General features: G+C 35.3%; 2 protein-coding genes across 2 annotated transcripts; one reads left to right on the top strand and one right to left on the bottom strand.

The window, feature by feature from the left end:
- Positions 1–28,116: 28,116 nt before the first annotated feature.
- On the bottom strand, positions 28,117–31,916 carry LOC148953843 (blastula protease 10-like). Its single transcript, XM_089085928.1, has 2 exons — positions 31,824–31,916; positions 28,117–29,916 (listed from the first exon to the last, which is right to left on the bottom strand). Exons 1-2 carry the CDS (start codon positions 31,914–31,916, stop codon positions 28,117–28,119), a joined length of 1,893 nt encoding a protein of 630 aa, XP_088942054.1.
- A 6,219-nt stretch (positions 31,917–38,135) lies between these two features.
- LOC148953844 (blastula protease 10-like) lies at positions 38,136–45,088 on the top strand. The gene is made up of 2 exons (XM_089086840.1): positions 38,136–38,222; positions 43,282–45,088. The coding sequence occupies exons 1-2, from the start codon at positions 38,193–38,195 to the stop codon at positions 45,076–45,078; spliced, it is 1,827 nt and encodes a 608-aa protein (XP_088942966.1). The 5' UTR covers positions 38,136–38,192; the 3' UTR covers positions 45,079–45,088.
- Positions 45,089–72,089: the final 27,001 nt, after the last annotated feature.

Consider the following 72,089-nt stretch of genomic DNA (forward strand, 5'->3'; position numbering starts at 1 on the left):
TAACTGTAAAAAAACTAAGACTATTACGTCATTGGCGCTTCACTGAAAACGAATTATATTCCAAATATTTTCTTTTCTAGTTCTTACAGCATTGAAAATGAAAATAAAATTACGTGAAATAAAATCTTGAACTGATGGATCTTTAAACAATTCATATCATTATATATCAAATATTCGAATTCATTTTGTTTATACTTTCCAACACTGTTAAAGACACATGTAGTTTTCAGTAAAGCGCCATGACGCAGTAGGTTTTAGACTTTCACAGTGAGAGAAGAGGGATGTTTATTTAATTTTTGTTCGTTTTGGGTTTCATTTATTCTTTAATAGTAATTTATTGTAATTTTGAGTTTCAACTTTAAAAGGTATTTGTAACTGCTGATCTCAAGTTTAAAATGTCTTTTACTGCTCTTTAAAAAACTTCTTTTTCGGAAATTTTTTCTTTATTATTTTTTGTTCGTTTTTGACTGCGAAAAGTTTCAAGTTTTTAAAAACACCTTATTTTAAAATCAAACTTTTTTTTTCAAAATCAACTGTTCATTAAAGTATCACAATTAGTATCAAAGTAACAATATAAAAGCAATAAAATCGGTTTGTGTCCACCTTGGAGTTATTATTACCTGATGTTTCAACTATTTTTAACAAAATGTCTATCTCAAAATTTTTATCGGATGTGTCAGGGGAGAAAAGGGCGTGGGGGTTGGGTAATTGCCCTTTGATCTCTTTTGACTCTTTAATTGTGAACTACAACTTTCTATTTTCAATCAAATGGGCCCTCGCTGAAGTCAATACGAGTATTAGTTCTATCAGCACCATATATGTACCCAGGGCATAACTTATAACGCCTTTCCCCGGGCTCTGGGGGTTGATTCGACCCCGGAGTTTTAATATCTGATGTTTGAAACTATTTTTAACAAAATGGAGTCCTCAAAATTTTTATCGGATGGGATTGGAGAAGAAAAAGGCGTGGAGAGGGAAGAGGCTAGTTGCCGTCCGATCTCTTTTGACTCTGAGAAAGTGAATTAGTGCTTTTGATTTATAATCGACTGAACCCTCTATGAGGTTTCTATAAGCTTCCCTTTCATAAGAACCATATACGGCCCCAGGACATAACTTACAACATCTGTCCCCGAGCCCTGGGGGGTTGTGTCAACACCAGAGTTTTTGTAATGTAATCATTGAACTATTTGTAACAAAGTGGCCATCTCAAAAATTTTATCAGATGCTTTTCGGGAAAAAGAGCGTTGGGGGGGACTGGTTACTCTCTGATAATTTTTGATGCTTAAAAAGTGAACTAAAACTTTCAATTTTCAATCAAATGAGCCCTCTCTAAAGTTTATACGAGCATTCCTTCCATAAGAACCATATATGCTCCAAGGGCATAGCTTGTAACCCTTGCCCTGAAGATTGTGGGGGGAGTGTCCTGCTCAAAGATATAGTTTCCAGAACTTTCAACCCCAGAACTTTCAAACCCCTATGCCTTCCCAAGGCCAGAACATAACTTGCACTTTTCTGAAAAAATATAGATGTTCTTACTATTATAACTTTAATAAATAAAATAGTATCAACATTTTGATTACTAAATATCAGCATATGTATATTAAACTGACAGAAATTTTTTTCTGGCCTTGGGAAGGCAAAGGGGTTTTGAGCCCAACTTATGTTATTTTCCCTTCGTTTTCAGTTTGACTCGGTTATTTATTGTAATTTATGTTCGTTTTGGGTTTCATTTATTTATCATTGCTGATTTGCGGTAGTTTCACACTTCGTAGATTATTTGATCTTATTTTTGCTAATTTTTTGTTTAATGGAGTTCTTTACTTTTCTTTGAAAAATTTATTTTGTGGAAAAAGTTTTTTTTAATTAATTTCTGTTCGTTTTATATTGACATAGTCTTTTCAGGGAAAGAGAAAATAATACTTTAAATCTTTTTGTTTTTTTAAGACTTTATAGTTTGGGCTAATATTTGTATGCTGGAGAAAAATTTTCAGCAATTTTTAACAACATGCTACCTTTTAAAAATATGGACACAAATAGTAGTTTTTAATTTCCTTTTATACCTCCTCTAGTTGACCTGAAATGGAAAACTTGATACCATTCGCAAAAAAAACTGCTTACTTTCTTTGATAGGTTGAATCGCTATTTTGACTTGGTTAAATTTTAAGAGCAGAATTAGCCCGAGAGTTTGAACATAATACCCTCAGTCGTTCTTGGGATACTGCTGAGATGCCTTATTGGGAATTAGCATTAACACAGTGCATTTTGATTTAATCTCAAGGCAATATTTAGTTTTTAAACATAAAGGCAAATGAAAGGGTGGGCGTGGGAGGGGATTAGTTGCCCTCCAGTCACTTTTGACTATTAAAAAGGCCATCAGCCCTTTCTATTTTCAATCAAATGAGCCCTTTTCGAATTTCCTACGACAGCTCCTTCGATACTAAGTGCCCTGGTCTAAACAACAACAACAACAAAAAATCATGCATTATACCCACATCGATCTTTACTATAAAAAATTCCAGCCTTCCAATCACTTTCGACTATTAAAAAGGGCAATAGGCCTTTCGATTTCCAATCAAATGAGCCCTTTTTAAGTTTCTACGACAACGCTTTCTATAAACACCTCATATACCCCAAGGGCATAAGTTACAACCCTTAACCTACGGGCTGTAAGGGTGGTTGTCATCCTCTAAGAAATAATTTCCAGAACTTTCAACTACGTTAACCAAAATCCCTATCTCAAAATTTTTATTGAATGTGTTTGGGAAAATGGTTAGTGGCTCTCCCATCACTTTCAACTACTAAAAAAGGCACAAGCCCTTTCAATTTCCAATCAAATGAGCCCTTTTGAAGTTTCTACGACAACGCTTTCAATAAAAACCTTATATAGCCCCAGGGCATAACTTAAAACCCTTGCCCTGAGGGCTGGGAGGAGGGGTGTCACCCTCAAAGACCTAATTTCCAATGAAAATTTTCATTGGATGTGTTTTGGGGAATGCTGCACGTGAGAGGGTGGTTAGTTGCCTTCCAATCACTTTCAACTATTAAAAAGAGCACTAGTGCTCTGAATTCCCAATTGAATTAGCCCTTTTTGAAGTTTTTATGACAACTCTAACTGTAAAAACCTCATATGCCCCCAGAGCATAACTTACAACCTTTGCCCTGGGGGCTCTGGGGGGTTTGTCATCCTTAAATACATAATTTCCAGAACTTTCAGGTACGTAGAACAAAATGGCTGTCTCTAAACCTTGATTGAATGTTTGTCGGAAAATCGCGGACGTTGGAGGGGGGTCAACTACTCTCCACTCACTTTTGACTATTAAAAAAAGCAATATTGATTTTCAACCAACTGCGCCCTTTTTGAAATTTCTGCAAAAGATTCTTTTGTAAACCTCGTATACCCCCAAACCATAACTTACAACCCTCGGGGGGTTAGTTGCTCTTCAGTCACTTTCGACTATTAAAAGGGCACTAGCCCTTTCAATTTCCAATTGAATGAGCCCTTTTTGAAGTTTTTACAAAATCGCTTTCTATAAAAACTTTACATGCCCCAGGGCATAACTTACAACCCTTGCCCTGAGGGTTTTGGGGGGAGGGGTTATCATCCTTAAAGACCTAATTTCCAAAACTTTCAACTACGTTGAATAAAATGGCTATCTAAAAATTTTGATTGGATGTGTTTGGGGAAAAGGTGGGCGTGAGAGGAGGGCTAGTTGCCCTTAAATCACTTTCAACAATTAAAAAGGGCACTAGTCCTTTGGGTTTCCAATCGAAAGATCTCTTTTTCAAGTATCTTCGACAAATATTTCAATAAAAACTTATATGCTCCAAGGGCATAACTTATAACCCTTGCCCTGAAGACTGTGGGGGAGTGTCCTGCTCAAAGGTATACTTTCCTGAACTTTAAACTGCGTGAAATAAAATTGCTATCTAAAAATTTTGATTGGATGTGTTTGGGGAAAAGGTGGGCATGAGAGGGTGGCTAGTTGCCTTCCAATCCCTTTCGACTATTAAAAAGGGCTCTGGCCATTTCAATTTCCAATCGAATGAGCCCTTTTTGAAGTTTCTACGACAACGCGTTCTATAAAACCTTATATGGCCCCAGGGAATAACTTACAACCCTTGCCCTGAGGGCTGTGGGGGAGTATCCTCCTCAAAATTATAATTTCTATGTGGAAATCAACTGCGCTGTAGAAAATGGCTGTCTAAAAATTTTGATTGGATGTGTTTGGGGTAAAGGTGGGCGTGAGAGGGGGGTTAGTTGCCCTCAAATCCTTTTCGACTATTAAAAAGGGCACTGGACCTTTGAATTTCCAATTGAATGAGCCCTTTTTGAAGTTTCTGCCACAATGATTTCAATAAAAACTTATATGCCCCCAGGGCATAACTTATGACCCTCGCCCTGAAGACTGTGGGGGGAGTGTCCTGCTCAAATGTATAATTTCCTGAACTTTAAACTACGTGGAACAAAATGGCTCTCTCAAAATTTTGATTGTATGTGTTTGGGGAAATGACTGGCGTCAAAGGGGTGTTAGTTGCCTTCCAATTACTTTCGACTGTTAAAAAGGGCACTATCCATTTCAATTTCCAATCGAATGAGCACCTTTTGAAGTTTCTACGACAACACATTCTATAAAAACCTTATATGCCCCAAGGGCATAACTTACAACCCTTGTCCTGAGGGCTTTGGGGGGGTTGTCATCCTCAAAGACCTAATTTTCAGAACTTAAAACTACGTTGAATAAAATGCCTACATCAATATTTTTATTGTATGTGCTTGGGGAAAAGGTGGGCGTGAGAGGGGAGTTAGTTGCCCTCCACTCACTTTTGACTATTTAAAAGGGTACTAGCCTTTTGAATTTCCAATTGATTGAGCCTTTTTTGAAGTTTCTACGGCAACGCCTTCTATAAAAACCTTATAAGCCCCCAGGGAATAACTTACAACCCTTGCCCTGAAGGCTGTGGGGGAGTATCCTCCTCAAAAACATAATTTCTATCTGGAAATCAACTACGCTGAACAAAATGGCTATGTAAAATTTTAATTGGATGTTGTTGGGGGAATGATGGGCGTAGGGATGGGGAGTAGTTGCCCTCCAATCACTTTCAACTATTAAAAAGGGCACTAGCCACTGCAGTTTCCAATCGAATGAGCCGTTTTCGAAGTTTCTGCGACAACTCCTTCAATGCGAAGTGCCCGGGTAAGGAAACAAAAAAAAATACATTGTGCCAAAATCATTCTTTACTTAGGCAGCGCTATTGCGCTGCCTATGATAATCCAAAATTCATAGAGTTTCTGAGAAATTATAGTTATTATTATGAATCAACAATAGCTAAAGATACAACGAATCTTAACTCATCCTGTTCGACATCTTATTCTTATAATGCCCTTTTCAGTTGAAAGCTAAAAACAAAATAGTATAAAATCGACAGATCCTGATAATGAGAAACTTTTAAATGACTGCACTTGGCCTTAAAAATACATTCTACTCTAAAAATAAAACAGAAAAAACATCAAATTTCTTGTATAATACTCGAGTAAGGAGCTTCTAGTTCTGTATACTTTTTTTCATATGTGGTATTAAGTCAAATTACTGCTGAAAATGCTTTTTTTCCAAATTAATGCTAACTTGTTCGTAACATATTTATGTTTCATTACAAGCCTAGAACAAAATTTTTCATATGAGACAGAAATTTCACCATTTAGGCAACTACAGAAAACTTCAGAGAAGTTTCAAATAAACCTCATGTAATCATGGATGTATTGATATCTGCAACTTAGTAAATACTAAACCACAACCTATAGCAACCGAAAACTGTCTAATGACAAAAAACTGAATTTGTAGTTGATTCAGGGATTGTAATTATTATCTTGAGTAGTGTTAATAGTAAAGTTTTATCTTTAAGTTGAGTCTATATATATATATATATATATATATATATATATATATATATATATATATATATATATATATATATATATATATATATATATATATATATATATATATATATATATATATATATATATATATATATATGTAAGTGGCAGTTTGCTACTAAAAAAGGCAATTATACGCACTTGAACGCTTAATTCCTATACACCAAAGTAAAAAAGAAACGTTCGGCCAACATTTTTTTAGGGACTTGCTTGCCAGCCAATAAGGCCTCAAAAGACAATAGTTTTTTTTTTCTCCATTTTGTTGGTTTTTAACGGCTCTTAACTTATAGCGTTAAGTAAATTTACATCCATAATTAAAATATTATGGCTTAAAACTACAATAGATCGAATATCATCACTGAACGCTAAAATTTGGCTTAAAATCCAAATTGCATCCCATCAATTTAGTTGTCAGACGTATTGCTCTAGCATTGCATATAAGGCTTCAATATTTAATTTATTTATTATAATTTCTCCCTCAGAGGCACTTCATATGGCAGGGATAGTTGTATAAACCATGGAGAGTGCTCACTCGATTGGAAGTAGACAGTTCTAGTGTTCCTATTAAGGGCTAAAAGTTACCAGGGGACATCCAACCATCCTCCTTCACCCTTTACACTGCCTTCTCCCAAACATATCCGTTAAAAATTTTTGAGATGACCACTTTTATCAAATTAGTACGAAGGTAAAGAAAAACTATACCTCCGCGTATGACATAGTCTCCCAGATCCCCTGAGGCAAGAGCTATAAACTGTGCAAGTTTCTGTTGTTTACATACAGGATTCATCATTGGAAAGGGGGGGGCTGTTTGATCTCGGAATTCTAAAGACTTGGGATATTAAGGTGAAACTTCCAGGAAAAGTTGAGTGGGATGTTAAACAAATTCAAAGCAGACTCTGTACATGGTGATTGTCAACAGAGCTCTTCAGCAATGTCTCATGAATGACAGAGGGTATTAAATTGAAACTTTCAATGCATGTTGAAGGGAATATTAAAAAAGTGTTTAGAAAGTAGCAACTCCTCTAACACTATTTTTAGCTGCCATCCACTAAATACATCCGATCAAGATTTTGAAACAGCTTTTGTTCAAATAGTCTAAAGGCCAAATAGCTATGCCTCCTGGGACGACATGACCCCCTCCCTCAGAACTTTTAGAGAAAGAGCTGTAAGTTATGCAAGTTGCCAATTGTTTGCATGTGGGATTTGGTATTAGGAAAGGAGGGTATTTTTTTTCGTGGGTCTCCAAAATGGCTTAGGGTGCTAAGGTAAAAACTTTCGGGAATTCTTGAGAGGAATGTTGAACAAGCTCAAAACACACTATGCGCACACTTGTGTTCAAAAGGATTTATTTAGAATACTTCAGTAGTGGCTGAGGGTACTAAGTTGAAACTTTTAGTGCATATTGAGGAGAATGTAAAAAAGTGATAGGAAGGCAACCAGCCCCCACCCTGCTCTTTTCAGATCTCCATCCCCTGAAAACTGATCAAAATTTTGGATTAGCAACATAACCCTCAGGCTATGTCTAAAATGGCTCAGGTATAAAGGAGAAAAGAGCAGGGCATGTTGAGGAGGATTTTGCAAATGTAGCGATGAAAGTTTTATGTGACTATAAAAATGTGGCTATAAAAGAAAAGGACTGGGCTTAATTGGTAATAAATATTGACCGCGTCGAAGGTAATATTATGCTCAAAGGCGCCGCTTATAGCGCTAAGGATTGTGCCGACAGGCCTCGCGCCACAGCAATGGGGAGTGAAGTAACTTTATGACCGCGCCGCCCTCAATTATTGAGAGAAAATAAAATATGTAGAAGTATAAATGTGACCTCTTCTCCTTGAGCTATCTGGAGATCAGATTCACTGGGAACGCCCTAGGAGATTTTGCGAACTAATTACCTGTTATTAGGCTGGATAAAGAAATATAAAATGAATTAAACACAGGTAAAAAAGCAATAGATTTATTGAAACTTACATATTTGGGTGAACAGCAATGGGTCACTTCAACTGACAATAACGGTGACTGAGATACAACAATGAAAGAATTGCCAAGCTTGAATGGCGAAATAATTCTATCTGAATGGTCCTGATTCTGATTTACGAATACTTTCAAAAAGCACTTTTACCCCCCTACCAAACGTAGTTTTTTTGTCCTGCGCTGTAAGAACTGGCTCACACTTGGCTCAAGTGGCCCAAGGATGCGAACCCTTCGTCCAATAAATTGTTTTAAATATTTTTGATGATTCAAACGTTCACACGGTTCTTATCATTTAAACTTCCTTAGAAATATTGTGCGTAGCATCTTTTCTATTGCCCACTCTCTTAGCGAAATCCAAAGCTTGGATAGCGCCGTTCTTTGTCTGAGGCTAACTACAGTTTTTTTTTCTTTGGTGATTAAGGAATTTTCATTTTTGAAAATAGATTTAGCTTAATTATAGGAAGTCGGAATTATCTTTAGAAAGAATGAACTTTATTTTGGTATTTTAAATACATCGCATTTTACTCACGGTACACAAAGTGATTGCGTGCCAACTGCCCTCCCTCCTCCTCTTCGACCATAAAAGCCGGAAATAGCAAACTACCCACCCCAAATTGTAGGTTTCAGACAACACACACCTATGACAGACTAAGAAAAATAGCTCTTAAAAGCCAAACGAACATCCCAAACCTTACGTTTCAACAACCGCACAACTACAAAAATTTATAACGCCTAGCTCATAAAATCTGGAAATTGCTAACAGTCCACCCCACAGTGTAGTTTTAATCAAAAACACACCAATGATAGACAAATAATCCTAGATCTGAAAATAAAAAATAGCATCCCAAACAATAGGTTTCAGAAAACACACACCTACAAAAGGCTATGAAACATAGCTCATAAAAGCTAGAAATTGCAAACTACCCACCCCAAATTGTAGGTTTCAGGCAACACACACATATAAAAGGCTATGAAACCTAGCGCATAAAAGCCTGAAATAGCAAACTACCCACCCCAAATTGTAGCTTTTATACAACACACACCTATAAGAGACTAAGAAACCTAGCTCTGAAAAGCCAGAAATAGCAAACCACCCACCCCAAATTGTAGGTTTCAGACAACACACACCTATGAGAGACTAAGAATCCTAGCTCTGAAAAGTCCAAATAGCATCTCAAACTATAGGTTTCAGACAACACACACCTACAAAAGGCTATGAAACCTAGCTCATAAAAGCCGGAAATAGCAAACTACCCACCCAAAAGTATAGGTTTCAGACAACACACACCTATGAGAGACTAAGAAACCTAGCTCTGAAAAGCCCAAAAAGCATCCCAAACTAAAGGTTTCAGACAACACACACCTACAAAATGCTATGAAACCTAGCTCATAAAAGCGTGAAATAGCAAACTACCCACCCCAAATTGTAGGTTTCAGACAACAAACACCTATGAGAGACTAAAAAACCTAGCTCTTAAAAGCCCAAATAGCATCCCTAACTATAGGTTTTAGACAAAACGCACTTACAAAAGGATATGAGGCCTAGCTCATAAAAGCAAGAAATAGCAAACTACCCACCCCAAATTGTAGGTTTCAGACAACACACACCTATGAGAGACTATAAACCCTAGCTCTGAAAAGCCCAAATAGAATCCCAAACTATAGGTTTCAGACAACACACACCTACAATAGGCTATGAAACCTAGCTCATAAAAGCTAGAAATAGAAAACTACCCACCCCAAATTGTAGGTTTCAGAAAACACACACCTATGAGAGACTAAAAAACCTAGCTCTGATAATCCCAAATAGCATCCCAAACTATAGGTTTCAGACAACACACACCTACAATAGGCTATGAAACCTAGCTCATAAAAGCTAGAAATAGCAAACTACCCACCCCAAATTGTAGGTTTCAGACAACACACACCTATGAGAGACTAAGAATCCTAGCTCTGAAACGTCTAAATAGCATTCCAAATCATATGTTTCAGATAACAAACACCTACACGATCGCAATGAATGGTACTTGTTATCAGAAAAAACGTCAATTGCCAAAAAAAAATAATAATAACACACGCCATGCTGAATGTGCTTTCAAAAACCCATCTGGTTGAAAACATGTTTGTTATCGTTAACCATTTCCAAAGATTGATATTGTTCCAATTTATAATAAATATCTCGTTTTTTTTTTTGCAATGTTAACGTGTAAATAAACTGTCTCAGGCATGGGTTTTTCTTGCGCAATTCATGTGTAATTGCATGTAAGTTTCGTGGTGCCTATTGCCTCAGATGTAAGTTTCCATGTAAGTTCAGTAGTGCCTATTGCCTCAGATGTAAGTTTCCATGTAGGTTCAGTGGTAATTATTAGCACACTACTAATAATTTTGAGACAAGTAGCTATGATTAACCATGTGAATTATTTTCTTCCCCCTGAAAGCCTAGTTACCCTCTAATATTCCTTTATTTTTCCTTACTTTTCTTATTGCGGATCAGTTTGGGAAAATACAAACCGGTCCTTCACTAAAAAACTCAAATTTGCCTAACACCGTGCCATTAAAGCAGTTTTTCGGCTTCCCCGTCTATATCCAATCCGTGATTTGTATTCAGATTTTGGCATAGCTCCACTTGATCAAATCATACAAAAACTAAACTTATCGCTTGCTTACTCTTCTTTCCACAGTATTCTACCTCCTCAACTACTAACATGTTGTAATTTAATAAGTCAGAAGCCCACCTTCACCGTTTATTCAATAGAGCCTTTATATCCCCTAAATATGTTTCTAATGCTGCCCAGCAATCTCACACTTACAAATCTATTATCCAATGGAACAAAATACCCTCCAGTGTTGAACTAGCCACAAGTTTCTACAAGCTGTACAAAAATGTAACATAACTTGATAATATAATTTAATCTTTCAATTTTTAACCAATTTGCTTTAATTGTGCATGTTTTATTCTTCTATCTTTTTTTTCAGTGTTACTTGAATTTTTTCTTTTTTTGGTCCTTGATAAGTTCTCTTCTAGGATCTTAATTGTTATTGATGTTTGTGTTATGTTTTTATTCGAATAAATTGAATTTAATTGAATTGATCGATCATATAAAAACAAAATGAATGTAAAAAAAAATGCAGAAATCATCAAAACATGAACTAAAGAGGTGCAAAGTGGAGGCCATGTATAAAATCGCCGAGGATCTGGAAGATGCAGCTAGACAGCATAATAGTAAAATATTGTACTGTCATGTTAATAAATTGAGAGGGAGTAGTCAATCCGAACTTGTCCCAGTTAAAGATAGGAACGGGTCATAATTGGTGATTAGGAAAGAGTTAAATCGAGATGGGCAGTACATTTTGAGAATTTGCTAAACCGAGATAGAGTTGCAGGAAAAGATATAGAGGAAAATGAAAAATTTCGTGATACCTGCGATGTGAAGGAAGATTTGTTTTGTGAGGAAGAATTAGCGACAGTACTAAAAGGACTAAAAAATAAAAAGGCTCCAGGTGCCGATAGTGTGGTAAATGAATTTCTTAAATATGGTGGATCTGAGGTTAAAAAAGTTACTGAAGATTATGAGTATGATTTTTGAAAAGGGGAAGTACCTAACAATTTTAGGAAAACCATGATTAAGCCACTTTATAAGAAAGGTGATAAGAGTGATTGTTTTCATGTAAAAATATCCTTCCCCTCTTCCATGGAAAATTCCCCCCTCAAGACAATCCCATTCCTGTCGACTTTTGGAGGGTGTTTCTCCATTTTTTCGATAATCAGGCAATTTCCTCAAGTTCATAGCTTTTGACTGGCAACACTAAAGTTAATGAATCCTAAATCTTTTGGAAACAACCTATATTTTCTGTCCGTTTTTAAGTTTTGACGTTGCTCCTTACTTTCAGTTGAAGAAACTTTTTTTATAATTTAATTTCTGATAGTGCGGGGGCTGGGCACGGTTGAAGTTGTTTTCATGAAAGAATACACTCCACCTCTTCTATGGAAAATTCCCCCCTCAAGACAATCCCATTCCTGTCGACTTTTGGAAGATGTTTCTTCGTTTTTCGATAATCAGACAATTTTCTCAGGCCCATAGATTTTGACTGGCATCACTAAAGTTAGTGAATCCTAAATCTTCTGGAAACAGCCTCTATTTTCTGTCCGTTTTTAAGTTTTGACGTTGCTCCTTACTTTCAGTTGAAGAAACTTTTTTTATAATTTAATTTCTGATCGCGGGAGGCTGGGCACGGTTGAAGTTGTTTTCATGTAAGAATACCCTCCACCTCTTCTATGGAAAATTCCCCCCTCAAGACAATCCCATTCCTGTCAACTTTTGGAAGGTGTTTCTTCATTATTCGATAATCAGACAATTTTCTCAAACCCATAGCTTTTGACTGACAGCACTAAAGTTAATGAATCCTAAATCTTTTGGAAACAGCCTCTATTTTCTGTCCGTTTTAAGTTTTGACGTTGCTCCCTACTTTCAGTTGAAGAAACCTTTTTTTTATAATTTAATTTCTGATCGCGGGAGGCTGGGCACGGTTGAAGTTGTTGTCATGTAAGTATACCCTACACCTATTCTATGGAAAATTCCCCCCTCTAGACAATCCCATTCCTGTAGACTTTTGGAAGGTGTTTCTTCATTTTCCGATAATCAGACAATTTTCTCAAACCCATAGCTTTTGACTGACAGCACTAAAGTTTATGAATCCTAAATCTTTTGGAAACAGCCTCTATTTTCTGTCTGTTTTTAAGTTTTGATGTTGCTCCTTACTTTCAGTTGAAGAAACTTTTTTTTATAATTTAATTTCTGATCGCGGGGAGGCTGGGCACGGTTGAAGTTGTTTTCACGTAAAAATACCCTCCACGTCTTCCATGTAAAATCCCCCCCTCAAGACAATCCTATTCCTGTCAACTTTTGGAAGGTGTTTCTTCATTTTTCGATAATAAGACCATTTTCTCTAACCCATAGCTTTTGACTGAGAGCACTAAAGTTAATGAATCTTAAATCTTTTGGAAACAGCCTCTATTTTCTGTCCGTTTTTAAGTTTTGATGTTGCTCCTTACTTTCAGTTGAAGAAATTTTTTTTTAATTTAATTTCTGATCGCGGGGGGGGGGGGGGCTGGGCACGTGTTATGTTTTTTTAACGTAAAAAAAACCTCCACCACTTCCAAGGAAAATTCCCCCCTCAAGACAATCCCATTCCTGATGTAAAAATTTGAATCAAACACTTTTAGGATATCAAATGACCTTACTGAAAAACTACCGTATTAAAAAAAAATATATTAAGTTTATCATACGACCTAAATTATTTCATCAGATACGCGAGCACTCATAAATGATCCTTTTGAAATTCTGCTAACAACATCGATGCTCAAGGTAAAAGTTTTAATCAGACACTTTTAGGATATCGAGTGTCCTTACTAAAAAACTACTGCATTATAAAAAAAAATTAAATTTATCACACGACCTAAATTATTTCACTAGTTTTATTTTGCATGATATTTCTAAAGCCAATTACGATGAAGATATATCTTCAAGGTCAAGGATATAAGAAAAAAAAAAGTTCTGGATATTTTTTGTCAGTTTGCAATTTACGCACTAATATCAATATCACTAACAATTCTATTTGAACTCTCTCCAATTTAATCAAATTGGTCTCGAAAGGGTTTATGATAAAAAAAAAACTGCGCCAGCCGTGCTGGATGTGGTTTTAAAAAACTCATCTGGTCGAAAGTATGTTTGTTGTCGTTAATGGTTTTCAAAGATGTAAAAAAATTATGGAGAATACAATTCTTTGGTTCAAATCTGAAACTTTAGTCTATTTTCGGATCGAAAAATAAAACTATTACTATAAAATCTGAGCTAATAAGGGTTTTTTGAAAGGGTTAGATAAAAACACACAGAATGTGGCATCGTTCCATCTTGCCCCCTATCAATTCTGAGTTTTGGCTAGAATTAGACAAAGCCCGTTTTAATCACCAAGCTTTTTTTTTTCAGATACGACACGTTGAAGTTTGGTTCCAAAAAAGGACCCCCCAAATTGTAGGTTTCAGACAGCACACACCTATGAGAGACTAAGAAACCTAGCTCTGAAAAGCCCAAATAGCATCTCAAACTATAGGTTTCAGACAACACACACCTACAAAAGGCTATGAAACCTATCTCATAAAAGCCGGAAATAGCAAACTACCCACCTCAAATTGTAGGTTTCAGACAGCACACACCTTTGAGAGACTAAGAAACCTAGCTCTGAAAAGCCCAAATAGCCTCCCAAGCTATAGGTTTCAGACAACACACACCTACAAAAGGCTGTGAAACATAGCTCATAAAAGCTAGAAATTGGAAACTACCCACCCCAAATTGTAGGTTTCAGGCAACACACACATATAAAAGGCTATGAAACCTATTGCATAAAAGCCTTAAATAGCAAACTACCCACCACAAATTGTATGTTTTATACATAACTAACCTTGGAGAATGTAAGAAACATCGCTCTTAAAAGATATAAATAGCTCACCACCCGCCTCACATTGGAGTTTGAAGACAACACACACCTTTAAGAGACAAAGAATACTAGATCTGACCATTCTAAGAAGTACCTCAAACTCACGGTATAAGACAATCAACACCTAAAATATACTATGAAACATAGCTCATAAAAGCCGGAAATAGCACACTACCCACCCCAAATTGTAGGTTTCAGACAACACACACCTATGAGAGACTAAAAAACCTAGCTCTGAAAAGCCCAAATAGCATCCCAAACTATAGGTTTCAGACAACACACACCTACAATAGGCTATGAAACCTAGCTCATAAAAGCTAGAAATAGCAAACTACCCACCCCAAATTGTAGGTTTCAGACAACACACACCTATGAGAGACTAAGAAACCTAGCTCTGAAAAGCCCAAATAACATCCCAAACTATAGGTTTCAGACAACACACACCTACAACAGGCTATGAACCCTAGCTCATAAATGCTAGAAATAGAAAACTAACCACACCAAAGTGTAGGTTTCAGACAACACACACCTATGAGAGACTAAGAAACCTAGCTCTGAAAAGCCCAAATAGCATCCCAAACTATAGGTTTCAGACAACACACACCTACAATAGGCTATGATACCTAGCTCATAAAAGATAGAAATAGCAAACTACCCACCCCAAATTGTAGGTTTCAGACAACACACACCTATGAGAGACTAAGAATCCTAGCTCTGAAAAGTCCAAATAACATCCCAAATCATAGGTTTCAGATAACACACACCTACACGATCGCAATGAATGGTACTTATTATCAGAAAAAACGTCAATTGCCAAAAAAAAAAGAAAAAAATAACCCACGCCATGCTGAATGTGCTTTTAAAAACCCATCTGGTTTAAAACATGTTTGTTATCGTTAACCATTTCCAAAGATTGATATTGTTCCAATTTATAATAAATATCTCGTTTTTTTTTTTTTGCAATGTTCACGTGTAAATACACTGTCTCAAGCATGGGTTTTTCTTGCGCAATTCATGTGTAATTGCATGTAAGTTTCGTGGTGCCTATTGCCTCAGATGTAAGTTTCCATGTAAGTTCAGCAGTGCCTATTGCCTCAGATGTAAGTTTCCATGTAGGTTCAGTGGTAATTATTAGCACATTACTATTATTGCTGTGATGTAAGAAATATGATTAGAGAATGACAAGCATGAGTCAATAAATACACCAAGAAACTTGGCAACCTCCACTTGTGGGAAGATGTCGGAGGAGTACTTCAGATCAAGACCAGGTTGGATTACGTCCTTGTTGTAGGGGGCTCTGAATAATACTATTTGACTTTTTTGCTATTAATGTTCATGTTATTCGTAAGGCACCACGCCTGTTCAGAAGGACTTAGGCAGAGGTCATTGCTGATGGTAAATTGGTGCCAGTGATGAAGAAGTTGCTGTCATAAGCAAATAGTACAGGATACACTGAAAGGCCCAGGTCCATAACAAGATCATTGATATATAGGAGAAATAAAATAGAGCCTAGAACAGAGCCTTGCGGGACACCCCTCCGAACAGGTAAGGGCTGAGAGGATACTCCACCTAAGCTCACACTCTGCACCCTTCCAGATAGATAAGAATCAAACCAAGAGAGGGGAACACCACGAATACCGTAACTATTTAATTTACTTATTAAAATACTATGATCGACCGTGTCCAAGGCCTTAGAGAAATCCAAAAATAAGCCCAATACAGTTTTTTAAAGCCGAGTTGTGAGCGTATGAACTGTGTGGCGTCAATTAGAGCATGAGAAGTTGAAAATTTCGGCCTAAAGCCATATTAGTCAGGAGAAATCAAGGAAATGGAGTGCTGACTGTCAAACAGAAAGGGAGACAACCGTCTGAAGATGATTCTCTCGAGCACTTTGGATATAACAGGAAGAATTGAGATTGGACGGTAATTACCTATCTCAGTTGGATCACCCTTTTTGAGGACTGGAATAACAATGGCTGACTTTAGTAAATCAGGGAAAACTCCGTGCGTTAAAGATAGGTTGGCAATATGCTCGATGGCCTCGTAAACAAAAGAGATATGGTCTTCAGGAGCTGATTGCTTAATCCAAGACAGTCAGGTTTAAAACTAATAGGGAGAGAACCGATAATTTGAAGTACCTCATTGCTATCAGTTGGGCAGAAAAACATGGATTTAGAATTGAAGCAAGGGAATACAGCCTGTAAGGAGGAGCGGGAGTCAGTATGAGCAACATTAGAAAAATAATTATTAATTATTAATAATTGTTTTGATATTAATTTTAGAGTGTAGAGGTAGTGGTTGCGAAGGTAGTGACAAGTAAATAGAAAATGGTCTGACAGATCCGAAAATATTATATTTGAGGACAGGGAAGTGTACTTGTATTTGAGGACAGTGTGGTACCACCCGGCTGAAGTGACAACCCTCGCCCTAAACCGACCACTCTGGAGAAGACTGACGGCGCTGACGACTGGCTCCTTCTACGCTGGCGACGCTGACGAGCAAGAGCTTTAAGTAAGTAAAGTAAGTGGCAGAGCCTCCCAATTTGTTTTATGGGCCGGTCCACCTCCCCGCCTTGTCAATAAAGTAGCATATTCTTCAGTCGTAGTGTAATTTTGTAATTTTTCCTCTGTTAAAGAAGTAGCTTCAAACGATAGGAGATTTCCGATATCTCCAAAGTCTCCTCCTACTAAAACATCCACTGCTAGCGTAGGTACTAAACTTACTCTTATTGTTTTTCTTTGGACCGTACCGCCCTTTTTTGCAATTTCTATTCTTACACAAGCAGACGGGTATGGATGCTTGTCTCCATAATAACATAATGTTGTAATTTTATTTTTTTGTCTATCTCCGTTCTACTAATTAGGTCAATTCGCGCATAGGTTTGGTCACTGCTGGAATCAATTGCCATTTCTACTAATTCCCCATTCAATTTTCCGTATATTTTATGCGACTCTGCAAATGCTTAATTTTTTTCCTTATTATGGGTCATGGCCCAGGCGGTTGTTTTATGTGGTTTTTGGTCTTGTTTACCGGAGCAGTTTCTTGCAAAATGCCCCGCGGTACCACAATTATAGCTAGTTCATTCTCCTTGCGCTGTGTTACAGTGTCTATTTTCGTTGTACTCTCTATGTTTAAATATGTCTGTGTTCTCCTATTCCTCTCTTATATGGGTCCACCTATTTGTAATATCCGCCAGTTGTTTACTTGTGTTGGGGTTTTTTTCTTTCAAATATATTCTCAATTCTCTATGGGTAATTTCTAAAAACTGTTCCATTACTGTTTTATCTATTATTTCCTTTATCTTTTCTTTTATTTCTTCCAGGCCTTCTAACATTCTATAGTTTTCTAACTCTAGCCATTTTAAACACATATCTTGCAATTTGTACCCGAATTCTTTACAAGTTTCGTTGTCTAGTTTTCTTTCGCTTCTAAATCTCCTTTGAAAGTGCTCGGGGGAGAGTTGAAACTTTTCAAAAATGGCTTGTTTAGGTCTTTCAAAATCTCTTGAGTATTCCATTGGTAATGCTTTATATGCAATCTGTGCTTTGTAGTTAAGGAGGGGCTGTATTCTTGTCACCCAATTTTCTCTCGGTAATCCGCTTAATTCCACCGTTTTTTCAAAATTGTATATGTATAAATATACATCTTCATTTTCTTTCATTGGTTGAAGGTTTACTGCCTGCATTATCTCTATTGTAGACGATTTCTGAGGCTCTTGGTAATTCCTCCCTGCAATCATTTCCATTATGTATTTTCTTTCCTCTCTGTCTGCCTCTTCCTTTTTTTCTTTGACTATTCTATCTCTTTCTCTTTGTTCTTTATCTTCCTTCTCCTTTCGTTCTCTGGCTATCCTATCAGCCTTTTCCTTTTGTTCTCTAGCTACTTTTTCTTCCTTCATGAAATTTAATAGTTGTTGTGTCATATCTATTTGAGTACTCCTTCGCGAGCCCCTGCTGGAAATTGAACTTCTACTACTGGTGCTACTTGGCCTACTATGATTCTCTCTGTTTTTATATCCTCTTAATTCGTTTTTTTATTCTCTTCGTTCTATAACTATATTTTATTTTACCCTCAACTCCCCTACATTTTGTACTTCACCTGAAGGGTAAGTTGGTTTTATTTTATTCGTCCTTTCATATAGTGAGTTTTTTTCATGTATTATTACCACTGTTTCTTTTGTCTGGGTTTCTCTATCTGGGTATAATTCTATCTGAAGTTGCCTTAGACATTCTTCTTCCTCCCTGGTTCGTACCGGGGATCGCTCTATTACTGATTTTGTTTTGAAGATTTTCTCTTCGCCCGTGTCAGAAATGCCTATTTCACCTGTTCAGTGATATAAGGTTCTATCTCACGGTGTTTTTCTTTGAGACATTCCAGCAGGATTCGTACCCAATTGTGTGTCTGAATATAATTTTGTTTTACTGCAATGGATCTTGTCTGACAATTTTATTTTTCTACAATTATTTCAAAGTTTACTGAAAGTCTTTAGTTTGGACAAAGGTCCTTTTACCAGTGTCTCTTCTTATCTTTTTGTTAAAAATTGTTTCCTTTTAATTTGCCGATTATACGTGGGTGGCGCAGCCTCCCTTGTCTCACAAGTTAATTATTCGCGTGATCTATTGATTCTTAAATTTTATTACCTATTATTATCCGACTAGGCACAGCTCAGATAAAAAATTTCTCTTTGCGATTTTTTATATAGCCTATGTAACCACAATAGGCTACTCTTGTAGGCTAAATTACTAATCTCTTCGAAAACGCGGAATTTTTTTATTATCAACGCTGTTAATAATTCCTGTTCTCGCTGCCACCACTTCGTAGTGCTAGCTACCGCTGGCACCAATGTTCGTAGTGCTAGCTACCACTGGCACCAATGTTCGCGGTGTTTAGTTACAAGTGTTATACTGGTAGGCCACAACACCACTGGCGTGGTAATATACGGGTGTCACCACTTATTGGAGGGGAAAGCCCCGGCCCCAAATTATAATGCTATGCCCGTGTCTACAACACCGGTTCTGCAAATATCGGGTTTGGTATTACCCTATTTACAGTATACCTAACCTGTCCCAGGGTATGATAACGCGATCGAGTGGTCAAATAGCTACTTTCTAAAGCCAAATGTACCCGACTTGGGTTACGGCTAGAAAATCTCTTAACTCTCTCCTTGGAGGTAACAACCCTTCCTGTCAGTATAACAATGACTGCACCTCGTAGCTCTATTCCTATCCTGCCTGTGCTACAGTAGTTAGTTCACAGTTTGTAGAAAATACCTTATCTGTATTCTTGCAAAAGGTCACGATAGTACCACACAAATATATATATCCCCAAATGGGGTCACAACGCAGACTAAAAAATAATAATAATCTTTAAACACTGTCCGTAGGGGTGGACCATCACTTGGCCCAGCCAATCAGCTACATCCCCATTCAAACCCAATTTTACCTCTTAGATTTATCTTTCAATGACTCCCAAACCAGGAAGTACGAAAATAGAACTTAATTCAAAGCCTTACTTATTGCAAAACCACTATCGCTTAGTAACGGACTTTAACCTGTCTTTTAAAATTATACTATAAGAAAATGTAATTAAGAAAACGAAAAAAGGTCATTTATCTGAAAGGAAAAAAAACAGGGGTTGGAACCTCAACAAGGGGGTTCTCCCCCAAGTCAATACCTCGCTCTTTACGCTACATTTTTTTTAGTGCTTTCAAAAGAGCTATCTATTCTAATTATACGGCCTTTGTGATTCAGGGGTTTGTGAATTAATTTTTTTTTTAACTTTTAACGCAAAGAGCGTGGTATTGACTAAGGGGAGAACCTCCTCATATACGTAATAACATATACGTAATAAAATAAACAATAAAAAAAACAAGCGATACGGCTCAATCGTGATCGAAACTTTTAAAAACGGAATTTTGATGTCAATTAACGTATCAAAATAATGTGCTTATAATGCTGATTCTAAGTATATAAATTTTATTAAGTTTAGTATTACTCATCAAAGGCTACGAGCCTGAGAAAATTTGCCCAATTTTTTAAAGAGGGGAGAAACATCCCGTAAAAGTGAAAGAATTTTAATGAAAATCACACCGTCAGAGTCAGCGTATCAGAAAACCCTATTACATAGGTTTCAAGCTCATATCTGCAAACATCTGCAACTTTGTATTTTTTGCCAGAAGAAAAATACACGAATATAGAAGTTAGTTACGTAAGTTAATTTGTAAATTACGCATAACCAAATTTAGAGACCTCCATTTAACCAAAGAAAAGTAAAATTTTTCTGCAAATTTTGTTTACTTATTCAACGACGGTGACCCAAAGTAAAAGCTGCATTAACTAAAAAACGATCAGAATTTAAATAATAAAAAAACTTTTTTAAAACCGAAAGTAAGGAGCGACATTAAAACTTAAAACGAACAGAAATTATTCCGTATATGAAAGGGGCTGTCCCCTCCTCAACGCCTCGCTTTTTACGCCAAAGTTTGACTCTATCACGCAACTTTATTTTTTAAAACAATAAGAAACTTTAGCGTAAAGAGCGAAGCGTTGAGGAGGGGACAACCTCTTTCATATACGGAATAATTTCTGTTCGTCTTAAGTTTTAATGTCTCTCCTTACTTTCAGTTTAAAAAGCTTGTTTTTTTTTATTTAATTACGTCAAAAGGGCAGACACCATTGAATGAAATTAAATCTTTAAACTTGAGCCACTTATCCCGGATGCTTCTGATGTTAAAATTAACTAAAAAAACAAGTTGTTTTAACTGAAAGTAAGGAGCGGCATTAAAACTTAAAACCAACAGAAATTATTCCGTATATGAAAGGGGCTGTCCCCTCCTCAGCGCCTCGCTCTTTACGCTAAAGTTTGACTCTGTCTCACGACTTTATTTCTTAAAACAATAAAAAACCTTAGCGTAAAGAGCGATGCGTTGAGGAGGGGACATCCCCTTTTACTTTCGGAATAATTTCTGTTCGTTTTAACTTTTAATGTCACTACTTACTTTCAGTAAAAAAAAACTTGTTTTTTTTTTTAGTTAATACATCAAAAGAATCAGATTTTTATGATGATTTTAAATATATAAGTTTCATCAAGTTTAATCATATCCATCTAAAGTTACAAGCCTGAGAAAATTTGCCTTATTTTCAAAAAAAGGGAAAAACACCCCCTAAAAGTCATAGAATATCTAATGAAAATCACACCATCAGATTCAGTGTATCAGAGAACCTTGCTGTAGAAGTTTCAAGCTCCTATCTGGAATTAAATAAAAAAAACAAGTTTTTTAAACTGAAAGTAAGGAGCGACATTAAAAACTAAAACGAACAAAAATTATTCCGTATATGAAAGGTGCTGTCCCCTCCTCAACGCTTCGCTCTTTACGCTAAAGTTTTTTATTGTTTTAAAAAATAAAGTTGTGAGACAGAGTCAAACTTTAGCGTAAAGAGAGAAGTAGAAAGGCCTTATTGACTCGTGGCAGTACAAAATTCGGTTATCAAAAGAATGTATCTCCTATCAGTACACCATATATGGGCATAGAGTCCCTAGGGAGAACACTTGGTTAATCAAAGTGGGTCAATGACACTTCTTTCAAGATCTTGCTTTGTCGTTGTTGTTGTTTTGGCCAAGTGCACGCTCGGGGTGAATGTTAAGATCCAGGAATAGGAAACAGGATCACGCAATGACCTCAATTCCCCTTTCGTGAATCAATAATTCCCCTTAGAAATAACAAATTAATTCCCCTTTCTTGACGAATCAATCAACCGTGACATCATCTGTCAGACATTAAAAAACTTCGCCCAGAAACAATTCTACAGGAATAGACCCAAGACATTAATAAACTTCGCCCCGGAAACAATTCTACTGGTCGAACTCCAAAGATATTAATAAACTTCGCCCTGGAAACAATTCTCCAAGAAACATCTTAGAGATGAATAGATTAACGCGGGAAAGGGTTTCTTAGTAATTTCAAATGTGACAGCGCAGGGATGCCAAAAACAAAAGGAACACGCTGAAATTACGTTTAGAGATTATTTGGGTGAAACCATTTTAGACATTTTAGAGAATTATTTCGGCGAAACAGTTAGAGACATTTTAAAAGATGATTTTAGAAGATGTTTTAGAAGAGGTTTTGAGGGTGAAACTCTCATAGTAATTACTCCTTCATAGTAATATCCCTTCTCATATGAAATTTTCTTCCATAGAAAGATCCTCCCATGTAATAATCGAACCACCCTCTCCACCTACTACAAAAAAAAAAAATCCCCCCTGAAAACGTCTGTATACTTCCCAATAACCAATACTATATATAAACATTGGGCAAGGTTCATAACTTTCTCCCGGGGACAGTGGGGGATTAATCCTCCTCAAAGACATAGTTATTATATTTCTTTGACCATGCTGAACAAAATGGCTATCTCAAAATTTTGATCGGGTGACATTGGAAAAAATGAGCGTGGGAGGGGGCCTAGTTGCCCTCCATTTTTTGGCCATTTCAAAAGGGCACTTGAACTTTTAATTTCCGTTCAAATGAGCCGTTTTGCGATATTTTAGGACCTCTGTGTTGATACAACCACCCCTGGGGAAAAGAAAAAAAAAACAAATAAACACGCATCCGTGACCTTTCTTCTGGCAAAAAATACAAAATTCCACATTTTTGATAGGAGCTTGAAACCTCTATTGTAGGGTTCTCTGATACGCTGAATCTGATGGTGTGATTCTCATTAAGGTTATATGACTCTTAGGGGGTGTTTCTCTCTTTTTCGAAAATAAGGCAAATTTTCTCAGGCGCGTAAACTTAATGAAATTTATATATTTGAAATTAGCATAAAAATCCAATTCTTGTGATGTATCTATTGGTATCAAAATTTCGTTTTATCGGAATTTTTTCGGTTACTATTGAGTTGGGTCACTCTTTACTTACAGTTTGTCACCACGAACTGTTTGAAACAGCTGTATGCTTAAAATTATTCTTAATAAATGTTCATAAGGTCTTCTGAATAAGTTCATCCGTTATTTAATATAAAATTTTGGCTATTTTTCTAATTAAGCCAATTCCTGCACATGCATAAGTAACAAAACTTCATCGGACCTTGTCTAACTAGCAACGTTTCATTAAGAGTTGTCACTCCTTGCAATTAATGCGGCCTTTTTTAAAGAGCCCTGGTTGCTATGAACTTTCTTTTAAAAGGATTGTCCGGTTTTTCCTTTCCCAAATAGCACCAAATGCACTAACATTTTTTGTATTCCTTTACATCGTTGATAGCTAAAAAATAGGAGCAAAAAACAGCAGATTTCCAAAGATCATCAGCCCCCCTTCCCTTATAACTTGCATACAAATATGCGTGTTACTGTTATATCAGTCTTGCCATGTTGAATTAAATACCATAAAACAATGATAATTTTTTTATTACCATGTAAACTTCCATGGATTATTGCCTTAATGCTTTGCAACAACGCCCATCAGTGATCAATACTGTCATGAAAACAAATGGAAAAAATAGTTTATAAAAGTAAATGCTCAATAATTACATCTACAAAAAATGCCAACACAATTTTGCAAATTTGCAACTTATCTCTGATTAAAAATTATTTACGAAGGTATTTTGAGTTCGTCCTAGCGGGAATGCGAGGGGCCCTGGTTTTGCAAGGAACTTGAGTCGTGGTTTGACATTATTTCAAAATTAGTGTCATAGAGGGTCGAAATTGTATTTAATTTTGCTCACATTTAAATATGTTAGATATTTGTGAATGTTTCTAATCTATACGGAATTTGTTAGTAAAACCATTCTGAACGGAACTGATTTTAGTTTGATTTGCGTTACTCTAACTTTATGGTCAAGATTTTTGAGTTTTTAACGTGAAACATCCACTAATATTTTTAAAAACTAGAAATATTAAATAGTCTGAAGAAAAAGAATTGACAATATTTTAGTGTCTCACCCACCATAACAGTTTTTTTTTACTGCTTCTTGTTCAACTGACTGCATGGGTCAATAGGTTTCTTAGCCTGGTGGTTTCAATGAAAATACGAGAGAAAAATACACTGAGAAAACTGTTGGCATGTTAAATTAGTAAAGCTGGATTGATTGTTACATATATACTTAAAAAGGTTATTTCCTGCAAGTTTCATCAGTACTTGCTTTTTCTGTATGACTTGGGCACAGTATATTATAAATTACTGTGGACTTGTGGACCTAATTATATAAACTGTGGACTTGGGAGGGGAGTTAAAGCGTGCAAATTACGTCCACAGTGGCTGCAATTGAGAAGAACAGAGGGCATTAGCCCCCCTCAAGATTGCAACCATCCCACCCCCCTTTGAGAATGAAATATACATTTTTGGTATTTTCATTGAAAAATTTAAAGAAACCACAAAGGTGCTCCCCTACATTTAAAAACATTGCCCTCCGCCCTAAGTTCCACAACTTGGCGACAAAGTACGTAAATTTTCAATTTATTCAAACAATATTCCCTCTCCAATATTCCCTAATAAGTAGTAAAACTCTTATTAAAATTTGTTGCAAACTTTTAACTAAATCATAAATAAGAAGCCAAAATCTTTATTTTTCAACGGAAAACACGAAAAGAATACTTAATAAAGATTCCTTTTTATTAGCCAATAATCAAAAATGTAAACTAAAAATAGATATAAATTAATTTTAAAAAGCTTTTAAAACAGAAGTATTTCAAAAAAAGGAAAGAGCTGTATTGGGCCTAAAACGAGCAGAAATAAGCTCATATAATATTTGAAACTTAGATAAACAGAAGTTACTATCAATGAATAAATGAGAATAAAAATGAATAGAAATTACAATAAGTAATCAAGCTCTTTCAAAAATCTTTAATGTTACTTGCATTTCATTGAAAATGACATGCATTCGAAGAATATGGTTCTTATTGGTCAAAATATCAAACAACAACAATGAAATAAAAATTAATTAAAATAGATAAGATCAAAGGCAGCGCAAAAGCGAGCCTAAGTAAAGAGCCCAGTGGGTATAATGTATTATTTATTTTTGTAGTAATTTTATCACCAAGGCACTTTGTATGGAAGGAGTTGTTGCAGCAAGTTGGGAAGGAACTCATTCGATAGGAAATAGAAATAATTTAGTACCATTTTTAAGAGTTATAAATGATTGGGGGGAAACCAGCTTCCCTCCCACGCACCTTTGCCGCAAAGACATTCGATATAAATTCTTAGATAGCCATCTATTTCAGCATGGTTGAAATTTCCATTAACTATGTCTCTGGGGATGACAACTCCTCTCCCTCCACAAAAACCTTGGGGCAGGGGCTCTAAAATATGCAAATCACCCATTGTTTACATAGTATTTGTTGTAAGAAAAGGGGAGGCATGTTTGACCTTTTGCGTCCGTAAAGACAAAGGACACTCAGGTAAAGCTCTCAGGGAATGTTGACGGGATTACCGAACTAAAAGAGAACAAACTATGTTACATTAGTATTAACTAATGTAACGGGGTCATAAGGCAATTCACAATATTTTAGCCCTTTTGGAGGAAGGGGCCAAGGGAGTAAAAGTATCAAGAAAAAGATGTTGTAACGGAACGGCTCGTCAGCTACTTACCATTCAGTTATCTAAAAATCAGTTAGATCTACTTGGTAAAATCAATAAGCCCTGGTATGGTCAGAGTACCAAGGACACTAAATTAAAACATCTTTTGTCTTCTAGACACACATTAGGCCTGTTCATACCTGAAAACCACAATTTTAAAGCTTTTTTTAAGTTGTCTAAAAATCATAAAGGTATTTGGGGAATTCCACATACTTTTCAGTGTGTCCACGTTGAACCGTGAATATAAATAGGAAAAACAAACTACTAAACATTGTTAATGTTTTTCATCCTAAAATTCAAACATTACCAATCTGTTGATTCCCTAGGATAAGTAAACCTTTGAAGGAAAGCTATGCCTTCCTAAAATGTTTGGCCCAATATGCTTTTTGCCTTTTTTGCTGATTTTTTTCCAACACTTGTTACTTTTAAATTTTTCACTACCAAATACTGCACTACTACACATAGAGGTCTTTTTCATTAAAAGTTGAATTCCTGTTTTATACAATATTTCTAAGATTTATTTGGTAATAGGCTACAATTTTCCGCTTAACCAAACCAAAGAGTCTGATTTCATTTTGATACAGCTTCTTGATTTAATCATAAACCAAATTGAGTTACGGTTTACTTATAAAACCTAAAGTAAAATATTAAAAAAAAAATTACTAGTCACTTTTCCCGGTATCCTATAAGTTTTATCCATAGGCCTCATAAATACCCCGTGTGAAGGCAGTTTTATATTGTCATTGCATTATCTTGACTACAGGAAGAGCGATGTTTCTCACAAATGTACCTTTTTCAGCCCTATCAAACAGTTCGTGGTAAAAAACTGTAAGTAAGACGCGACCCGGCTCAATAGTAACCAAAACTCTAAAAACCGGTCACAAGCGGTTTTGACACCATTAGATACATCAAAAGAATCGAACTTTTTATGCTGATTTCAAATATATAAATTTCATCAAGTTTAGTCTCGCCCATCAAACGTTACGAGCCTGAAACAATTGGCTTTATTTTCAAAAAAGGAGGAAACACCCCTTAAAAGTGATAGAATCCTTATGAAAATAAACCATCAGATTCAGCGTAACAGAAAACCCTACTGTAGATCTTTCAAGCTCCTATCAGCAAAAATGTGGAATTTTGTATTTATTGCCAGAAGAAAGATCACAGATGCGTGTTTATTTATTTATTGTTTTTTTTCGTTTTTTCGTGTTTTTTTTTTCTGTTTCCCCAGGGGTGCTCGTATTGATCCAGTAGTACTAGAATACTGTGAATGGGCTGATCAATTTGGCCCCCTCCCGTGCTCAGTTCTTCACTGAAGTCACCGGATAAAAATTTTAAGATAACCATTTTGTTCGGCATAGTCGAAAATCTAATAAATATGTCGTTGGGGATGACTTAATCCCCCACAGTTTCCCGGGGGAAGGGCTGCAAGTTATGAACTTTGCCCATTGCTTACATATAGCCTAGTATTGGTTATTGGGAAGCATACAGACGTTTTCAAGAGGGACCTTTGTCTGGTGGGGGGGGGTCGGAGGAGGGGGCTACGTGGGAGAGTCTTTCCATGAAGAATTTTTCCTTGGGGAAGGGACATTTCTATGAAGGGGGCGCCAAATTTCCCAGCATTATTTAAAAAACAATCAGGAATTAAATTAAAAAAAAACAAGTTTTATCAACTGGAAGTAAGCAGCAACATTAAAACTTATAACTAACAGAAATTATTACGTATATGAGGGGGTTCGCCCCCTAGTCAATACTTCGCTCTTTACGCTAAAGTTTATTTTAATACTTTCAAAAGAGATATCAGTTCTAGTTAAACGGCCTTTATGATTCAGGTTTGTGATTCGAATAAAATTGGAATTTTAGCGTAAAGAGCGAGGTACTGACTAGAGGATGAACCCCCTCGTATGCATAATAATTTCTATTCGTTTTAAGTTTCAATGTTGCTTCTTACTTTCAGTTGAAAAAACTTGTTTTTTTTGTCTAATCATATAGAACAAACGACTAAAGAGAAGGGTTTAATTACACGACACACAAAAATACGTATTTTATATTTTTGAATCTATATTCTAATTTATTGCTCCCCTCCCCTTACAAATGTATGACGAACAAAAAGGGATTTTTGTGTGCATGTACATACAAAGGGTATATTTTTTTAATAATAAATAGGGTATAAAACAATTTCAAAACCTGTGGCATTACTTTTGAATCTGTTTATGTAGTTTATATGAACTTCTTGGCCACCAAAAATATGATTAAAGTATTCTACATTGCACTCCTTTTGCTGTACTCCAAATAAGTCTCTTATTAGAAGAAAAGAATTGTTACAGTATGGATCTGATGAAGGTACGTCAAAGTATCTGGTGGCCGCTCGTATATAAGTTGCTCTGGGAAATTTAAACCAGTTGCGACATTCAACAAGAGATTGTGAGCGTATGATCATTGAGCCATCGGCACTGTTTACAAAGGGGCAGTAACCACTGGCAAAGGATTTGGGAAGACAAGAAGGGTCATGCTTAAATGAAACATCAAATGCTATATAGCCTTGTTGGGCTCTTCGCATTTTCGACTGGAAGTCTACCACTAAATCAGGCTTTCCAACGAATTTAGAGCCTATCTTAACCATGTTCCCGCATTTCATCTGCTCATCTAATTCGTACAATTCCGAAACACATCTAATTCCGAAAAATTCAAATCTACATTGCTGAAAAATATGTTTTAAACTAAATGCTTTGATGGTAACAACAGCAACTTGGCATTTAGGAGGTTTAATCCACCAAATACAAATAAGATTTCTACTATCTTTTGCTGAGGCATAGGATCCGGGTGTTTCAACACTCCCTCCGCATGACGGCGGTGGATAAGCTGGTAGTGCGTCTGAAGTCATGTATTCACATTTCGTTCCTGAAGTTCCAAAAGGGCAAATACAAAAACAGTTTGGTCCTAGGTATCCGTGATTTATGCAGTTATTTTTTGTTTGGCATTTCTTTTCCCAAGATTCAATGCAGCCATAGGCTCGATTAATTACTAACTTATCATAGTGACTTACACTATGCAAATCAGACAAAAGGTACTGAAGACTTGGGTCACGAGGTAGCATTGTAGGTAAATTATTTTTGATATCCAGGGAAAATGCATACCATTGGTAATGCATGTTAGATAAATAATTATAAGGAACACTATAATCGAATAACACATCTTTTTTAAAATCCTTTTCATTTTGTCTTGGATAATTCCTTTTAAAAACTACTAGATTACGATCTCTGTCTCTTCGCTGATGCTCATGACTCAAGCCAAGAGCATGTCCAAGCTCGTGAGCGGCCAGCGTATCTGTCCAACAGCCATTGCCCAAGCTTAGCTCCTGCAGCCACGCATGGTGGACTCTTCCAATGAAAGAGTGGCATGAGCCAGGTTGATTAATAATAAAGAGCCTTGCTTCTCCGAGAAAAGGCAGCCTCGTTCCTGGTGCCCATGGAACAGTACGAATACAAGTATCTTCTTCCCATTGTTTGAAGCCTCTTGAAATAAAAGACGTATCGACATGACTAAAGCCCCGCGGATCAATTTGATAAGGAACTATAACTAGACCATTATTTTGTTTGGGCCAATGAAAATGTTTAGATATCATTGCCACTCTGTCTTTTAAACCAAGTTTCCTTAGTATCTCCCAAGATTCTTTTGTATACAAAATGTCTCCTACTACACGGTAGAATTTGGCATTCGCATTTTCATATGACACGTTTGAAGCTCTGGTACCGTTTATAGTTTCTAAATATCGATGCAAAAACCGTGAATCACCATCACTGGATATATTTTGGATCTCAAAGTCTTCATTTTTCTTAAGCTTGTTTGACTTATTGGTTTCTCTCAAATCAACTTTCCCTTCAGAAGAGATTACAGACCCACTGTCCACACTCAATGATGTATAAGACTCTGTTTGACGTATAGTTGAGACCTATAAATTGAAACCTATATGTAAATTAATGCATCGTATAATTCCTTCCGTACATTTACTAAATGTTAATAACTAGTACCCTTAATCTAGGCATGAAATTAACTTGAACAGGGATATAAGGGTGGGGGGAGATTGAAAATTAAATACAAATTGTTAAAAAGATCCTTAAAGCATGTCTCCAAATTGAGTTTCTTTTTGGGTATTTGGTGTCTTTAGCGCCATCTTAAAACCACAAGGACACTGGGCAATGAAAGCGAAAAATTTCTAGATTTTAGGGGGGCCGAATTTTATCTTAGTAATTTACAATAAAATCATCCGGCTTTGCATTACATCTCCTTTCAATGGAAAACTGAATTGTCAAATCGAAAGTCGGATGACCAAAATTTGATTTTGACTGAAAATCTGTCAATCCGATCATCGTTTTGGTTTAAAATTAACACTCTTTTTTCTGAGTAAGTTGGTCCACTGAGACTTTCTGACATTTTGTTTGTTATTTATTATTCCATTTTGAGTGAGTAGAATAATTACCAAGATTTTATCACTCCGTTTTTTACATAATTATTTTTAATATTGTTATTTTACTTTTATTTTTGTATTTTCTTTTTTTTTTCTGTGAATAAAAAACAGTGATAGCATAATTATAGTTCATATTGTAGTTAAAAGTTTTGCTGGAATGTTATTTCTTTTGGCGATCTGAAATTTTGACAATTTAGCACTGGACCATCGGTCATAAAAGTAAGTTTAGATTTTAAACAATATTCTAGATTATGAAAATTTGCTTTTCTCTTGATGACTGGCCAGTCTGATTTGATAGTCCATACTGTGAAATGAAAATGTGGTATAAATAAATAGGCTAATTCTGCAGTATTGAAATCCAATCTACGAATCATTGATAGCCATAAGTTTTTTTTTTTTTTTTTTTTTTTTTTTTTTTTTTTTTTTTTGCAGATCTTACCAGTTTTTTTTGCATATAGTCTTTGTCCGTTGCTGAGTCCTTCGTGGTCGGGTACGGCGAGAAGAGGATTAGCCTTGCTAATTATAGCTAAAACTCTAAGAACCGGCATTTTACCAACGGTAGATCCACCAAAAGCATCCAGAGGCGTAGCTCCAGTATTTTTATTGGGGTGGCAAACGGGGGTCTCCATTTAGAGAGTCAAGGGGTATCGGCTATATAATCATTTCTTCTGTAAATTATTGGAGGCAAATACCCCCCCCCAAAAAAAAAAGAAGAAACTTCACAAATGAAAGCATCTACTTTTTTATGCTGATTCTAAATATGTAAAATTCATTGATTTGGAAGTTACGAATCAAAAGCTCTTAGCATAGAATCTTCATACATAAAAATTAGTGGGGAGTTCCATTGAAAAGTGGTATATTCTGCTCCTGTAAATGGAGCCTTAGGTTTAAAAAATCGTAAGTCAAATCGCTAATTTATGATTCTGTTGGACAATTCTTCAATCATAAAGTCATTTTTACTATGGAATTAAATATTTTTAAAAAAGTTTAGCAACTGAAAGCAGGGAGCATCATTAAAACTCAAAACCAACAGAAATTATTCCGTATATAAAGTGGTTTTCCCCCTCCTCAATACCTTGCTCTTGACGCTAAAGTTTTTGGCAGGAATTAAGTCGTTTTGGTTTCTCCACTATTGCGGTATTGGAGTGTATGAGAATTTAAAAGCGATTTCCGTAGGGAAGGATTCTTATGTGCATTGGCAATTTGGTGGCTCTAAAATGGACAACCTTGAGCAAATTACAGTCACTCATAAAATGAGGTAATGCAATATACATGCTGTATTCTAGAAGGAGAGATGGATCAGTTTAGAAGAACCTTTTTGTAATTATTGCTGGTTTTCTGGAGCTAATAGTAGACCTGACTAGCCCTTTGACTCAGTTAGATTTTGCTACCGGTACTTCGCTGTTGTGGTATTTCAGCCTGTCATCAATTGTAACTTCAAGGTCCCTCTCATAGCTACTACTCTCAAAAACTTGTAATTTCATGTTTGGACTTGGAATATGACAGGATTGAAAAGGGGTTCTTATGACCAAAGTGGATAGTTTTGAATTTTAAGGGATTAAATTTAAGTTTTCAAGTTGTAGCATGTAAATAATTCTGTGGATAGAAAATTAAAAAAGATTTATCAATGTACTCATGGAGGGAATATTGTGCTGTCTATAGTGCATCGCTTTATTGACTTTTCTGAGAACGAAAGCAGCAACCCATATCTTGGATGATAAATACCCTTAAATTTATTAAGCACTAAAAATAGAGCTTATTATGGGTGCTTATAATTTATTACACACTTAAAAATAGTGCTTAAAACAGCACTTAAAATGGACGTTGTAACCATCCTAGCCGACTATTTTCCACGTTAGACTTGATTTCCTGTGTTCGTGAGGAAAGGGGTTCAAGTTCTGCTGTCGCTGATTATTAGGTTTGGGACAAGGGTCGATGGCGTGACTCTGTAAGCTCAGGCGGAGTTGACCCAGCCCTAACTGGGCTCCAGGAGAAATCTGGAGAACACGAAAAGGAAGGGTTTGCGAAAGCACAGGATGGCTGGCCCCCAAACCCCCATCGTGTATCCTGAATGAAGGGCCATGAAATAAAGATCAGTACCACCGGTAGGGGCTGCAAAATCTAGCCTTATTCTTTACTTTTATTCTTTAGCTTTTCCTAAAAAAGCAAACTGCTGTCCTAATTTTAAGAAAAGGGTCCAAACGGAAGAAGCTACTTTAGTCTTGCTCTTGCAGCAAAATTATAACTAAATGGTTTGGAGACCTAGAGGTATACTATGCCTATACCTAAAGGTATTCACAATATACTAATGACTTCTGTTTCCTTACTGCGGCATTTTCTAGGAAACATTGCTGGCAATACTAGAAAATATTTAGCAAGTATTCTCCTTGGTAGCCCATTAATGAAGGTTCTTTCATGGTATTCCAATTCCTTTGTAGATTTCTTAACCACCGGAACTAGCAAACAGCATCCCAGTTATATAAACCTTTGAATTTCTTTAGGAAAACATTCAGCAACCATATGACTGACTATGGATACACGGAGGCTTATCCTGGGTACTGAAGAACCACCTTTAGTTTTACTTCTTGTTTTCTGGAGATAAATGTGAGAAATAGAAAAAAGATTTTATAAATTTAATAAAAATAATATGCATAATTTTACTACCCAAATTTATGAAAAATAGTCTTTCGTTATCTTTTTTTACACCCAACAAAACTTTACTGAAAATTACACTCACAGTGCTTAAAATAATGAAATGACCCAGTGATGCATCTACTTAATAAACAAGAATAATAAATACAAATAGATGAAATCAGATACACAAACAAAAAAAGGTTTTTAACAATTACACAATTAGGGGACTTTCCAATTTCAAAACTGATGTATACCGCGTGGTGCGTGCCACGCAGCAAAGAATTGTGCCAAATTTTGTATAAAGATATGCGGTACTGTAGAAGTGTGCATTGTGCAACAGAAAAACTGCCGCACTAACATCTACACTGGGTGATGGAGAGTGAGTATCTCCTTCCAAATAACTTATAAAAATGGTCTTATATATATATATATATATATATATATATATATATATATATATATATATATATATATATATATATATATATATATATATATATATATATATATATATATATTATGTTTAAGAGGTAATTACTTGGCAAAAAAAAAAAAAAAAAAAAAAAAAAAAATGTCATCTTAATCCAGCAAATTAGACAAATGTGCACTTGAACGAGGTTTTGACCTTACTCATCTATCCAACTACCAAGGACCAAACAGTATAACCGCACCATAAACCAAATAGAAATTTCCAAATCCATGCAGAGTCGTCATCAATAAATATAAGTCGTTGTAAATTTACAAACAAAAGCACCTTAAATCTAGCAAAATACTTCCAAGTAGAACCTTCCATTAGGGCTCATAAGAAGAAATACCACGTGCCTTATGGGGTTTCGAGGCTTTACTTTCTTTACCCGGCACAGTGGAGCTTCTACCATAAGATCTATATGGTATTCCTATGTCAGGTAAAACTTGTGAAATACATGCATACTAGTAAAGCTATTAAAAATTACATACAAAAAGTGTTTCATTGTTTCCTTACTAAAATTCCAGAGGTCACTGGCTGAGACCATTCTGGAATAAATGAAGACTGGTCCAAATGTGTCTTTTACTGGTATCTGGAACCAATTACAAATTTAAAGATCATTAAGCTTGGTTGAAAACAATGAACAAATTCAAAATTACAAAAAAGAAAATTGAAAGAGAAATTATATTAAAATATCATTCAGTATTTCTTTACAATTTTTTGTATATTTACCTAAAAGTTCATGATACATAAAACTAAATTTTTTAAATTGCCAACTAATTGTTTTGGCAGAAAAACCTCTTAAGATTAGCTTTTCGCTCAGCTTTTTACATCTATTTTTAAAATCTGTGTAATTACTGCAAATTTTTGCATACCTAAATATTTGGGAATAATAAGCTAAATAAGTAATATTTGAATGTATATTACTTTCAAGGAATGGAAAATTAATTACTTCAAAATTAAAATCATCCGTTTTATTAAATATTTTAAAAACTAATTTATTATTATCCGAAATATTAATATTTAAATCTAAGAAATGGTCAGAGTGTCGTATCCCTCAGCTAGGCTCCAGAATTAACTCTTGTGGATAAATATTTTTTGAAATCTCAATAAACTCTGAACAATTTAATACTAAGAGATCGTCCAGATATATATATATATATATATATATATATATATATATATATATATATATATATATATATATATATATATATATATATATATATATATATATATATATATATATATATATATATATATATATATATATATATATATATATATATATATATATATATATATATATATATATATATATATATATATATATATATATATATATATATATATATATATATATATATATATATATATATATATATATATATATCTGGACGATCTCTTAGTATTAAATTGTGCAGAGTTTATTGAGATTTCAAAAATATTTATCCACAATAGTTAATTTCTGGAGCCTAGCTGTGGGATAGGACACTCTGACCATTTCTTAGATTTAAATATTAATATTTCAGATAATAATGAATTAGTTTTTAAAATGTATAATAAAACGGATGATTTTAATTTTGAAGTAATTAATTTTCCATTCCTTGAAAGTAATATACATTCAAATATTACTTATTCAGCTTATTATTCCCAATTATTTAGCCCAGTATACATCTGTATACATCTGTATACCAAATTAGCCCAGTAAAAAGAAATGGGCCTATCCAGAAATGAATATAAATTTGCAGTTTACAACATAATTTAGCTAGGATGAAAGGGAATACATTACTTAATGCCTGTTCTTATGCCCTTTCATAGTTCAATAATTGCTGCTAGGACAAATTCCATGTGTATCCCTTAATGGGACCTCAAAAGGCAAAACAGTCCTTCGTTGCCAAATTTTAAAAACATATTAAAAAAAACTGGCTAGTTAGGAAAAATTGCCATTTGCATCTGATTCAGGATTGGTAATTGTTTCCTTAGTTTAAACAGCAAAATGTTAAAAATAAAACATATTGCAGGATTTTTCAAAAAGAGTCTGAAACCAGTCAAAAATTACATCACAGCAAAACTGACGTCATTTTTGAGGGGTTTCTAGATCTTTAAAAAAAATTTACGTAAAAAACCGATATAGCTCTTCCTAAATAATGTTTGTCAATACGGTTTTTTTTTATATTTATCAATAGGGTCCAACATGTGTTGCGATCTCAAAACGAATGTGTTTCTCGGAGCGGATGTCCAAGCAGAAAATTCAGATATTTACGGTAGACAGACCGGAGTTTGGACTATCTGTCGAATGAACCAGTCTCATTACGTTAACAGAGAGATCCTTATATCTTGTCTGTATATGATTCCCAGATACTTAATAGATTTTCTCAGAAAATTTTTCCTTTCATTAAACAGTCCCATACGTACATTCCCTGCTATTCCCTTTGCTGGCCGAAGGTCTAAACTTTGGAATCTCTGTCTTTAGTGCATTGACTTGTATACCAATACTTTAATTCCCAAAAATCAGGATGCCAATCATTTCTTGTAAGGAAGCACAGCTGTAACGTAGCACCAGCGGCTAATTCTTTTTGTTATTCCTGAGGTCAGGGTTTTAAATATAATTAAATAAAGAAAAACAAGTTTTTTAAACTGAAAGTAAGGAGCGACATTAAAACTTAAAACGAACAGAAATTATTACGTATATGAAAGGGGCTGTCCCCTCCTCAACGCCTCGCTCTTTACGCTAAAGTTTTTTATTGTTTTAAAAAATAAAGTTGTGAGACAGAGTCAAACTTTAGCGTAAAGAGCGAGGCGTAATTCTTGTACAAGTCCCTTCTCCTTTCTATTAAACATAAAACTTTTTCACTAATATTCTTAGCTGCAGTCCTAGTTTTCTTCTCTAAGACACCATCAGCAACTTTACAAATTGTTTTCCTTAAATTATTCCAGCCATCTTCTCCATTTTCAAATTTTAAACTCTCAAGTTTAGTATTTAACTGTTCCTGGAACGTTTCTCTCAAATTCTCATCCTGAAGTCTACCAACATTATAACTTCCCAGAAGGTAGTTACCCTTCCGAAATTTTAGCTTTAATTTAACTCTAGACACTACTAGATGTTAATCTTTACTTTTAACATCAATAACAGCACTCCTATATACCCTTGAATCTTGTATTGATCCTGTCAGATTTCGTTTTACTATAGCTTAATCAATAAGGTGTGCTGTCCTACCATCACGTGAATACCATGTTAACTTATGAGGCATTTTATGACCAAACACAGTATTGGTTATAACTGGATTGTTATACCTACGAAATAGCAAAAGTCTGTATCCATTACTGTTTTTTTTTTTTTTTTTCCTACACCAAATTTATCGAGGCTAGGATACCATCTATCCCTATTTCTTCTGACCTGGGCGATAAAATCTCCTGGTGGGAGGCCAAAATAATTTCAATGATTTAAAGAACATGAAAATTGGAACTTGGAATGTTACGACGTTAAAAAAATGTTACGACGTAAAAAAAAACTATCGTATCGACTTTTTGACTGACGAATTCAGACGATTCGGACTGGACTTATTAGGAGTTTTAGAAACTCATATCCCAGGGGTAGGAAGCATGAAATTAGGTCATATAGAAATTGTTTACTCAGGCAGGAATGATGGGGTACATAGACAGGGAGTAGGGCTCGTGATGAATGAGAAAGGTGCTAACACTTGTTTAGGCTGGGAAGGTATTAATAATAAGAATACTAATCATTTTATGACTTAAGAACAGCTCCTGAAATATAAGTGTCATTTAAATAGAATAATAGGAAGTTTTTTTTTTTAAGTACTAAGAACTTTAGTATGAAGAGTGAAGTGTTGAGGAGGAGGCAGCCCTCTTAATATGCGTAATAGTTTCTGTGCGTTTTTAGATTTAATGTTGCTCCTTACTTTCAGGTGGAATAGCTTGTTTGTTTTTTTTAAATTCGTTCTCGGAAAAAGCAAAAACATTGAAGACTTATAGCTGTTTATTGCAGGCAATCCTAGTGTTGCATCTAAAAAAAAAAGAAAAATCTAAACAGTTTTGTATTTTTGTAGGTAGAGGTTTGATGCCTCCAGAGTAGGGTTTTTGATATGCCGGATTAGATTATTTTATTTTCATCAAGATTGCGTCTTTTTCCTTCCCACTTTCCTAATTAGTATTTCATTAGCAACATATTTCATTATCTATTGAGTAATCAGCTTTAGAATATAGCAGCTAACTATTACCGTTTGTACGAGTATATTACAAATAATCTGATAATAGTATATATTAAAATAATATATGGTCTATAATATATTATATGTATATGGCTATACAGGTGGTTTTAATCTTTAAATTAAAAAAAAAATCTTTGTGCCTGAATGAACTTTATTTTTGATCCAGTGATCTGAAGATAACACATAAGAAAACATTAAAGCAGACCAGCTTGGTTTGGCGTCTAAGTGGCTGAAACGAAAATCCTACGATGTTTTTTTTCTACTCGAGCAGAACTTTTATAGTTATTTTCTCCTTAAAACAGCTGCAAATATCCTATTTTATTCATTGTCAAACATTATTGTAAAATCCAGACCCAGTTAAAATATGGTGTTGCGTGTTGAACACTTAGATTTATCGTTTATATTAAAATATATTGCCATTTCTAAGAATGTTTCTGATCACTTTGTTTCTAATTAAGGCAAGTTTTTTTATCCATAATATATGTATAATAAATATATTATATTTTATATTATATATAATATTATATATAAACATATATATATATATATATATATATATATATATATATATATATATATATATATATATATATATATATATATATATATATATATATATATATATATATATATATATATATATATATATATATATATATATATATATATATATATATATATATATATATATATATATATAAATATATATATATATATATATATATATATATATATATATATATATATATATATATATATATATATATATATCTGGACGATCTCTTAGTATTAAATTGTGCAGAGTTTATTGAGATTTCAAAAAATATTTATCCACAAGAGTTAATTCTGGAGCCTAGCTGTGGGATAGGACACTCTGACCATTTCTTAGATTTAATTATTAATATTTCAGACAATAATAAATTAGTTTTTAAAATATATAATAAAACGGATGATTTTAATTCTGAAGAAATTAATTTTACATTCCTTCAAAGTAATATGTGTTCAAATATCACTTATTCAGCTTATTATTCCCAATTATCTAAGCATGCAAAAATTTTCAGTAATTACACAGATTTTAAAAATAGATATAAAAAGCTGAGCGAAAAGCTAATCTTAAGAGGTTTTTCTGCCAAAACAATTAGTTGGCAATTTAAAAAATTTAGTTTTATGTATCATGAACTTTTAGGTATATATACAAAAAATTATAAAGAAATACTGAATGATATTTTAATATAATTTCTCGTTCGCTTTTCTTTTTTGGAATTTTGAATTGGTTGACTGTTTTCAAACAAGCTTGAGGATTTTTAAATCTGTAATTGGTTCCGGATACCAATAAAAGACACATCTGGACCAGTCTTCATTTGTTCCAGAATGGTCTTTGCTCAGTGACCTCTGGGATTTTATTAAGGAAACAATGAAACACTTTTTGTATGTAATTTTTAATAGCTTTACTAGTATGCATGTATTTCACAAGTTTTACCTGACATAGGGATACCATATAGATCTTATGGTAGAGGCTCCACTGTGCCGGGTAAAGAAAGTAAAGCCTCGAAACCCGATAAGGCACGTGGTATTTCTTCTTATAAGCCCTAATGGAAGGTTCTACTTGGAAATATTTTGCTAGATTTAAGGTGCTTTTGCTTGTAAATTTACAAAGACTTACATTTATTGATGACGACTTTGCATGGATTTGGAAATTTCTATTTGGTTGATGGTTCGGTTATACTGTTTGGTCCTAGGTAGTTGGATAGATGAGTAAGGTCAAAACCTCGTTCAAGTGCACATTTGTCTCAATTGCTGGATTAAGATGACTTTTTTTTTTTTTTTTTTTTTTTTTTTTTTTTTTTTGCCAAGTAATTACCTCTTAAACATAATATATATATATATATATATATATATATATATATATATATATATATATATATATATATATATATATATATATATAAGACCATTTTTATAAGTTATTTGGAAGGAGATACTCACTCTCCATCACCCAGTGTAGATGTTAGTGCGGCAGTTTTTCTGTTGCACAATGCACACTTCTACAGTACCGCATATCTTTATACAAAATTTGGCACAATTCTTTGCTGCGTGGCACGCACCACGCGGTATACATCAGTTTTGAAATTGGAAAGTCCCCTAATTGTGTAATTGTTAAAAACCTTTTTTTGTTTGTGTATCTGATTTCATCTATTTGTATTTATTATTCTTGTTTATTAAGTAGATGCATCACTGGGTCATTTCATTATTTTAAGCACTGTGAGTGTAATTTTCAGTAAAGTTTTGTTGGGTGTAAAAAAAGATAACGAAAGACTATTTTTCATAAATTTGGGTAGTAAAATTATGCATATTATTTTTATTAAATTTATAAAATCTTTTTTCTATTTCTCACATTTATCTCCAGAAAACAAGAAGTAAAACTAAAGGTGGTTCTTCAGTACCCAGGATAAGCCTCCGTGTATCCATAGTCAGTCATATGGTTGCTGAATGTTTTCCTAAAGAAATTCAAAGGTTTATATAACTGGGATGCTGTTTGCTAGTTCCGGTGGTTAAGAAATCTACAAAGGAATTGGAATACCATGAAAGAACCTTCATTAATGGGCTACCAAGGAGAATACTTGCTAAATATTTTCTAGTATTGCCAGCAATGTTTCCTAGAAAATGCCGCAGTAAGGAAACAGAAGTCATTAGTATATTGTGAATACCTTTAGGTATAGGCATAGTATACCTCTAGGTCTCCAAACCATTTAGTTATAATTTTGCTGCAAGAGCAAGACTAAAGTAGCTTCTTCCGTTTGGACCCTTTTCTTAAAATTAGGACAGCAGTTTGCTTTTTTAGGAAAAGCTAAAGAATAAAAGTAAAGAATAAGGCTAGATTTTGCAGCCCCTACCGGTGGTACTGATCTTTATTTCATGGCCCTTCATTCAGGATACACGATGGGGGTTTGGGGGCCAGCCATCCTGTGCTTTCGCAAACCCTTCCTTTTCGTGTTCTCCAGATTTCTCCTGGAGCCCAGTTAGGGCTGGGTCAACTCCGCCTGAGCTTACAGAGTCACGCCATCGACCCTTGTCCCAAACCTAATAATCAGCGACAGCAGAACTTGAACCCCTTTCCTCACGAACACAGGAAATCAAGTCTAACGTGGAAAATAGTCGGCTAGGATGGTTACAACGTCCATTTTAAGTGCTGTTTTAAGCACTATTTTTAAGTGTGTAATAAATTATAAGCACCCATAATAAGCTCTATTTTTAGTGCTTAATAAATTTAAGGGTATTTATCATCCAAGATATGGGTTGCTGCTTTCGTTCTCAGAAAAGTCAATAAAGCGATGCACTATAGACAGCACAATATTCCCTCCATGAGTACATTGATAAATCTTTTTTAATTTTCTATCCACAGAATTATTTACATGCTACAACTTGAAAACTTAAATTTAATCCCTTAAAATTCAAAACTATCCACTTTGGTCATAAGAACCCCTTTTCAATCCTGTCATATTCCAAGTCCAAACATGAAATTACAAGTTTTTGAGAGTAGTAGCTATGAGAGGGACCTTGAAGTTACAATTGATGACAGGCTGAAATACCACAACAGCGAAGTACCGGTAGCAAAATCTAACTGAGTCAAAGGGCTAGTCAGGTCTACTATTAGCTCCAGAAAACCAGCAATAATTACAAAAAGGTTCTTCTAAACTGATCCATCTCTCCTTCTAGAATACAGCATGTATATTGCATTACCTCATTTTATGAGTGACTGTAATTTGCTCAAGGTTGTCCATTTTAGAGCCACCAAATTGCCAATGCACATAAGAATCCTTCCCTACGGAAATCGCTTTTAAATTCTCATACACTCCAACACCGCAATAGTGGAGAAACCAAAACGACTTAATTCCTGCCAAAAACTTTAGTGTCAAGAGCAAGGTATTGAGGAGGGGGAAACCACTTAATATACGGATTAATTTCTGTTGGTTTTGAGTTTTAATGATGCTCCCTGCTTTCAGTTGCTAAACTTTTTTAAAAATATTTAATTCCATAGTAAAAATGACTTTATGATTGAAGAATTGTCCAACAGAATCATAAATTAGCGATTTGACTTACGATTTTTTAAACCTAAGGCTCCATTTACAGGAGCAGAATATACCACTTTTCAATGGAACTCCCCACTAATTTTTATGTATGAAGATTCTATGCTAAGAGCTTTTGATTCGTAACTTCCAAATCAATGAATTTTACATATTTAGAATCAGCATAAAAAAGTAGATGCTTTCAGTTGTGAAGTTTCTTCTTTTTTTTTTTTTTTGGGGGGGGGGGGTATTTGCCTCCAATAATTTACAGAAGAAATGATTATATAGCCGATACCCCTTGACTCTCTAAATGGAGACCCCCGTTTGCCACCCCAATAAAAATACTGGAGCTACGCCTCTGGATGCTTTTGGTGGATCTACCGTTGGTAAAATGCCGGTTCTTAGAGTTTTAGCTATAATTAGCAAGGTTAATCCTCTTCTCGTCGTACCCGACCACAGAAGGACTCAGCAACGGACAAAGACTATATGCAAAAAAAACTGGTAAGATCTGCAAAAAAAAAAAAAAAAAAAAAAAAAAAAAAAAAAAAACTTATGGCTATCAATGATTCGTAGATTGGATTTCAATACTGCAGAATTAGCCTATTTATTTATACCACATTTTCATTTCACAGTATGGACTATCAAATCAGACTGGCCAGTCATCAAGAGAAAAGCAAATTTTCATAATCTAGAATATTGTTTAAAATCTAAACTTACTTTTATGACCGATGGTCCAGTGCTAAATTGTCAAAATTTCAGATCGCCAAAAGAAATAACATTCCAGCAAAACTTTTAACTACAATATGAACTATAATTATGCTATCACTGTTTTTTATTCACAGAAAAAAAAAGAAAATACAAAAATAAAAGTAAAATAACAATATTAAAAATAATTATGTAAAAAACGGAGTGATAAAATCTTGGTAATTATTCTACTCACTCAAAATGGAATAATAAATAACAAACAAAATGTCAGAAAGTCTCAGTAGACCAACTTACTCAGAAAAAAGAGTGTTAATTTTAAACCAAAACGATGATCGGATTGACAGATTTTCAGTCAAAATCAAATTTTGGTCATCCGACTTTCGATTTGACAATTCAGTTTTCCATTGAAAGGAGGTGTAATGCAAAGCCGGATGATTTTATTGTAAATTACTAAGATAAAATTCGGCCCCCTAAAATCTAGAAATTTTTCGCTTTCATTGCCCAGTGTCCTTGTGGTTTTAAGATGGCGCTAAAGACACCAAATACCCAAAAAGAAACTCAATTTGGAGACATGCTTTAAGGATCTTTTTAACAATTTGTATTTAATTTTCAATCTCCCCCCACCCTTATATCCCTGTTCAAGTTAATTTCATGCCTAGATTAAGGGTACTAGTTATTAACATTTAGTAAATGTACGGAAGGAATTATACGATGTATTAATTTACATATAGGTTTCAATTTATAGGTCTCAACTATACGTCAAACAGAGTCTTATACATCATTGAGTGTGGACAGTGGGTCTGTAATCTCTTCTGAAGGGAAAGTTGATTTGAGAGAAACCAATAAGTCAAACAAGCTTAAGAAAAATGAAGACTTTGAGATCCAAAATATATCCAGTGATGGTGATTCACGGTTTTTGCATCGATATTTAGAAACTATAAACGGTACCAGAGCTTCAAACGTGTCATATGAAAATGCGAATGCCAAATTCTACCGTGTAGTAGGAGACATTTTGTATACAAAAGAATCTTGTGAGATACTAAGGAAACTTGGTTTAAAAGACAGAGTGGCAATGATATCTAAACATTTTCATTGGCCCAAACAAAATAATGGTCTAGTTATAGTTCCTTATCAAATTGATCCGCGGGGCTTTAGTCATGTCGATACGTCTTTTATTTCAAGAGGCTTCAAACAATGGGAAGAAGATACTTGTATTCGTACTGTTCCATGGGCACCAGGAACAAGGCTGCCTTTTCTCGGAGAAGCAAGGCTCTTTATTATTAATCAACCTGGCTCATGCCACTCTTTCATTGGAAGAGTCCACCATGCGTGGCTGCAGGAGCTAAGCTTGGGCAATGGCTGTTGGACAGATACGCTGGCCGCTCACGAGCTTGGACATGCTCTTGGCTTGAGTCATGAGCATCAGCGAAGAGACAGAGATCGTAATCTAGTAGTTTTTAAAAGGAATTATCCAAGACAAAATGAAAAGGATTTTAAAAAAGATGTGTTATTCGATTATAGTGTTCCTTATAATTATTTATCTAACATGCATTACCAATGGTATGCATTTTCCCTGGATATCAAAAATAATTTACCTACAATGCTACCTCGTGACCCAAGTCTTCAGTACCTTTTGTCTGATTTGCATAGTGTAAGTCACTATGATAAGTTAGTAATTAATCGAGCCTATGGCTGCATTGAATCTTGGGAAAAGAAATGCCAAACAAAAAATAACTGCATAAATCACGGATACCTAGGACCAAACTGTTTTTGTATTTGCCCTTTTGGAACTTCAGGAACGAAATGTGAATACATGACTTCAGACGCACTACCAGCTTATCCACCGCCGTCATGCGGAGGGAGTGTTGAAACACCCGGATCCTATGCCTCAGCAAAAGATAGTAGGAATCTTATTTGTATTTGGTGGATTAAACCTCCTAAATGCCAAGTTGCTGTTGTTACCATCAAAGCATTTAGTTTAAAACATATTTTTCAGCAATGTAGATTTGAATTTTTCGGAATACGAAGTGCCAGCTTGTACGAATTAGATGAGCAGATGAAATGCGGGAACATGGTTAAGATAGGCTCTAAATTCGTTGGAAAGCCTGATTTAGTGGTAGACTTCCAGTCGAAAATGCAAAGAGCCCAACAAGGCTATATAGCATTTGATGTTTCATTTAAGCATGACCCTTCTTGTCTTCCCAAATCCTTTGCCAGTGGTTACTGCCCCTTTGTAAACAGTGCCGATGGCTCAATGATCATACGCTCACAATCTCTTGTTGAATGTCGCAACTGGTTTAAATTTCCCAGAGCAACTTATATACGAGCGGCCACCAGATACTTTGACGTACCTTCATCAGATCCATACTGTAACAATTCTTTTCTTCTAATAAGAGACTTATTTGGAGTACAGCAAAAGGAGTGCAATGTAGAATACTTTAATCATATTTTTCGTGGCCAAGAAGTTCATATAAACTACATAAACAGATTCAAAAGTAATGCCACAGGTTTTGAAATTGTTTTATACCCTATTTATTATTAAAAAAATATACCCTTTGTATGTACATGCACACAAAAATCCCTTTTTGTTCGTCATAGATTTGTAAGGGGAGGGGAGCAATAAATTAGAATATAGATTCAAAAATATAAAATACGCATTTTTGTGTGTCGTGTAATTAAACCCTTCTCTTTAGTCATTTGTTCTATATGATTAGACAAAAAAAACAAGTTTTTTCAACTGAAAGTAAGAAGCAACATTGAAACTTAAAACGAATAGAAATTATTATGCATACGAGGGGGTTCATCCTCTAGTCAGTACCTCGCTCTTTACGCTAAAATTCCAATTTTATTCGAATCACAAACCTGAATCATAAAGGCCGTTTAACTAGAACTGATATCTCTTTTGAAAGTATTAAAATAAACTTTAGCGTAAAGAGCGAAGTATTGACTAGGGGGCGAACCCCCTCATATACGTAATAATTTCTGTTAGTTATAAGTTTTAATGTTGCTGCTTACTTCCAGTTGATAAAACTTGTTTTTTTTTTAATTTAATTCCTGATTGTTTTTTAAATAATGCTGGGAAATTTGGCGCCCCCTTCATAGAAATGTCCCTTCCCCAAGGAAAAATTCTTCATGGAAAGAATCTCCCGCGTAGCCCCCGCCTCCGACCCCCCCCCCACCAGACAAAGGTCCCTCCTGAAAACGTCTGTATGCTTCCCAATAACCAATACTAGGCTATATGTAAGCAATGGGCAAAGTTCATAACTTGCAGCCCTTCCCCCGGGAAACTGTGGGGGATTAAGTCATCCCCAACGACATATTTATTAGATTTTCGACTATGCCGAACAAAATGGTTATCTTAAAATTTTTATTCGGTGACTTCAGTGAAGAACTGAGCGCGGGAGGGGGCCAAATTGATCAGCCCTTTCACAGTATTCTAGGACTACTGGATCCATACGAGCACCCCTGGGGAAACAGAAAAAAAACACGAAAAAACGAAAAAAAACAATGAATAAATAAACACGCATCTGTGATCTTTCTTCTGGCAAAAAATACAAAATTCCACATTTTTGCTGATAGGAGCTTGAAACATCTACAGTAGGGTTTTCTGTTACGCTGTATCTCATGGTTTGATTTTCATAAGGATTCTATCACTTTTAAGGGGTGTTTCCTCCTTTTTTGAAAATAAAGCCAATTGTTTCAGGCTCGTAACGTTTGATGGGCGAGACTAAACTTGATGAAATTTATATATTTGAAATCAGCATAAAAAGTTCGATTCTTTTGATGTATCTAATGGTGTCAAAACCGCTTGTGACCGGTTTTTAGAGTTTTGGTTACTATTGAGCCGGGTCGCTTCTTACTTACAGTTTGTTACCACGAACTGTTTGATAAGGCTGAAAAAGGTACATTTGTGAGAAACATCGCTCTTCCTGTAGTCAAGATAATGCAATGACAATATAAAACTGCCTTCACACGGGGTATTTATGAGGCCTATGGATAAAACTTATAGGATACCGGGAAAAGTGACTAGTAATTTTTTTTTTAATATTTTACTTTAGGTTTTATAAGTAAACCGTAACTCAATTTGGTTTATGATTAAATCAAGAAGCTGTATCAAAATGAAATCAGACTCTTTGGTTTGGTTAAGCGGAAAATTGTAGCCTATTACCAAATAAATCTTAGAAATATTGTATAAAACAGGAATTCAACTTTTAATGAAAAAGACCTCTATGTGTAGTAGTGCAGTATTTGGTAGTGAAAAATTTAAAAGTAACAAGTGTTGGAAAAAAATCAGCAAAAAAGGCAAAAAGCATATTGGGCCAAACATTTTAGGAAGGCATAGCTTTCCTTCAAAGGTTTACTTATCCTAGGGAATCAACAGATTGGTAATGTTTGAATTTTAGGATGAAAAACATTAACAATTTTTAGTAGTTTGTTTTTCCTATTTATATTCACGGTTCAACGTGGACACACTGAAAAGTATGTGGAATTTCCCAAATACCTTTATGATTTTTAGACAACTTAAAAAAAGCTTTAAAATTGTGGTTTTCAGGTATGAACAGGCCTAATGTGTGTCTAGAAGACAAAAGATGTTTTAATTTAGTGTCCTTGGTACTCTGACCATACCAGGGCTTATTGATTTTACCAAGTAGATCTAACTGATTTTTAGATAACTGAATGGTAAGTAGCTGACGAGCCGTTCCGTTACAACATCTTTTTCTTGATACTTTTACTCCCTTGGCCCCTTCCTCCAAAAGGGCTAAAATATTGTGAATTGCCTTATGACCCCGTTACATTAGTTAATACTAATGTAACATAGTTTGTTCTCTTTTAGTTCGGTAATCCCGTCAACATTCCCTGAGAGCTTTACCTGAGTGTCCTTTGTCTTTACGGACGCAAAAGGTCAAACATGCCTCCCCTTTTCTTACAACAAATACTATGTAAACAATGGGTGATTTGAATATTTTAGAGCCCCTGCCCCAAGGTTTTTGTGGAGGGAGAGGAGTTGTCATCCCCAGAGACATAGTTAATGGAACTTTCAACCATGCTGAAATAGATGGCTATCTAAGAATTTATATCGAATGTCTTTGCGGAAAAGGTGCGTGGGAGGGAAGCTGGTTTCCCCCCAATCATTTATAACTCTTAAAAATGGTACTAAATTATTTCTATTTCCTATCGAATGAGTTCCTTCCCAACTTGCTGCAACAACTCCTTCCATGCGAAGTGCCAGTAGAGAGGGGTCAGAAGGCGCCACGCGACACCCCTGCTGCCACCTACAACTTTTTTTAACACCATATATTGGCACGCGAACCACGTGGTTTATGGTTTTTGTCAGTGAGAATTTTAAAAACATGAACTTTGTCACATTTATGTCTGTTTTCATGGATGGTTATGTGTGTTGTTCGATTTATTTGATGTTTTTCTCGAATGTCAACATCAAATTATGTATGTTTTATGGTTTTTGTAAGTGAGATTTTGAAAAACAGGAACTTTGTCACATATATGGATGTCAACAGCAATTCATGTCTCTTATATGGTTTTCTCAGTGAGAATGAAAAAACAGGGATTTGCCAAATGTTATGACATTCCCGGAAACAGTTAGATCACGTGTGTCCTTCTCAGCCAATCAGCGAGTCGGATACATCCTCCTTCTCAGCCAATCAGAGGGCTGGTTACATATGATTTCCCCGTTACATAACAATTCGCCCTTGAGATTTCGTATATAACGGGCATGCAATGTGATTAAATTATCAGAAAGTATTGTGACACAATGGATAGAACATATGAAATTATTGATGAACTTGAAGCCTTGGCAGCCACAATTAGCAATGTAAGTTCTGTTTTCATTTTTTATTTTCAAAATAAAATTGTTTTCCGTGGTCACCCTCTACGATATTCGTGTAAACCCCCCCCCCCCCAAACCATACAAACATCATTATAATCAATGGAAAACATAAAATATATTCTTTTACCCTCGAAACCTAACCCCATCCCCCATTGTTTTACAATCCCAAATTCTCGCAAAAAGAAATAATTCTCTTTTCGTTAAATTATAGCCTTTCTCTATTGTGATTTAAAGTGTATACTGACTTCCGTCACTGTTGTTATTAGCTTGCTCTGGTTTTGACACAAGCCTCCAATGTGAGGCATATAATTAGCTATCACCCTTTCCGGCTTACAAACGCGGTCAACGGAACTATTCTTCCGTCAAATTAAATCACAATGATGCAATAATTAAGCTAAGACCTACACAACCTGTGTGGAAGTAGAGAAACAAGTTATTTTCGAATTAGGGTCTAACAATATCCCCCCCCCCTCCCCCATTGTCTTACAAACCCAAATTCTCGCAAAAAGAAATACTTTTTTGATAAATTCCTTCCTTCTATATTTCCAGCTAAATCCCCCCCCCCTCCCACCATTGTTTTACAATAAAATTCTCGCAAAAAGAAATAATTATACTTCCTTCTATATATCCAGCTAAAGGGACCTCTGAATTCTGTCAATTTTTAGTGAAAATGCCGTTCTGTTTTGACACAAGACTCCAGTGCGTGGCTAAAATTAGCTGTCACTCTTTTTTAAAGCACTTCTTGTAAAAGGTTTCTCAGATCAAAATGGGGTGTTTTTCTCCTGTCAAATTAAAGCGGTTTCATGCAGACAATTGCAATTTATTAAGCGCAGGCATATACATTCTCTTTTTGGAGAACCGGTGAAATCTCGTTATTTTCAAATTAAGATCTAACAATATATTTAGGAAATCGGCGAAAGGGGGAGGGGGTCATGACTCAAGTCTATCGCCATCATTGTAAGGTGAAAACAAACTTTTTCTTCACGTGAAAAGTAAGGGGGGTGAGTTTAAGAAAAAGATGCATTGCTTTATTATGCGTAAATTGAATAGTATTTTTACCATATCTTTCGGTGGAGGGAGGGGGTATTTTCCCATGTCTTTTCTCAGGGATATTTTCCGTGGGGGTTATTTTCCGTGGGCTGTTTTTTCTGGGTGTGTGATAAATACCAGCTATCGTAAAAGGATATGGAAAGATAAAAAATACCGTTAATACTTTAAATGCATCAAACAAGGCGTGCACAATGCAGATTAAAACCAGAAAAGAACAGAAACGCCTAAAAATATAGAAATTAGGCCGATTTATATAGGCAGGCTTTTGAAGGGCTCAGTGAGCCGTAATTCTCAGATTCAAAAAAGGATGCAATTAGTATATTTCACGAAATTTTTTACGTTGTGCTTTCTTAGTGATAAATGCCTTTTCTAGACAAAATTATATGGATGATGATACTAACTTTCTTTCTGTAAAAAAGGGGGGCAAATTATTTAGATACTAATTTTTTCTCTTCTTTTTAAGGCCAATTGTGAAGAATGCGTGCCCCCTCCTTCCAAGAAAGCGAGGGTTAATAATGCGGGCCATGCGAAGGCTACTGTCCGGCAATATGGTAGCTGGCCGAAGCCTCCAAAACAAGTGCAATCATCTGTACAAGAATGTAACGCCGCCGGCCCTTCCACCTTCCATCATACGTTGCCTGGGCCTTCAAGAGCTGCCCCACTTATGCAAGGTCAGGAAGTGGCCCTCCAGCATGAACTACCTGGTCCTTTGGATGCCCAAGTGCAGCCGGAATATAAAAATGTAAGTGTTTTTTCCTACCTTTCTATTTATTAATTTTTAGTCCTTTTCAATCCCAATATAAACATATCTCTGTGAGATATTAACCCCTCACCCCAACCAATGGTTTAAATTTATCTCTCTCGGTAATATCTAAATTTAATTTTTTACAATGAAACCACTCTTTTATCTGCTCCCCCCCTCCCTCGGCGGTATCTAACGGTAATTTTTGCAATGACACCGCTCTTTTTCTAATCGTTGCTATCGCTTCCATATCTCATAAGCAAATATTTTTATGTAATTTTTATTAATAATCACTGCCTTTGAAACTCAAAATGCTGTTTTTTCTAATCTTTGCTATTTTCTATGCATTCCCCCCTATCCATTCGCCGCTATCACATAAGCGAATATTTTTCATGGGTAATTGCAATTAATGCTCACCATTTGAAATTCAAAATCCCCTATTTTCACAATTGAATATCACAAAGTTTCAAGAGAAGGAACTGAGTGAGATTATTCACATTTATCTATTTGTCACATATGGACCCTGTAATTTGCGCAAGGATATTTTAAAATAACTTTCAATCTTACAAAGCCTTGCCAATATTTTAGTGATGGAGAGACATTCCTGAATAAGAATTAACGGTTCTCGAATTTAATTGTACTGTTTCCTTGTCTGAAGTTCAGGCTTTTCATTTCAACCACTGACGCGGTGGCCTACAATAATTGTGAGCTAATAAGGAGTTCACCGAACCTGTATGGACCTATAAATATTTCAACTTTTTTGGGACATTATTTAAATAACCGGAGCCCGGACTGAGCCGATGGGTCCGGGAAGCGCTGTGGGGCACGGTTAGGGGGGGCGCTGGGGGGAGCGCCGAAAAGAAAAAATTTTTTAACACTTTGAAAATAAACGACCAAATTGTCGCCTTCCTTGTCATATCTTAGATTATCTTCAGTTGAATTAACCAAATGTTATTAAGCAATAATAATCCAAATTTTAAAAACAGTAGGGGATGATTTGAACACATTGAAAATAAGCTATTTTTTCATTTATAGTTTGCATTGGTCCCCTACTCTCCGTCCAGTGAAGAAGAGGAAGAACCAATTCTAACACCGCCACTGGAGTTTCAAGACAATTCACTATGGGACGATAGCATTGAAGTACCTTTTAATATTGACGTGTTTTTAGATGATTTTTTAACTAATTTAGATAGTAGCACAGTTGAACAAGGGGACTTGGGACCAAACACATTGCAAATTTTAGATTATTTTACCCGGGAATTAACCGGTACCCCTCCAGCCGCCGATACCCTAACGACTCCACTTCGAACAACTGAAGTGGAGCATTCGCCAGATATTGTTGAACAACTGGGGGGAGAGGGTACATCTTTCCCCGATTTTCAATTGTCGAATATAATTTTAAATAATATAGTTGTTTTCACTGCAACGTTTGGGGACCCCTTTAATACACGAATGGCGGTAAAATTTGTTTTGAACCCTGTAGAAAGAGTGCATGTATATGTAGATAAAATTTGTACACGTCTGGAGAATCCAAGTCACTGGTGGGGAGGTAGGGATTCAATGAAGGTTTCAATTGTTTTAAAAGTTTTTTATTTGAATGAGGGGAAAAGTGAAGTTTATTATCATTTTGTACAGTACGAGATGCATTTGGTTTATTCGAATTTAGAAAATTTTGAGGGTTTTTTCTTAGATTGGGTGGATCAAATTTTAACGCATCTCGAGAACTTTAATGAAAATGGAAGTGGGTCAGTAGTTTTATTTATTGAAAATTTAAGCGTAAATATTTGTAAAATTAAGAAAGATTTTATTTTAAGAGGGGGGGAGGGTCTGAAAGGGATACAGTTTTAAAATATAATCCAGATCTAGTAGGTTGTCGGGGTGTCCAGAAGATCTGTTTTGAAACAGATCAAAAATGTTTCCGGTATGCTTTCCTCATCTCAGCATTTCAGCCTCTAGCAGATGACGCTACCAAGAAGAATTTAGATCATTGGGCTATACACGGGAAGGAGGGGTCCAGTTTTCTCAGTTGTAGATTTTTCTTGCCTAGAAGGAAAATATCCAGTAACGCTTCGATCTATTGACATGTTTGAAAGGGCTAATGCTCATTTAAATATCGGCGTTACTGTGGTACAATACGAAACTGAATTTGAAGATGGGATTCATTCTAAAAAGAAGGGGGTGGTAGTCCTCGTGAGGAGCCCGTCACTTGATGGGGATAGACACGGGGTTTGGTTGCAATACACACCACCTAGTCAACCAAATGCAATCGGTCATTTTAACTCTACCACTGACAGTAGCAGGGTTCTTAGGGGGGGTATAACAAGGGGGACTCGTTTCTACTGTCCAACATGCCTCTCCAGATTTTGGACTGAATTAAAGTTGCGAAATCACATGAGGCATTGTAGCCGACACGGCTACCAGACAGTGGAAACGGTTTCAGGGGATAGGGCCATTCTACGATTTAAAAATTTTCAAAATACCCTTCTCCAGTGCAACAAAATATCTTTGGATTGTGAAGCTAAGCTGGTGGAGGTGAACGACCCCCAATTTCCAAACCGAGTCAAAGAACATCAGGCTATTGCAGTGTCCTACGCCCACGCGCAAAGAGATAGTTCTAACACCATGCGGTTGTTAGAAATAGTTGAAACATTGGATGAGCGAAAGTGCATGGACAAGGCATTGACTAAACTGATTGGCACGGCTAATGGTGCTATTTCTCGTTTGAGAAATACCCATTATCCAATGGTGTTGTCTGCAGAGGATCGTATCGCGATTAAAAATCAAAAAATATGTTGGGTTTGTAAGGGAGAGTTTGCAGAGGAGGGGGATAAGGGGACTAACGGGACACGTGGGGGGAGGGGTAAAGTTAGAGATCATTACCATTTGGGGCAGGAAATATTCTCGGGGGGTAGTAATTTTAGAGGGGGTGCGCATCAATCATGTAATTTAAATATTAGCCAGCAGTTTTTTATCCCTGTTTTTATTCATAATTCCAATTATGATTTAAAATTTATTTTACAAGCACTGGCACGTATGCATAGGGAGGGAGGGGGAGTAGATTGTCCATGGGTAAATAGTTCATTTACCTACAACATAATTCCCAAATCAGCCGAGAAGTTATTGCTTCTCGAACTGAAATGGCAGGCAGTGGATAATGAGCGTATGTGCTGGAATAAAATCAGGTTTTTCGATTCCGTTAGTTTTTTCCCCAAGGCATTGAGTCAATTGATTCAAGTGCAAAAAAGCGACAATTTTGATAGTTTTCCTTTGCTTAAACAGCACTTTCCAGACAGTGAAATGTATGACCTGTTGACCTGCAAAGGTATATATGCATACGATTATTACTGTTCTGGCGCACGCTTAAGTGAGGAGAAACTACCTCCAATTGAAGCTTTTTACAATTCACTGTTGGTCAGTGAATTGTCAGTGAAACTTTGTGATATTCAATTGTGAAAAATAGGGGATTTTGAGTTTCAAATGGTGAGCATTAATTGAAATTACCCATGAAAAATATTCGCTTATGTGATAGCGGCGAAGAGATAGGGGGGAATGCATAGAAAATAGCAAAGATTAGAAAAAATAGCATTTTGAGTTTCAAAGGCAGTGATTATTAATAGAAATTATTAATAGAAATAAAAATATTCACTTATGAAATATCGAAGCGATAGCAAAGATTAGAAAAGAGCGGTTTCTTTGCAAAAAAATTACATTTAGATATCGCCGAGGGAGGGGGGTGCAGAGAAAAGAGTGGTTTCATTTTACAGAATTACATTTAGATATCACCGAGGGAGATAAATATAAAGAAGTGGGGGGGGTGATGGGTTAATATCTCACAGAGATATGTTCATATTGTGATTGAAAAAGACTAAAAATGAATAAATAGAAAGGGAGGAAAAAACACTTACATTTTTATATCCCGGCTGCACTTGGGCATCCGAAGGACCAGGTAGTTCATGCTGGAGGGCCACTTCCTGACCTTCATAAGTGGGGCAGCTCTTGAAGGCTCAGGCAACGTATGATGGAAGGTGGACGGGTCGGCGGCATTACATTCTTGTACAGATGATTGCACTTGTTTTGGAGGCTTCGGCCAGCTACCAGATTGCCGGACAGTAGCCTTCGGATGGCCCGCATTATTAAACCTCGCTTTCTTGGAAGGAGGGGGCACGCATTCTTCACAATTTGCCTTAAAAAGAAGAGAAAAAATTAGTATCTAAATAATTTGCCCCCCTTTTTTACAGAAAGAAAGTTAGTATCATCATCCATATAATTTTGTCTAGAAAAGGCATTTATCACTAAGAAAGCACAACGTAAAAAATTTCGTGAAATATACTAATTGCATCCTTTTTTGAATCTGAGAATTACGGCTCACTGAGCCCTTCAAAAGCCTGCCTATATAAATCGGCCTAATTTCTAATTTCTTATTTTTAGGCGTTTCTGTTCTTTTCTGATTTTAATCTGCATTGTGCACGCCTTGTTTGATGCATTTAAAGTATTAACGGTATTTTTTATCTTTCCATATCCTTTTACGATAGCTGGTATTTATCACACACCCAGAAAAAACAGCCCACGGAAAATAACCCCCACGGAAAATATCCCTGAGAAAAGACATGGGAAAATACCCCCTCCCTCCACCGAAAGATATGGTAAAAATGCTATTCAATTTACGTATAATAAAGCAATGTATCTTTTTCTTAAACTCACCCCCTTACTTTTCACGCGAAGAAACAGTTTGTTTTCACCTTACAATGATGGAGATAGAATTGAGGCATGGCCCCCCCCCCTTTCGCCAATGTCCTAAAATATTGTTAGATCTTAATTTGAAAATAACGAGATTTCACTGGTTCTCCAAAAAGAGATTGTATATGCCTGCGCTTAATAAATTGCAATTGTCGGCATGAAACCGCTTTAATTTGACAGGAGAAAAACATCCCATTTTGATCTGAGAAAGCTTTTACAAGAAGTGCTTTAGAAAAGGGTGACAGTTAATTTTAGCCACGCACTGGAGTCTTGTGTCAAAACAGAACGGCATTTTCATTAAAAATTGACAGAATTCAGCGGTCACTTTAGCTGGAAATATAGAAGGAAGGATAATTATTTCTTTTTGTGAGAATTTCATTGTAAAACAATGGTGGGAGGGGGGGGGGATTTAGCTGGAAATATATAGGGGCCGAATTTATCAAAAAGGTATTTATTTTTGAGAGAATTTGGGGTTTTCAGACACTGGGGGAGGGAGGGGGATATTGTTAGACCCTAATTCGAAAATAACTTGTTTCTCTACTTCCATACAGGTTGTGTAGGTATTAGCTTAATTATTGCATCATTGTGTTTTAATTTGACGGAAGAATAGTTCCGTTGACCACGTTTGTAAGCCGGAAAGGGTGATAGCTAATTATATGCCTCACATTGGAGTCTTGTGTCAAAACCAGAGCAAGCTAATAACAACAGTGACGGAAGTCAGTATACACTTTAAATCACAATAGAGAAAGGCTATAATTTAACGAAAAGAGAATTATTTCTTTTTGCGAGAATTTGGGATTGTAAAACAAATGGGGATGGGGTTAGGTTTCGAGGGTAAAAGAATATATTTTATATTTTCCATTGATTATAATGATGTTTGTATGGTTTGGGGGGGGGGTTTACCCGAATATAGTAGAGGGTGACCACGGAAAACAATTTTATTTTGAAAATAAAAAATGAAAACAGAACTTACATTGATAATTGTGGCTGCCAAGGCTTCAAGTTCATCAATAATTTCATATGTTCTATCCATTGTGTCACAATACTTTCTGATGATTTAATCACATTGCATGCCCGTTATATACGAAATCTCAAGGGCGATTTGTTATGTAACGGGGAAATCATATGTAACCAGCCCTCTGATTGGCTGAGAAGGAGGATGTATCCGACTCGCTGATTGGCTGAGAAGTAAACATGTGATCTACCTGTTTCTGGGAATGTCATAACATTTGGCAAATTCCTGTTTTTTCGTTCTGACTGAGAAAACCATAAAACAGACATGAATTGCTGTTGACATCCATAAATGTGACAAAGTTCCTGTTTTTCAAATTCTCACGGACAAAAACAATTAAACATCCATAATTTGATGTTGACATCCGAGAAAAACATCAAATAAATCGAACAACACACATAACCATCCATGAAAACAGACATAAATGTGACAAAGTTCCTGTTTTTCAAATTCTCACTGACAAAAACCATAAACCACGTGGTTCTCGTGCCAATATATGGTGTTAAAAAAAGTTGTAGGTGGCAGCAGGGGTGTCGCGTGGCGCCTCCTGACCCCTCTCTACTAGTGCCTTGGTGATAAAATTACTACAAAAATAAATAATACATTATACCCACTGGGCTCTTTACTTAGGCTCGCTTTTGCGCATCTTATCTATTTTAATTAATTTTTATTTCATTGTTGTTGTTTGATATTTTGACCAATAAGAGCCATATTCTTCGAATGCATGTCATTTTCAATGAAATGCAAGTAACATTAAAGATTTTTGAAAGAGCTTGATTACTTATTGTAATTTCTATTCATTTTTATTCTCATTTATTCATTGATAGTAACTTCTGTTTATCTAAGTTTCAAATATTATATGAGCTTATTTCTGCTCGTTTTAGGCCCAATACAGCTCTTTACTTTTTCTGAAATACTTCTGTTTTAAAAGCTTTTTAAAATTAATTTATATCTATTTTTAGTTTACATTTTTGATTATTGGCTAATAAAAAGGAATCTTTATTAAGTATTCTTTTCGTGTTTTCCGTTGAAAAATAAAGATTTTGGCTTCTTATTTATGATTTAGTTAAAAGTTTGCAACAAATTATAATAAGAGTTTTACTACTTATTAGGGAATATTGGAGAGGGAATATTGTTTGAATAAATTGAAAATTTACGTACTTTGTCGCCAAGTTGTGGAACTTAGGGCGGAGGGCAATGTTTTTAAATGTAGGGGAGCACCTTTGTGGTTTCTTTAAATTTTTCAATGAAAATACCAAAAATGTATATTTCATTCTCAAAGGGGGTGAGATGGTTGCAATCTTGAGGGGGGCTAATGCCCTCTGTTCTTCTCAATTGCAGCCACTGTGGACGTAATTTGCACGCTTTAACTCCCCTCCCAAGTCCACAGTTTATATAATTAGGTCCACAAGTCCACAGTAATTTATAATATACTGTGCCCAAGTCATACAGAAAAAGCAAGTACTGATGAAACTTGCAGGAAATAACCTTTTTAAGTATATATGTAACAATCAATCCAGCTTTACTAATTTAACATGCCAACAATTTTCTCAGTGTATTTTTCTCTCGTATTTTCATTGAAACCACCAGGCTAAGAAACCTATTGACCCATGCAGTCAGTTGAACAAGAAGCAGTAAAAAAAAACTGTTATGGTGGGTGAGACACTAAAATATTGTCAATTCTTTTTCTTCAGACTATTTAATATTTCTAGTTTTTAAAAATATTAGTGGATGTTTCACGTTAAAAACTCAAAAATCTTGACAATAAAGTTAGAGTAACGCAAATCAAACTAAAATCAGTTCCGTTCAGAATGGTTTTACTAACAAATTCCGTATAGATTATAAACATTCACAAATATCTAACATATTTAAATGTGAGCAAAATTCAATACAATTTCGACCCTCTATGACACTCATTTTGAAAGAATGTCAAACAACGACTCAAGGTCCTTGCAAAACCAGGGCCCCTCGCATTCCCGCTAGGACGAACTCAAAATACCTTCGTAAATAATTTTTAATCAGAGATAAGTTGCAAATTTGCAAAATTGTGTTGGCATTTTTTGTAGATGTAATTATTGAGCATTTACTTTTATAAACTATTTTTTCCATTTGTTTTCATGACAGTATTGATCACTGATGGGCGTTGTTGCAAAGCATTAAGGCAATAATCCATGGAAGTTTACATGGTAATAAAAAATTATCATTGTTTTATGGTATTTAATTCAACATGGCAAGACTGATATAACAGTAACACGCATATTTGTATGCAAGTTATAAGGGAAGGGGGGCTGATGATCTTTGGAAATCTGCTGTTTTTTGTTCCTATTTTTTAGCTATCAACGATGTAAAGGAAAAACAAAAAATGTTAGTGTATTTGGTGCTATTTGGGAAAGGAAAAACCGGACAATCCTTTTAAAAGAAAGTTCATAGCAACCAGGGCTCTTTAAAAAAGGCCGCATTAATTGCAAGGAGTGACAACTCTTAATGAAACGTTGCTAGTTAGACAAGGTCCGATGAAGTTTTGTTACTTATGCATGTGCAGGAATTGGCTTAATTCCAAATAGCCAAAATTTTATATTAAATACCGGATGAACTTATTCAGAAGACCTTATGAACATTTATTAAGAATAATTATAAGCATACAGCTGTTTCAAACAGTTCGTGGTGACAAACTGTAAGTAAAGAGTGACCCAACTCAATAGTAACCGAAAAAATTCCGATAAAACGAAATTTTGATACCAATAGATACATCACAAGAATTGGATTTTTATGCTAATTTCAAATATATAAGTTTCATTAAGTTTACGCGCCTGAGAAAATTTGCCTTATTTTCGAAAAAGAGAGAAACACCCCCTAAGAGTCATATAACCTTAATGAGAATCACACCATTAGATTCAGCGTATCAGAGAACCCTACAATAGAGGTTTCAAGCTCCTATCAAAAATGTGGAATTTTGTATTTTTTGCCAGAAGAAAGGTCACGGATGAGTGTTTATTTGTTGTTTTTTTTCTTTTCCCCAGGGGTGGTTGTATCAACCCAGAGGTCCTAAAATATCGCGGAACGGCTTATTTGAACGGAAATTAAAAGTTCAAGTGCCCTATTGAAGTGGCCAAAAAATGGAGGGCAACTAGGCCCCCTCCCACGCTCATTTTTCCCAAAGTCACCCCCTCAAAATTTTGAGATAGCCATTTTGTTCAGCATGGTCAAAAAAATATAATAACTATGTCTTTGAGGATGATTAATCCCCCACTGTCCCCGGGAGAAAGTTATGAACCTTGCCCAATGTTTATATATAGTATTGGTTATTGGGAAGTATACAGACGTTTTCAGGGGGGATTTTTTTTGGTAGTAGGTGGAGAGGGTGGTTCGATGATTACATGGGAGGATCTTTCTATGGAAGAAAATTTCATAGGAGAAGGGATATTACTATGAAGGGGGCACTAGATTTCCCAGCATTATTTAAAAAAACGACCAGAAATTAAATAAAAAAATAAGTTTTTCAACTGAAATTAAGGAGCAACATCAAAACTTAAGACGAACAGAAATTATTACTTATATAATTGGGTTCGACCCCTAGTCAATGCCTCACTCTTTACGCTAAAGTTTTTTTTAGTACTTTCATAAGAACTATTTATTCAAATTAACGGCCTTTGTGATTAAGGGGTCATTCTTAAAGAATTGGAACAAAATTTGAACTTAAGAATAAAGAGCGGGGTACTGACTAGAAGGCGATCGCCCTAATATAAGTAATAAAAACATGCGAATATAGAAGTTCGTTAAGTAAGTTAATTCGTAAGTTACATATATTTACTACTAATAAAGACGTTCATAAATAAAATTAAGCAACTTTCGATAAGGCGATTTAACCAAAAAAGGTAAAATTAATACGCAAATTTGGTTTTGATTATTTATGTACAATGAGCCAAAATCAAAACCTGCATTAATTCAATAAGGTTCAGAAATTAAATAAGAAAACAAGTTTTTTATAACTGAAAGTAAGGAGCGACACTAAAACTTAAACGGACAGAAACTATTCCGTATATCAAAGGGGCTGTCCCCTCCTCAATGCCTCACTCTTTATACTAAAGTTTGACTCTTTCTCACAACTCTATTTTTTAAAACAATAAAAAACTTTAGCGTAAAGAGGGAGGCATTGAGGAAGGGACAGCCCCTTTCATATATGGAATAATTTCATATATGGTAAAATAAGAAAATAGTTAGGTTAAAGTGATTGCAATAAAGTGTAGTAAGGTTGAATATCAAACTAGACAGCCTGTGCCAAAAATCCTTTTTTTTGTTATGTGTGTTATGTTCGATTTAAAATTATCTATAACAAGAAAACTGTAGACTGTCTGAAGTTCTATTTTTATTGGAATAAAAACAGAGATTACAAAAAGAGATTTTTTCCCTAGAATTTTTGACAAACTTATAAACGGAAGTTTTCCCCTCTCTGCTTGATTAGAAGAAAGCCTTGAACAGATTCAAAGAACACCAAATAGAACTGGCCATTTGGGGTTCTGACTTTTCTATTTGATTTTTTATCCCTGCCTCTAAAAAAAATGTAGAGAGTGAGGCATTTCAGTCCACAAATTATCTTAATTCCATTTGTAACCTTTTGGCTTTACAAGACAAAATGCATGATGTGTCTCATAAGTAAGGACATGAAAATCATAAAAAAAAACTAAACAAAAAGTTTCGGACTACAACTCTAAAAAACTAATGAGTTAAATATTATTTTGTTATATAATTATGTTTCCTACGAATATGTTTTCTTTCGTTCATTTATAAGTTCTCGTTTTTCGCTTACTCTGTAATCCACAATACACACATGACAATTACAAGTTTTGATTGAATTTCTGTAGCTATGTAAATTTACAACACACCCCAACCCATGATTGTTTACTTTTGATTCTTTTCAAATTAAAATTTGTCTTATTTTATTTTCTTCTTGGTGATTATGAAATTATAATTAAAACTGAACAGCAATATACTTTAATCCTTTACATTCATAACTTTTACGCTTACTTCTCTTCCCTAGAGAACCCTAGATGTAGTCTTGAAACATTTTCCAACCAAAAACTATAATCTCTTTTTAATATAGGCACTACTCTTTTCATTTTTTTTTGGGGGGGGGGGGGGTAACTCTTTAAATTATATGCACTTGAAACATCACTAAAAAAATACCATTTTCAAAGACTTTTACCACGGTTAGTATGAATACCAGCCTTTTTGGATTTCCCATTTTTCATTAATTATAACCGAAAAGATTAATGTGTTCATTATTTTCAGTGTTATTCTCTGCGGAATACCGTTGCATGGTTTTTGATAGTTTTTGCAATGTAATGACTTTTTGGATTTAGTTCTATCACTTTTCTTTTTGTTAATAGCCCCCGAATAGAACAAAATAATTTCTAATTACATTTCCAGCTGTTCAGCAGTTAAAAATTGTGATATTTTTAGCTTCCCTATTGCAAAACTTCAGTAATTTATCAATGGATACGAAATTATCGAGGGGGAAAGTTGAGTTTGCGAATCTTAGGAGCAGACACATTGACAGGTGATGGTGGATTGAAGTAAACCCAATAATGCATGTTTTATTGGCAAAGTTTAAGCAGCTAACGTGCAACTATTTTGAATGTTGTTACTACTATAATTACTCCCAACAAATCCTTGCAGCATAAAAGCACCTCTGCGAAGACTCCTCCCATACCTCCCATTGCATCATACAGCTGCGAAGACTCCTCTTCCGCCCCAATCTGTCCAAAGATTCAATCTTGACTCCCTCAAGGTCGAGGACATTCTGCTTTTTGTTTGACCTCAGATGGATTACAAAAACCCAAAATCTTAGCCGCCTATGTCAGCCTTCATCTGTAAACTCTTTAGCCGTTCTTTCATTTTAGCCCCAGAAGTTAATATACAGTTGTTTAACCTTCCAAAGCACCCTCATCTCAGAGCCATAATTGGCCAATGTCACTATCAAACCTACCAGTATTAAGGTTTATCCTCCTCTTCTTATTAACGTTTCTCAATTGTGACAACACCCTATACCATGGCTATTCCAATGTTTGCATCTTCACTACATTCACAATCCCTGTTAATAATTCACTATTCACTTGATCGATCTTCTCGTTACCTAACTGCCTCTTCATCTTTAGTTATTCCTAATTTAGGCAACTTAGTCTTCTTAACAATAACTTTCAGACCTATCCTTGCACAATGTACTTTATAAAACCTCCAAAAAACGTATAAAAATATCTAAGGAAAAATTCTCTAAACAACCTGCAGTATTCTAAGTGTAGAATAGCTTCACCTTCCTGCTTGGTACGATTTTCTGCTATAATCTTTGCTGTGCTGCTTAAGGGAAAATCCATCAAAATAATCCATAAGAACGGAGATATGACACAAACCTGTTTAATTAATGACTCCATATCGAACCAACTACCAGCCTCACTATCTACATTGGCTGCTGTATGTTATTCTCATACATAGCTCTCTTACCTGGCATACCCCAATAAGAGCCTCGCTAGAGCTTTTTACCAGTTAGGTCAAATGCCATTTCATAATCTATAAAAGTTAGATCTAAAAGGACCGATAATTCAGATACTTTTCATTTTTTTTCTGAACCTGGAAATCTGTTTAATGGATCTTCAACTCTTCCTAAGACCATACTCTTCTTAATTTACAACTTAATATTTGACGCATCTTAGTCTAACATAGGTCATCATGCTAAGTAATAGTGGTTCTGCAGAAACTTGTTACAGAACCCTATAAAATCCAGAGAACATTAAAGCTGAGTGCTCAGAAATGGCTGAATTGATGTGAAATAATACTTTTAGCGTAAAATTAGTTTTGACCTTTTACCTAGTTCTATTGAAATTCGTTAAAATAGGTATCTAGGTTACAAGAGGTTGGGTCACCCTTCTCTGTCTTTAAAAGATAAAGAGTTGGGTCTAGACCCTAAAATGGCACAAATAGGATGCTAACTTTTACTTCTCACCAAGTTTCATTGAGAACATCCAACTACTCCAGGAATATCTTGTAGTGATAAGACTTCAAGAGCCTCCTCCTCTATAATAGCTGGATCACGCATCAAGTTTTTTGTCAGACTCCGAGGAACTTCCTGATGCTCCTCCCCTCCTCCCTCTCACACTGAAATTGTGGTTCGGATCCCAGTCAAACTTGTGTTTGTCTAGTTCTGGGTTCAAGCTTTATGCATGTGCAGAATTTCAAAATCTAGTCAGAAACTAAAATTTTGTTTTTAAAAAGGAGGAGGGGAATAAGAATAACGAATCTTAAGATATATTTTTACAGAATTATCTCTTGAAAACGAGGATGCGGAAAATTTTTGATCTCAGGTTCTTGAAGAGATAATTTCACACTCTATATGTGTCTAGGGCAGTTACTTTGTTTCATTTTAACATGATTTTGTACGCTAGGAAACGTTTTTTCAGCAAAGCTAGTGGTAGCCTAATTGTTCAAACTTCACAGAATCGTCTCTTCTGTTTCTTGATACCCATCAATATTTCCGAATTTTCATCTGTTATCGTTTTTTAGCTGGGAACCGCTGATTATCAAAAAAGAGACATCAATTTAACGAGAGCAGCTGTGTTTGCTCCCCAACATAGTCATATGATTTTATCCTAAAAGCGTTTAGTTACAAATTTTTAATTAATAAAATTACCTGACAAAGTACAAGCTTCATTTTACTCTAAATATTTTATTACTTCTAAGCAATATCTTAGTTATATTAGTTGGCTATTTGTCTTCTTCAAAAGACAAAAATTAGTTATTTAGGAAGTAATCTTTATATTCAGCAAAACGTTTACATTGTTTTCCAGACTCACAAAACGCTTATTTTGACTAAATAGAAATAAATTACAAATCTTCAAAGCAGTATGTCAAACTTTGTCATCGGGTGATTTTTCTTCATATAAAGGGATATGGTGCTTTCAAAAGCCGAGCTACTTGTGAAGGAAATTCCAAATGTTTTCAGGATCTTAAAGTTTTCAAAATGAAATCCAACCAGACGGTGCCTAGAATTATCTAAAATATTGTAATATGCCTGTCGTTTAAGTCTTCTAAGTGATTGGCTGTTTTTCTGGTGATTAATTAAAAAAACTTTTTTCACGAAATAAGTTTTTCAAAGACAAGTAAAGAACCCCATTAAACCAAAAATGAGCAAAAATAAAAAATAATCTACCAAGTATAAAACTACCACAAATCAGCATCGATAAATAAACCAAACCCAAAACGAACAGAAACAATAAAGAACGAAATAAGACTCAAAACGAGCAGAAATTAACATGAGTAGGGCTCAAAACCCTATGTCTTCCCATGGCCAGAACATAATTTCCACTTCACTGAAAAAAATGCAAATGAGAGTGCATTGTCAGTTCAATATACATATGCTGATACTTATTCATTAAAATGTTAATAATATTAACATAAGTTTAGTTTAGTATCAAACAGTATTTTCTATTTATGCAGTAAAGTTTAGTCCAATTGCTTACATACACCAAGGGGTAGGCAACTGGGTATTTTTTTTTCTCTTCTGTTCTACGCTTAAAATGACTTTTATGTCAGTATAAAGCGCCTTAAGAAAAAAAAATTCGATGGTATTTGAAAAAATTATTTTCGATAAAAATAATTTTGAAAAATGGGGGGAAAATCTGTAAACTTCTGATAAAGGGAAATTTTGTAAACTTCTCATAAGGAGAATCCGGGTTTGAGTTGTTGAACGCCGAGCTGTATTCCAGATATCGAGTTTTATTGTTTTATTCTAAGAAGTGGGATTGTTGCTTTGTTGATAATATACAATGTTTGTATTTAGATAGTGAAGTATTAGTGTTCAAGGGACCTTGGGAGTGATTATGTATATGAATTTCTGAAGTGCTTAGAATTAGTTCCTGTCTTGTCTTAATGCAGTCAAGCTCTTGTCTCGTATTGGCTTTGTATAACAAACACATAGTTTATAGAAACTGACTCTTGTAGTATCTCCTTTTACAAGAACCCTTAGCTTCGAAGGACTCGACTTCACGCTTACCAATAATTCAAACTTTAGATGTTTATCAATGTAAATCAGTCATCACCAGTCATCACCAAAGGTGTAAAAAAGAAAGGTTTACAAACCTGAAAAGCTCTTGAAACCGGTAAAAAGAACGCAAAACCTAACTGGTTATTTTCTAAGAAATTCCAAGCTGGTAAAAAGGACAAACTATTTCTAAGTTGCATCATCTTTTTTTTAAGTGGACTGAACAGTTAAAGTTCTTTAAAAAATCTTAGAACGAAAATTTCTTAGAACGCCAAACGTTTGACAAAGTCACACAAACATGTTCTAGCATTATCAAGTAAAAACATGCAAATAATCAAACACGTAAATAAAATAAGAGATATGCTAATTTTGGTCGATCTTTTTAATTTTTCTTATTTAACATCGGGACGAAAAGATAAAAGAACCACATTTGTCAAAAGAGCACAATGCATACCCTGTATTTACGTAAATTATATTAGACTAGCCTATGCTCTGCATAATCTATTAGACTAGCCTATGTTCTCCATAAAAAATTTCTTAGAAAATTTCTTAGACCGCAAAACCTGAACTCCATAAAACTTTGTTTATAGCTGGACTCTTTATTCATGTTTTGAAGCTCTGTATGGTGAAATGTATAAACCGGGCTGTCAATATTATTGCCATTAAATTTTTTGTTTGGGTAATATATGCAGTCTGATTAGGTCCATTTTGTTCCAATAATAATTATATTTGAACTATATCATATGTTCACAGGTCTAACAGACAGTTTTAATTTTTATCCTTGGTGCTCTTTTTCGTTTTCTCTTGATATTTCTGTTTCACATTCTTTTATTATGTCCGTTTTACCTACGCTAGACGTGAACTTCAGATGGGGCTCATTTTATTTGAAATTGGAAGTTATAGTGCCCTATTTAAGAGTTAAGAGTAATTTGAGAGCAACTAGCCCCCCCCCCCGTCACCCATCATTTCCCCAAACACCTCCAATTAAAACTTGTTGAGGGGTCAGGAAATTATATCGGTGAGGAAGACAACCCCCCCCTTCCCACGGCTGTGAGGACAAAGGTTGTAAGTTATGCCCTTGGGGTATATAAGGTTCTTATGGAAGAGGTCGTCATACATGCTTTGGAGGCGACTCATTGGATTGGTAATCAGAAGTTCTAGTGCTATTTTTAGAGTGAAAGTGATCAGAGCAGCAGCTATCCCCTCCCCCAACAAACACACGTTATTTTTTCCCGAGATGCATTAAGTAAAAATTTTGAGACAGTCCTTTTATTCAATTAAATAAAAAAAAAACAAGTTTATTTAACAGAAAGTAAGGAGCGACGTTAAAACGTAAAACGAACAGACAGAAATTATTCCGTATATGACGGGGGTTGCCTCCTCTTCAACACGTCGCTTTTTACGCTGAAGTTTTTTAGTACTTTTGAAAAAAGCTTCTCATTGTTCCAATTAAACGAACATAGTGTCTCAGAAGTCATTCTTAAAGAATTCGGAGACAATTTAAACTTTACCGTAAAGAACGATGTGTTGAGGAGGAGGCAACCCCCTTCATATACGGAATAATTTCTATCCGTTTTAAGTTTTAACGTCGCTCCTTACTTCCTGTTAAAAAAAACTTGTTTTTTTATTTAATATCTCAATGTTTTTGAATTAATGCAGGTTTTGAAATTAGCTAACACTATATGAATAATTAAAACAAAATTTGCATATTAATTTTAGTTTTTTTGGATAAATGACTTTTTCAAATTTTGATCGTAAAAATTTGAGAAAAAAGGGTGGGGGAGGTTACCTAGCTACCCTCCAATTTTTTGTGCTCCTTAAAAAGGGCACTAGAACTTTCGATTTTATTTACGAACGTTTTTATTAGTAATAAATATACGTAACTTACGAATTTTCTTCAAAGTGGTAGTCTTCAAAGTGGAAACACCTTTTTGGATTCACTCACTTTGAACAGAATTAATTAAGAGCTTTGAAACATGAATTAATTCAGTGACCCTAGCTAACTCATCTTTAATCAGCGATAATATATCAAAGCCCATTCCGGTTCAAAAAATGGCAAAGAGAGTATGCCAGGAATGCAGATTAAGAGTTACTATTAACTCTATTCAGTGCAGTAGCTGTGAGTTTTATTTCCATGAACATTGCTCCGGTATAGAACGTTCTAAGTGGTCAAAACTTTGGCGTTGCCTAGATTGTACTACAAAAGAAGATACTAATGACAAGGTAGTACCCTTTGATGACTCTTTGCGTTGTTCCACCCAGACCCCGTCTACCCTTATGACACCTCCACGTCACCCCTCGGGAAGTGACCTAGTCAACATTTTGAAGGAAGTGAGGTCATCACCCTTTTCGTCTCTCAAATCAATTCCTTGCCAAACCAGTTCCATGCCCCAGGACAGTCCCCCCTCAACCACGTCCGATGTGTCCTGTCAAACCAGTTTCGTTTAGAAAACAACTGATTTCAGTTGCCAAACCCCTGACCAGGCTACAGTATTCAAGACATGTCCCTACTGCACCTAAAACAAGAAACCTCCTCCCTGCAATGCAGCGGTTATTATCATTGATGAGTGAACTTGAAAATGTTATTATAGAAATTTCCACCCTAACCACTTCAAAAAGTGTTAGAGTTGGTAACCCCCAGTCTTTTCCAATCCAGGAAAAGGAGAAATCCTCAATTTCTGTTAAAACAAATATTAAAACACGACTTATTGATGCTAATGTCGCTCCTGATAACATCATCAAAAATCAAGATTTAACAGAAGACAAAGTCAACGGCAAAATTATATATACGAATTCAGTGATCTCTGATTCAACTGACATAAAAAGACAAGTTTGTTTGTTTAAAGTATTATATTGTCTTGGTTTTAATTCCCTCTCAAGCAGAAGGGTTCAATGCCGAGATCATTCTGAAATTAACCGTATTTATGCATTTAAAAACAGGTGTGTTTTCAATACTAGTGATGAACTATCCAGGAAACAGTTTAATGCTAATAAAAGTATATGCAAATATGCCTGGAGAGGGATTTGCAAGAAGGAAGAGTCGTGTAAAAAACATAAATTTTTCAACAAATAATATTTTAAGAATTAAATTATTTTCCCTGGGTGCAAAATCGTTCTATACAGGGTTTTTGTCGGTTATAGAATTGGGCGTTGCTTTTGTGAAAGCAGTCAAATCCACTTGAAATATGGTTTCAAATATTTTAAAAAGCCTTTAAAAAGTGTGGAAAAAAATTTAAACCCAAAGTCAGCACCCTCTCCAGTTCCTTCTCTTATCAGTTTGGACCTTTCAAAAAACGATTTACATCAAACCTTCCCACCATTACATCAAAGGTCAGTGAGATACTACAAGAAGTTCAGCTCAACGAAAAAAAATTCCCCCCCTCCAACAGTGCCAAGAAAACTCTGTCAAAAAACGAGTCACCGAGCCTGTCATGTAACACACAAGTGTCCATTGAAGCACCACCACCAGCTTATTCCGGGAAATTTAAAACCCCCACCGTATTCTATCACCACAAAGAAGACCCTACTTCCATCCATTCAGGTTATGGAAGCATCGAATTACGTGACTCTAGTGTAAACCTGTGTTTAAGTTTTAACTTATGTCCCCCCAAATCCCTACTTAATAATATCCCCATAATTTGTCCGCTGTCCTCCTTTTCTCTCAAGCCGGGTCCAGCCCTGCCTTTTAATCCTGCTTCTCAAACGAATCCCAGCCTTCATCCCAAAAAAGATGCCTCTCCTCTCCCAGATCCACGGTCCTCCCACCCCCCACTGCCTCCTACAATTAACAAACAAAAAACTGCCCTCTTTAGTAACCGTTTTACTTTCCCAAAGTTGCTTGTTACGAACGCCGAAAGCCTGAATTTCGACAAATTGATCGAGCTAGAGGCCCTCTGTCAAGTACACAAAACTGATGTAATTGCCGTAACTGAGGTCCAAGCACAGAACCCTGATTTATTGAAAATTAATAACTACTCCCAATTCATAAAACTTCGTCCTCATAACCACCCCCTAGGTAAAAAGGGAGATGGAATATTATTATTTGTAAATAATTATCTTTTCCCTAAACTAATTCATACTCCCAACCTTTCAGATTACGATGAAATCATTTGGGTTAGTGTAATGCTCAAAGCTTCATCAGGACTTATCAATTTGATTGTGTTTTGCTGCTTGTATTACTCCCCAAACCAAAATGCTGAACAAAGATAGCGATACTACAAATAACTACATAGTAATTTCGACTTTGTCCTATGCAAATTCCCGAACGCCGGTATTTTCTTAGTAGGTGATGCTAATGATATAAAGTAAAATCCCCTTTGTAGTTCCCTAAACTTAAAACAAATAGTAAAAATACCAACAACAAAAGGAAATTCAACCCTTGATTTGATTTGCACCAATATGCAGGCTTTCTATGCCCCTCTTGCCCCCGTTAGGAGGAAGTTACCATTTTTGTTTATTAACGAAGCGTCTCAGTAGTCTTAATCATACTTTTTCTGTTACTGAGTTCTCTTATCACCCAATTTCCAATGATGGCCTTTAAATATTTGGATCTTGGATTACCAATGAAAACTGGCAGGTCTTCAAAAGAAAAAATGACATTAATTTTAAAGTCACTAAATTCCAAAATCTGAGTAAAACGAAATACATAAATTCCTTCCCTGTGAAAAAAGTAAAAACATGTTCTAATGACAAACCATACATTACTAGCCAATTGAAAAAACTAATCAGAATCAAATTAAATCTAATATAGATCTGCAAAATATCCAAAGCGAGCTCACTGCATAAGCATATAAAAAAAGAAATACGTAAATCTGCTTCTTCATATTACAAATGCAAAGTCCAGGATTTATTTTCTACAAAGCCAAAACAAAGGTATAATAGAATAAAGAAAATTTGTGGGAAAACATATAATAATATAGACTTCCATTTCCAAGAAGACCCTTCAGTTACAGCCAATGATCTGAACAGGTTTCTTTCTTCCATAGTTCAGAACCTCCCTCCCCTTTCTTTTGATACTCCTTATGATTTGTGCTCTCTCAATTTTCCCGTTATTTCGCCCTCGGATGTGGAGGCAAAAATTAAGAACATTAAAAAGTGTAGTACATGTCCATTAGACATTCCGATTGTACTAATTAAAGCCTTTGCCAACAATCTCTCAGAGCCTTTTTCTTTACTTTTTAATGAAATTACATTTGCTGGTAAATTTCCAAATTGTTGGATATTAAGTTTTATTACTCCCGTAAAAAAGAAAGATAATAATCAAGATTTTAATGGTGTCCGTCCCATTACTCTTACTCCAGTTTTTTCGAAGTTATATGAAAGATTTTTAGCTGAGTGGTTGAAAGTAAAAATAATCCCAAATGTTGAACAAAGACAATTCGGAAACCTACGCTCTACATCTACTACCCACTTTCTTGTTCACCTTATGGACACAATATGCAACACACTCGAAAAACCCAATACCTGGCTCAATGTTATCGCTGTTGACTTGCAAAAAGCTTCTGATTTAATCAACCACAATATACTATTAGAAAAGCTATCTAATGACTTTCAAGTTGACCCTTATTTAATTAGAATAATTGCGTCTTTCCTCTCTAACAGAACGCAAGTCGTGAGATACCTGAATGTATATTCTGATCCCCTCCCAATTTATAATGGTGTGCCCCAAGGAACCCTCTTAGGTCCAATTTTATTTCTTACAATGATAAACAGCCTTGGTTTTTATTTTCCTGTTAGATGGAAATTCGTTGATGATCTAACTGTCTTAGAGACATGTTTCAAAAATTCCAAAAGCAACCCAATGTACATCTTGGAGTCGATATCTGCCGAAGCTCTTACTGATGATATGAAAGTCAACCCTTTAAAGTCAACTGTTCTTACTATTAATTTCCTTAAAACTCCTCCTTCTTTCTCCTGTCCAATCCCCCTGAAATGTCCGTTACCACTATGAAATTACTGGGCATTACCATTTCAAGTGACTTAAAATGGGATTGTCATATTAATGACATCTTAAAACGTGCAAATGCCACATTTTACCTCCTTAAACTCCTTAAAACATTTAAATGCTCTAAATCGCACTGTTTAAGGATTTTCCTGTCATTTGTACGCCCAACCCTTGAGTACGCCTGTCCTGTTTGGCATCCTGGCATTTCCATTGAATTGTCGGACAGAATAGAAGCAGTACAAAAAAGGTGCCTAAGAATTATCTTCAATGAGGGTAAAGTACCTTATATTTCCCTTCTTAGGAGAGCTAACCTTGTCTCTGTCACCCTTAAGGAAAGGAGAGAAAAAATTACCTTGCGTTTTGCTAACAATGCCCTTCATAACCCTCGAACAACTCCCCTTTTCCCCGGTCAATATTCACCCCTTCGACCCCGCCTCCCGCGTTCTGTGCCAACAAAAACCCCCCTTCTCGCCCCAATAAGAGTTTGCACTGAAAGATACAGAAGAACGTTTATCCCTTACATAGTTGACATTTTCAACCACTGACTCTCCGCTGCCTCCCCCCCCCCTCACTCACTCTTTACCTCATAGTTATTAATTTTAATGCCCATTTTGCAGATTTGGTTGTTTTATATTTATGTTTGTTAGTCACCAACTAACTTATGTTTTTGTTTTAATTCTACTTTATCCCCTTGTTAATTTTACGAGTTTTTTTGGGGGGGCATTTTTGCTGACTTGACATTGGCCTTCTAATTTTATGAGTTTACTTTGTACTTTGTTTTTATTTTTAACGTTTTTACGTATTTGACATTGACCCTTTTATAATTTTCTGTTGTTGTTTGATTGTTTGTTTTTGTTGTTCTTTCTTCGTTGTATTTGACGCTAAAGTGCGAATTCGGCCCTTTTGGGCTTGTGATAGCCATTTTTGAGCAATAAATCTTATCTTATCTTAAGCGCGTAACCTATAACCAAAACTTAATCATTTGTATAGTCCTCATATGACGTAGATCTTGCAAACTCAAATCATCCTTTAGAAACAGACTACTAAAATCATTTTGGAGGCCTATAACTCTTTTAAAATATATAAACTGCAGAGATTCCAGTTTTTTTACCGTAGTAGTCCCCCACAACTCGCATCCATAACGGGCAACAGGTAGGACTTTAGTCATAAAAAGGTACTTGTGCATCTTCAT

The sequence above is a fragment of the Artemia sp. Qi Xiang Cuo genome, chromosome 3 (assembly GCF_049724085.1).
Source record: "Artemia sp. Qi Xiang Cuo chromosome 3, ASM4972408v1, whole genome shotgun sequence".
In the NCBI taxonomy this organism is placed as follows: Eukaryota; Metazoa; Arthropoda; class Branchiopoda; order Anostraca; family Artemiidae; genus Artemia; species Artemia sp. Qi Xiang Cuo.

What these genes read in the sequence shown, in the direction of transcription:
- LOC148953843 (XM_089085928.1), bottom strand. Translation starts at nt 31,916, where the DNA reads ATGAAATTACAAGTTTTTGAGAGTAGTAGCTATGAGAGGGACCTTGAA. An exon ending in ACCACAACAGCGAAGTACCG is followed by an intron (nt 29,917 to 31,823) that starts GTAGCAAAATCT and finishes TTCAATTTATAG; the next exon opens with GTCTCAACTATACGTCAAAC.
- LOC148953844 (XM_089086840.1), top strand. Translation starts at nt 38,193, where the DNA reads ATGTTTCTGATCACTTTGTTTCTAATTAAG. An exon ending in TCACTTTGTTTCTAATTAAG is followed by an intron (nt 38,223 to 43,281) that starts GCAAGTTTTTTT and finishes TTCAATTTATAG; the next exon opens with GTCTCAACTATACGTCAAAC.